At 33.2% G+C, this 52,614-nt stretch overlaps 3 protein-coding genes and 1 long non-coding RNA gene across 9 annotated transcripts; 2 read left to right on the forward strand and 2 right to left on the reverse strand.

Annotated features, from left to right (window-relative positions):
• Window positions 1–4,232: 4,232 nt before the first annotated feature.
• LOC114412729 (transmembrane 9 superfamily member 3) lies at window positions 4,233–9,925 on the forward strand. Its single transcript, XM_028376741.1, has 7 exons — window positions 4,233–4,470; window positions 4,676–4,716; window positions 5,067–5,652; window positions 5,766–5,903; window positions 5,996–6,152; window positions 6,264–6,748; window positions 9,405–9,925. Exons 1-7 carry the CDS (start codon window positions 4,292–4,294, stop codon window positions 9,622–9,624), a joined length of 1,806 nt encoding a protein of 601 aa, XP_028232542.1. The 5' UTR covers window positions 4,233–4,291; the 3' UTR covers window positions 9,625–9,925.
• An 11,187-nt stretch (window positions 9,926–21,112) lies between these two features.
• LOC114412730 lies at window positions 21,113–23,061 on the reverse strand. Of its 5 annotated transcripts, none has more exons than XR_003666818.1 (4): window positions 22,674–23,058; window positions 22,274–22,438; window positions 21,568–22,195; window positions 21,113–21,487 (listed from the first exon to the last, which is right to left on the reverse strand). It is a non-coding gene; the product is annotated as an uncharacterized LOC114412730 (long non-coding RNA). The 5 variants fall into 5 exon arrangements; XR_003666819.1 differs by having other exon boundaries at window positions 21,568–21,981; window positions 22,070–22,195; window positions 22,274–23,057; XR_003666817.1 differs by having other exon boundaries at window positions 21,568–21,985; window positions 22,070–22,195; window positions 22,274–23,052.
• Window positions 23,062–32,771: 9,710 nt separating this feature from the next.
• LOC114412731 (serine/threonine-protein kinase BRI1-like 2) lies at window positions 32,772–36,605 on the forward strand. The gene has a single exon (XM_028376742.1). The coding sequence runs from the start codon at window positions 32,961–32,963 to the stop codon at window positions 36,360–36,362; it is 3,402 nt and encodes a 1,133-aa protein (XP_028232543.1). The 5' UTR covers window positions 32,772–32,960; the 3' UTR covers window positions 36,363–36,605.
• A 10,958-nt stretch (window positions 36,606–47,563) lies between these two features.
• On the reverse strand, window positions 47,564–50,922 carry LOC114412732 (zinc finger protein SHOOT GRAVITROPISM 5-like). Of its 2 annotated transcripts, none has more exons than XM_028376745.1 (3): window positions 50,235–50,922; window positions 49,779–50,097; window positions 47,564–48,743 (listed from the first exon to the last, which is right to left on the reverse strand). In XM_028376745.1, exons 1-3 carry the CDS (start codon window positions 50,356–50,358, stop codon window positions 47,951–47,953), a joined length of 1,236 nt encoding a protein of 411 aa, XP_028232546.1. In that variant the 5' UTR covers window positions 50,359–50,922; the 3' UTR covers window positions 47,564–47,950. The 2 variants fall into 2 exon arrangements, with proteins under 2 accessions (XP_028232546.1, XP_028232544.1); XM_028376743.1 differs by having other exon boundaries at window positions 49,692–50,097; window positions 50,235–50,916.
• Between the last annotated feature and the right edge of the window lie 1,692 nt (window positions 50,923–52,614).

Below are 52,614 nucleotides of genomic sequence, written 5' to 3' on the forward strand. Positions count from 1 at the left end.
GAGTCAGTTGGAGGCGAGTCTGAAGTTCAAGGGTACGACGACGTAGTTTTATAAGTGTTGTCCGACTCCCACTCCTTGGAATCGATTTTTTCGAGTTAGACTAACTTCTCGGCAACTGAGGGGTCTAGCAACTTTTTGACTTTTCTGAGCCATCTACCGCCACTATGGCTGAAAAGGTGGGTGAGAATGTTGAGGTCCTGATAGTGGCCATTATTGTTGAGGCAGGGACGTCCCAGAGGGCTGTTTTTCAGTCTAAGAAGCGTTCAGTGCTGAAGGAGATGTCTCTACCTCCCCGATTATGCTTCCAGAGTACACGTGGGTTGATTTGGAAGTAGACACTTACTTCTCTCGATACAACCACCTGTCAGATTTGTCCAACCTCATAAGTTGGCTACCTATCTGCACCATAACGAATCCAGATGCATGCCTAGTCACTTTCCACACGGTTCGGTCGAATGCTACATCGCTTACGGAGTTCGTGTTCATGAACCGAGAAGGGATTAATAGGGATTTCTTTTACATGTATGATTGCTTGTTCCGTGGTCTGCATGTAAGGGTCCCATTTGACAATTTTGCCATGGGTGTTCTCCTCATATTTAACGTTGCTCCAATGCAACTTCACCCAAATGGGTGGGTAGCCATGCAAGCATTCCACGTACTTTGCTTATATAGCTTTGTGTCGGCGATGCCCAGACTTTTCTTGCACTATTTCTACAACCATCCTCAAGATAAGGCTCGGTGGATATCACTAATTTGGCTGCCGAAGCATCCTCTCTTTCACCTATTCACTTCTTCTTATAAAAATTTTAAGATTGGTTACTTCAAAGCAACCACAAGGCCAATCGCTGGGAAGGATTACTTCTATGACTTGGAAGGAATCCTTTGTTTTCCTTCTATTGACAATAATGTCCTCAACAGTACGACAAGTACCCAAAGGAGTTATTGAGTCCCAACGAATGCCAAGACCTCAAATTCCTCGAAACGCTCCGTCGACAACTACCTGCTCGACCTCTTGGGTCACTTCTACAGTCTCCGAATCTTGTCTGGAACCTTGAGAGTTAGTCTTGTTTCCTTTTTGGTTGTTTTTTATTTCTTGCTTTAACTTGAAATTTTATCACTTATGTTATTTTGTAGGAATCATGACTTAGGCCGACGCTGATATGAATGCTTTTTCGCTAGGCCCGACAGAATCGAATCGTTGCTGCTAGTGGTCCTTCGTCAAATCCTACTGCCAAACGTACCTCGGGGCCTTATGAGGGTCTAGCGGATGTGGTTCCCTCCGTCGACAAACATCCTAAGGGAAAGCAAAAACATACGAAGCAAAGCCACCGGGAGCACCGGAGTGGCTTGAGGGAACAATCTAGGCACCGAGAAGGCACCTCTCGAGAGAAAAGGCTTAAGCAACCAATGCTTAAGGTTTCAACCTACTGCTGCTGCCACCACCTCAGGCATGGTCAAAATGTTGATAGTTAAGGCCTGATCCATGATATGAAATTTGTTGGCAGTAAGAGGAGTGTATTGGGTAAAGTACGACTCTTGTGGTGGCCGATTCCTCCTTCCTTCGTCATGGGCCTTGTTGGAGATGGGTTTATCATTATCTTTCTTGGCTGACATGACATCGACCCACACCTTATTCTAGTATTCGACCAATTCCTCCATCTACATGTACTTGGCTGCTCTCATTCGCAGTTCATCGAGATCAGATGCTGACTTCTTGTGTAGGCTATTGACAAAAGGTCTCGGTTGTAACATCGTTATCAAGTGGTGCATAGCCACCGTTGGGTCCAAGTTTCGGATATTCCATGAAGGTTCTCAATGACTCCTTCTCTTATTGTACATTGACAAGGGCTACAAAGGTTAGGTGGTGAGGTCGACTAGTGGCAAACTACGTTTCAAAGCAAGCAGCCAAGGTGTTGAATGAGTCCATAAAGTATGTGAGAATGAATCAGTCCTCTTACCTGGGGGTTTCATCCCTTTTTATACTAACTTGGTTGGGCCTGGAGCCTATGGGCTTGTCACATCTTGATTACCAATTGTGTGATACTTCCCCTAATCATACTTTAGTACTTCTAATCGAGTGATTAACCTTAAGCGGGTTTAGCGATGATAATCACGATCGAATGGTATTCGTTGCTCGCACACGTTAAAGGCCGAGATGTATTGTTCGACATATGTGGATAGTGGCCGAAGAGTGTGTTCGGTTGGGATGTGTTAGATGTCTCCTTTGCTTGACCGGGTACTTTATCCGATTTAATAGTGATTTATGAAATTGTTGTGATTTATGAATTTCTTACAAGGGCACATCATTTATTTAACTTTTTCTTTCTTGATCATTGAGTCACGTCTTATATAAAAATTGAATAGTCCAAATGGTTTACTTTTACTTATGTTCTCGGGCCAAAAAAATAATCCAAAACACACTGGTTTAGTGGTTCCTTCATCGATGTCTTTCAGTGGTTCAATGGGGATGAATTACTTTGGCATAAGTGTAAGTGCTTGTCCAATAACATATGCATAACACAAGGTTGCTTTGCCAAAAATAAGTGTTGCTTTGCAAATAAAGTTTGATGAAAACATGTAACATGGGGTGCATGAATGATATTGATAACATACATGCTTGAGTGGTAGCATATATTGAGAGATTAGCATATATTGTTTTAACTTTTAATATACCTTTTGAGCTTTTAAGTTTTCATTATAGAAAGTAAAATGAAAGTGAAATCATAATTCCTTATATATATAATATACAATGGAAACGTATTTATGTACCTCTTACACAACAAAAATGTTTTTGTTGTATATTTTATATAACAAAAATGTATTTATGTAAAAAAGCTACATTGGGAATTAATTTTTAAAGCGTGTAGGGTGTGAATTATATATATTTATTAATATATATTTATTTTTCTTAGGTTAAATTACTTATTTGGTTCTTATAGTTTCATGATTTTTACCTTTTTAGTCCCTATAGTTTATATTTTAATTATCTTTTAGTCCTTATAGTTTAAAAGTATTTTTTTTAGTGCTTATAATTTATATTTTAATTCTCTTTTAGTCCTTATAGTTTGAAAGTGATCTTTTTAGTCCTTATAATTTTTATTTTAATTACCTTTTAGTTCTTACTACAAAAAATATAAAAATAATTAGTTATAAATTATCAATTATTTTTTTTATTACAAATTATCTTGCGATAAATTAGTTACGAATTACTTGCTAATATTTTTGTAGTTAATTAAAATTGATAATATTATTCATATTTTGATGGTAAGGACTAAAAGGAAATTAAAATATAAAATATAGGGACTAAAAAGACTACTTTCAAATTATAAGGGCTAAAAGAAAATTAAAATGCAAATTATAAGGACTAAAAAAATCACTTTCAAACTACAAGGACTAAAATAAAATTAAAATGTAAACTATAGGGATTAAAAAAATCACTTTCAAACTATAGAGACTAAAAAGGTAAGAATTATGAAACTATGGAGACCTAATTAATAATTTAACCTTTTTCATAATAAATAATTCACTACAAAAATGATTTTTTAGGAAAATTTGAGGTGTGAATAGCAATTTCCTTCACATAATATTGGATTGGAGAGTATCATAGTTTTACTTTTACCAATAAAATCACCACCACTAATGTGGGACAAACCCAATTTAAAAAGAGTAAGACATGGGAGCAAATTTTTGTGTCTCGAATTTTCCCACCCTTCAACTATCTCTTATGGTGACTTGAGTGTTCTTCAAAAAAAAAAAAAATTATGACTTGAGTGTTAGAATCATGGTGACAGTGAGACCAAAACCAATTTTAAGGAAAACTATATGAAGATTCATATTTCTTTAGTGTTTAATTATGAGTGAATTATGTAAATATATAAATAATTTTGTATGCACAAATTATTTATAGATACAACTATTTAAAAACTTAATATCTTGTTTAAATTTTAATTAGTTATATTAACAAATAATTTTTTCTCTTGAAAATTTCCTTAAGTAAATAGCAGTATTTTTTTCAATGAATGATGGAGGCTAATGCCAAATAAAATAGCAGATACTATAGTACCATATAATGGGTCAACATGCATACACTCAAATATAAAAAATAGAGAAAAATAGATTTATAAAGAGGAAAAAAAAAGATAAAAAAATAGAAAAAGGAAAAGAAAAAAGACAAAACTTCGTTTTTTTATTTTTTAAAAATAAACTTTGTCATTTCCTTCAAAAATTATACTGAATAAATTTCTTGCTTATTGTCCTTGTCTGTTTCTTTTTCTTTATCCATCTGATCTGAATGCGAAGAACGAACGAGAGTGCAGCGGCAATGGGTAGAAGCACTTTGGCTTTGGTTCTCGCGATTCTGATCTCTTTTCAGGGAACCCACGTTAGATCCGATGCCTCCGATCACCGTTACAAGGATGGAGACTCCGTCCCTCTTTACGCCAACAAAGTTGGTCCCTTTCACAACCCCAGGTTCGTCTCCTCGAGATCCCATTTCCCAATCACACCCATGATTCTCTAACACTTAACTTCACCCGTTTTAGATTCTGGGTCGTTGTCAAAATCTGATCTTGTTTTCAGTTTCGTGTTTTTATTGTCTCGGATTGCAACGTCAGTGTTGTACAAGGTTGTTGTCTTTCTGTTTTTCTCATTTATTTGTTTAATTGGTTGGTTTCAGTGAAACGTATCGGTACTTTGACCTGCCATTCTGTGTAACAGGTAACTAACTATCTGAATTTATTTATTACTTCCATAATTGAAGCTTTGTTATTTGATTTAGTCAACATTGTTTATCTCTCCCTATCTAGTTATTAATGCAAGAGTGTGATGACTCGTGATGTAGTTTTAGCATGTGAGATTTTGAGTTTAGTTTTGGTGTTTCAGTTGTAGGAAGGGACAGAATACTGGATTGCTATTGTGTTTTGTTTTTACGGAATCACTAGTCGTGGAAACGAACCATCTGGACGAACAAAATGTCAATTTGTAGCTCTGTTTAGTGGATATTCCTTTTTTTTTTTTTTATACTTCTATGGGTTCTTGATATGTCATTGTGTACATCTGAATGGCAGGTCATGAGAAAGAAAAGACTGAAGCCCTCGGTGAGGTGTTGAATGGCGATCGCCTTGTTAGTGCTCCTTACGAACTTAGTTTCAAGAAGGAGAAAGACTCTAAGGTTGTATGCAAGAGAAAGCTCACAAAGGAGCAAGTTGCTCAGTTCCGAGAAGCAGTTAAGAAGGACTATTATTTCCAGATGTATTATGATGATTTGCCGATCTGGGGATTTATTGGGACGATTGACAAGGAAGGGAAAACTGACCCTAGTGAGTACAAGTATTTTCTTTACAAGCACATTCAGTTTGATATTCTGTACAACAAAGATCGTGTGATTGAAATCAGTGCCCGAATGGATCCTCATTCTGTGGTGGACCTGACTGAGGATAAAGATGTTGATGTTGAGTTCATGTACACTGCAAAATGGAAGGAAACAGATACATCTTTTGAGAAGAGAATGGATAAATACTCTCAGTCTTCTTCTTTGCCACATCACTTGGAGATTCACTGGTTCTCAATCATAAACTCCTGTGTAACAGTTCTTCTTTTGACTGGTTTTCTGGCAACCATTCTCATGCGTGTATTGAAGAATGACTTTATGAAGTATGACTTTCTTGCTCATCTATCATCAGTTGGTCATCTTGTTGCCTATAACATTATTTTATTAATCTTATTTTCACCCCTTGCTTCTTGTTTTCGTCTGTAATTTTCTCCAGGTATGCTCAAGATGAGGAAGCTGCTGATGATCAAGAGGAGACAGGATGGAAATACATTCATGGTGATGTTTTCCGGTTTCCAAAGCACAAGTCTTTCTTTTCAGCAGCCCTTGGTTCTGGTACTCAGTTATTCACACTGTAAGAATCTTCTAATTGCTCTTTCTCCCTGTGCTGATGTTTTTTTCCATATTGTAATGAATGTCATTCTTTATTTCTTTATGCTCGTGCAGTACAATCTTCATTTTTATGCTTGCACTGGTTGGTGTGTTTTATCCATATAACCGAGGTGCTTTATTTACTGCACTGGTGGTCATATATGCTCTCACATCTGGCATTGCTGGCTACACTGCTACTTCCTTCTATATTCAACTTGAAGGGACTAATTGGGTACATATGGACTCCTTCCATTGATTGGTGTTCATGGTTTGACTGTATTAATTTATATAATTCGTATGAAATGAAATTAAATGATTTCTACATTTATTTTCTTGTTGGCAGGTTAGGAACTTATTGCTGACAGGATGCCTCTTTTGTGGCCCCCTATTCCTTATGTTCTGTTTCCTTAACACCGTTGCCATTGCTTATAGTGCAACTGCTGCCCTGCCATTTGGCACAATTGTGGTGATAGTCCTAATATGGACATTGGTAACTTCACCATTGCTTGTGTTGGGTGGTATTGCAGGTAAGAATAGCAAAACTGAGTTCCAAGCACCTGTCCGCACTACAAAATATCCCCGAGAGATTCCACCTCTGCCTTGGTACAGGAGTACCATTCCCCAGATGGCAATGGCAGGATTTCTTCCTTTTAGTGCCATCTACATAGAGCTGTACTACATTTTTGCTAGTGTATGGGGCCACCGAATTTATACCATCTACAGCATACTCTTCATTGTCTTCATTATTCTGTTGATTGTCACTGCTTTCATCACTGTGGCTTTGACTTACTTCCAACTTGCTGCTGAGGATCATGAATGGTGGTGGAGGTATGTAACTTATGTTATTGCTACCTTCTATAGTTTGTTTGAGAATTGAGTTTGTGTAATGTGATTTTCACTAGAAATATATTATCTACTCTTATATTAGTAATTCAGTTCGTTTTCATATTGTCCTTGGTTTAAAGGATATGGTTAATGACTCAATGGCTAGAAAAAGAGGGGGAAATTTTAAAAAGTAGTTGTTGGCATATTTATATTTTTGCTAGTAATTAGAAAGCATGAAATAACTTCTCTATCTTCACTACTTTGTCCACAAAATATCAAAAAAATTCTTTACTATATTCACACTTATATTTTTCGAATAAAATATTTAAAATTATAAGTATAACTATTAAATTATAATTACTATTATCTAAAAGTTCTTGTTCATTTTTCTTTCCTCTTTTCTCCAATCTAATAGTGGTGAGATAGGTCATGGAGGAGGATGGTACCAATTTAATACCAAGTTGAAATTGTAGGGTTTTAGCCTTTTAGTAGTGTTGTAGGAAAAGGAGATAATTGAGGCTGGATACCCTGAAATTGATGTAGACTTGAAATGATTTGTTACAAAATATAAAGCAATTATACTTATTTATACTAACTTTAGATCATAATCCCTATTAAAATAAGGAAACTAATAATTAAATATAATGAAATAAGGATACCAATCCAAAGAGATAATAAGGAATTGTGCAAACAATCCTAATTGATAATCTAAGATACATTAAATTACTCTAATATACAATCAATATATTATTGGATTTTTTTTTTCAGATATTCTAATATTTAGATTTAAGTTACATAGTTTTAGTGGCCTTCATCCTACTTAGTCGAATGTATGTTCATGACAGTGTTGGTTCCAGAAAAAGGAATATTAAGATGCCACAATACTTTGTCATGTTACAATTTTAATGCATGTAATCTTAGTAATGTATATCTATAAGAGTTTTGCTGAGATTAGAAGGCCTTGAGGGTGAATTAGGAAGTTTATGTGATTGGTTCTCTCAATGGTATTTGGGAGGGGATCATTTCCTTCCATCTCATCCTCATCCCTTCTCCCTCATTGGCCCTCTTCAAAAAAATATTGAGTTAATCAACAATGGTGATATGGTTATCCCAAGTTCCCAACAAGGAGTGGAAGACGTGTGATGACATTCATCAGCATATGAACATATCTTTAGATTTTACTATTAAGGTTTAAACTTTGGATTTTATTTTATTTTATTTTTTAATGTTAGTTATTCAGCATGTAATTTTGTAAATTTTGGACTCTTTATAAAAGGTCCTTTACTTGGATCTTGAACTCAGTTATGTCTTTGAGTTAAGTTGTCAGTTTCTTTTCTTTCTTTTTTTCCCCTCTCCTTGTCCTTGTTCTCTCTTTTCTGCCTTTCCATTACCCTATCTGAATGACTAGTTCAATTCATCAACTGGCTACAATTTAGTTTGGGAGATTTTTGAAATTTTTACCATAGATACTTGATCTGTCAATTTTCTGTAAAGTGATTATGAATCATGTACATTAACTCAGTTGACTTAAACCAGAGTTTTTGTAGAATACAACAGTGTTTCTTGTTTGATTGAATAGATGGAAAGTACTTATGTATTAGACTTTATTTTGTCCAAATAGACTTCCTATTAGTCATATTCTGTATCTACTCAAACAAGCAGATAAGTGACCAGGCAATCATAGTAAAATTAGTTTTCCCACCTATTTAAGGACTAGTAGGTGGCATTGGTAAGATTTTTGTTGATGGTGTAACGGAAGGGATGTACCTTAGAATATTTAGCTTTTCTAGGACTAGTGTATCATTTATTAAGAATAATGTTTTTCTATAATTGCCTTAATATGAATCTCTTCATATACAGATGCAACTACAAAATATTGTATGTTACTCCCTCCGGACCTAAATATAAGCAACAAAAAAAAATAATTTTGGACCTAAATATAAGCAAATACTAACTAACTTTTATCTCATTTAATGATAGTATTCTTATTATGTTCTTCATTTAATAAAATCTTGTTTCCCGTGAATCATTTATTCCTATTCTACAATCACTACTATGAAGGGTATTTTAGGAACATTTTTTGAATTAAACGTTATTAACTAAATTCCTTAATCTATGTGTCTAGTAGTTAAATTTGTTTATATTTAGGTTTAGAGGGAGTACTATTTTTCTTTTGGATGACATTCTCGAGTATCTGTTGCATTGCATTCATGGCCTGGCTAGGTTTTGGACCAAAGCCTAGTGGGCTCCAAATGTTTGGGCCTAGGCTCAAACCTAAACTAATTTGGGCCTATTATAAAGGTTTGGGCCACCTGAGCACATGGCAATGCCAGTCATGGCCCACACCTAAACCTATATAAAGATATTTTTGTTCAAATTTGGCAAAGAAGAAAACTTAAGTGAATGACATTGGCACAACTTTGTAAACAAAGTGCTTTCTTGGTCCAATATTAAGGGTTTAGTGCAATATCATGCCATTTATTGCGATAACATTTTTCCTTTTTATGCTGGGATGCGTTTTTTTAGCCAATACTATTATTATTTTCTTAACAATGATGTCATGAATCTTTTGAAGGTAGAGGCAACTTAAGCCCTTAATATACTCTGAGCACTTAGCTTTCAACTTGATGACATTGATGTTGGCTTGTGTTTTCCGTAGGTCTTTCCTTTGTGGTGGATCAACTGGCTTGTTCATCTACGGCTATTGCTTGTATTACTACTATGCACGATCAGATATGTCTGGTTTTATGCAAACTTCGTTCTTCTTCGGTTACATGGCCTGCATCTGCTATGGCTTCTTCCTCATGCTTGGTAGTGTAGGTTTCCGTGCCTCTCTGCTCTTTGTTCGTCACATATACAGGTCCATCAAGTGCGAGTAGATGGGAGTTGAACGTGTTGGTAAAGTTCATATTATTTCTGTTAGGAAAAGAGAAAAGGGTCTGTTAATTTTTTTTCTTTTGCTGTCATAAGGTAGGATATATAGTGTGTACCTGGAAACTAGAGAAGCTTAGACTCCATTCATGAATTGGTGTCGTGCTATCTCTATAACAGCACAGGGCTTGCACTTGAGGAAGTTTTTGGAACCATGGGATTTAATCTTTGATTACTGTAGTCACTGAAATTTATTTGAAGTAGCTTGTACTAATTAATTTGTCTTCTCTGAAAATGGCCATTTAATATGATTATACTGACCTAGCTAGGTATATTCTATAATGGTTTATAATGTAGAAATATATTCTAGTCAGCAGCAAATACATGTCTAGCTATACCAGCTAAAAGATGGTTTGAATAAGAAAATGCTTTTTTTATTGTAGTAACCTTACTGTTTTCAACACATACAAATATAACAAATTTTTTTTTTGGCATGAATTGAAAAAGCACTTCTAACTCATTTCAGAGTAGAAATTTTCGTTTTATCCATTAAAAAGAATTCTGGTGTGTAATGCTAAAGTAAAGTCTTTACCAAGTGACAATTCCTAGTTCAACTCTTGTTGAGGAACGCGTTAGGTGTTAAAACTGCTTTCTATAAAGGACACATTTGAAAAATTAAAAAAGAAGCTATATATCATTGTATTAAGGGTTTTGTTGTTTTGGTTATGCAAGTATTTGTTTTGAAGTTTGGTAATTCATATGTAATGATATAAAAATAAAGTTATTTTTAATTTATTTATTTTTTATTAAGTTGTAAGATCACAAACACTAGTGTCATAAGATTGCCTACAACCAAATATAAACCTGAGTAATAACTGAGAATTTAAACAAAACAACTCATTTTATGACAGAAGATTTTTGTGTTTAGAAGAAATGTGACAAAATATTTCCGTAAATAAAAGTAGAACTTACATAACACATTCTTAAAAAAAAAAAAAAATCTATTCATTCTTCTGTGTATCTAGTTTTTTTTTCATCCATCCGTAGGAGTTGATAGCAATATTAAGGGATTTATAACCGTTACACATTCTGTCCAAACAATTAAATGGGAATTCTTTGACCGGCGTCTCTAGTTCTTGAAATAAAAGAAAAAGGATAAAAATTTCCGAATCTCAGCATGTACATTTTTTTTTATTTGTCGTAATATGTTTTTTTTTTATTTGTTCAGCATGTACATTCTAACACCATACCAAAATTATTGACAAGAAAAAAAAAAGAAATTAAAATCTATCTTTTTAGTGTGAATGCTGCATAACTTACTCGGTCACAGAAATAACTTCATTTAAATCTATTAGTGATAAATCTCAACTTGACAATTTTTTTCCGTGGATAAGAACGTTGAGCTTTGAATGCCCTTACTGAATGTAAGTTAACAAATGCTTAATTTTGGGTTCAAACCATTACTTTTCAGAAAAACACGGCACATACAATTTTTTATTCGTTTCTTTATAATATATCTCAAATTAGTTATATAAATAAATAGTATTATGTGAGTCTGAAATCTCCAGGACAACAATAACAGAGAGAAAAACTCAACACAGATGTTGATGAATTTCCTTTGAATTGGCTCCAACTCTAGGGATTTGTAGCAGGAAGTGAATGTGTAATCAAATTCTAATTAATGATCCCTGTCAGCACTCATAGTTCTGTCAACTTGTCACATTTTTTATGAGTAGTATATGTTTATGTTTATGTTTCTGAGCGGCATATCCACCAATTGCCTCTTATATGCTACATGACCAAAGTAACATTTGTTTAAAGCATGGTGAAGGAGAAAACGATTTGACAAAAAGTGTGAGCTTTACGTTAAGTAAAGCAAATAAATGATTCTTCTTCGTCACTTAGTAACGAAGTGGGGTATCAAATATATGAAAAGCCCATCATGTTGCCTTCCCAATGAACCAACTTTTATGTTGTAGTAATTGTTGCAAGCCAAGAAAATAGAGACTATTTTTATTTTGTTTTTCTCTTAATTTAGTTAAAGCAGCTCCCCTTTTATTTTTGTCAACTCTGGGAAAGAAAATTCCCCCAATTTGAGCGTAGAAATTCTGAACCCATATTGCAATAATGTGGTATAGAGCCCCTTAACTTTTGTTATAAGACAGAATCTCGTTTTGGAATTCAAGTGTCCCTAATCCCTATTCTAGATATGATTTAGGTTTTTGTTCACACAGGCAGATCTTATTTTCTCTGTACTCTGGATTTCCCTGTGAACCAATTTACAATATGTTCTTAAACTATTGTAAATTACATTTCATATATTTTGAACTTACTCCCTTTGTCTTTTGGTCAATAGTCAAACAAACTATTAAGGAGATAGTATATGCATTGAAGTATAAAGAGATTTTATATGATAAGTGTACCGACTTTTATAATAGTCACCTTAAAATTGATATCTATTATGATTTTTAATTAGCTGATAACATAAAAAAATTTACACTTACCAAACATAAAATTAAACTCAAATATGTCATTTACAATAGTTACATGTGAGCCTTGTAACAGGAAAATAGGAGGATTGTTCTGAACTAAAAAAATTAATCTATACACATAAAGTTAGATAGTTTTAATGTGATCACCAATTTTTATTCAAATAATACCTTTTGACTGTGATCAATGAATCCAATTTCATTAGCATTTAAGAAATCTTCAGTTATTATACAAGATGCTTTAAAATTAGCAGTCTGAATGAATATTTAGAAATGATCAATCTTATTTATATAAATAGAGTTCTTTTATCCACTTCTTACGAGTTTTATTGTTAGAGGTTCGCGAAAGGAAGGAAGGTGATGCTTAAGGAAGAAGATGAATGTGGACAAGAAAAGGGAAAGATACACACCCTTATTCGAGCAAGGGAAGCTCCTTATGAAACTGCTGAATTCTCATTAACTGTTTCTTACAATGTACATGGTATTTATAATGGAAATATCGTAACTGCTTAACTAACTCTGTTATCACTATTTGGCACGTGGTAATTGTTATCGTGCATGTGCCTTATTATTTCCACTTAAGGCTTCACGTGCTCCTAAAGCAAATATCTTCACGTGCTCCTATAGTAATCGTGCAAGTATAATGGAGGCTTGCTGATGCGTGTGGGTCTTGCAGTGGCCCTTGGTGGAGAAGACGATGACTGGTTGGTGTTCGCGGTGGTCCTTGTCGGAGATGACTGGGCGGTGCTAACAATACCACCTCCCCAAAAATCCACCTTGTCCTCAAGTTGGTAGTCCTTACGAAGCTCCGTCCAAGATTCCTAAGAGGTATCCTCCGGAGGCTCGCCCTCCCACTGTGTCAGAACCCATCTGGTGGGGGGTGTAGTACTGGAATCAAGCTTCGAATCCAGGAAACACAAGGGTCGGCGTAGAGGTTGTTGGTCTTGAAATTGCAGTGGCCAAGTTGCGGTAGATGCCGGAGAAGGGCCACAATGGGCGCGGAGGAGAGATGAGTGGAACACCGGGTGGAAGTTGGAGACGATAGGCCACCTCTCCTATGCGTTCCGTTACCAGAAAGGGTCCAAAGAATCTCTTGGACAGTTTGGGGTGATGATGATGGCCTGCGAGAGAACTTTGCCGTCCAGGTCTTAATTTGACATAGACCCATTGCCCGACATCGAAGTGCTCATCACGGCGTTTGGCATCTGCATAGCATTTCATATCTTCCTACGCCTTCTTCAACCTCTGTTGGAACTTCGAATGAAGTGTGTGACGCTCCTGCAAGACTGCTTGAACCGCTTCGTTCTTTGTTGCACCGGAAATGTAATCAACTATCGTCGGGGGAGGCTTACCGAAGGTGATTTCGAACGGAGTAAAACCCGAGCCTGAGTGGCGTGAAGTGTTATAGCTCCATTCCGCGAGAGCTAAGTAGGGAAACCAAGAAGTAGGGCGATCGTGAATGAAGCATCGAAGGTATTGCTCCAGGACGCAGTTGAGGACCTCAGTCTGGCCGTCGAACTGAGGGTGATAGGCGGTGCTCAGCCGCAACCTTGTACCACTTAAGCGGAATAATTCCTTCCAAAAGCTACTCACAAAGACGGGGTCACGATCTGATACGATACTCTTGGGAAATCCATGCAACTTGCAGACAATCTCCATGAACAAGGTTGCAACCTTGAACGCAGTAAACCCAGTGGGCAAGGCACCAAGGTGTGTTCCTTTAGAATACCGATCAACAACAACTAGGATAACCGTAAAGCCATGGGAAGAAGGTAGATGTGTAATGAAGTCCATAGACAGGTCTTCCCACACATGTTTCGGCGCCGGTAACGGTTGCAGTAACCCCGAAGGACGTGTATGAAGGTTATTGTTTTGTTGACAAGTCACGCACTCCTTAATGAAGCGTTTGACATCACTCAAGCTCTTCCAGAAGAAGTTAGATTCGAGTCTATGGGTTGTCTTGGCTATGCCTAGATGGCCCCCCAGTGGGGTTGCGTGATACTCGAGTAAGAGGCTGGGAATAGAAGGGTTATCATTGTTCAACCAGATCCTTCCTTTGAATAGAATCAGGCCATTGCAGAGTTTATACTCAGGGTGGGATGCGGGGTCCTCCTGAAGTGACCGCGTGAGTTGTTGGAACTCCAAGTTAGTTTCCAAGGACTGCTTGATATCATGGAGGAAGTCGAGTTGAGGGACGAAAAGAATGAGTAGCTCCCCGTCGGCCACCGGTGCTCGTGAAAGTGCGTCAGCCACTACGTTTGAAGCACCAGATTTATATTGGATCGAGTAGTCGTATCCCAATAGTTTCCAAAGATAGTAATGCTGTTCCGGGGTCTGAATGACCTGGTTCATCAATTCACGAATGCTCTTGTGATCTGTGAGTATCGTGAAGGGTCTACCCAGGAGGTATTGCCTCCATTTTCGGACTGCGGCGACAATTGCATGGAGTTCTCGTATATATGTAGAAGCATGGAGTAATCGAGGGCCTAAGTTCTTACTGAAGTATGCCAAAGGGTGTCCATTTTGCAAGAGGACAGCTCCAATAACAGTGCTAGACGCATCAGTTTCAAGCACGAAAGGTTCCGAGAAGTTGGGTAATGCTAGCACTGGGGTGGTGGTCATGGCGGTTTTGAGGTGATCAAAGGCTATTTGTGACTCCTGTGTCCACTGGAAGGAATCTTTACACAAGAGCCTGGTAAGAGGTGCGACAATGGATGCATACCCTCTGACAAATTTGCGGTAGAAGCCAGTGAGGCCGAGGAAAGCCCGCAGTTCTTTGGTCGTCTTGGGTGTTTGCCACCGTATTACGGCCTGAATCTTCGAGGGTTCCGGCGTAACCCCTCTACCAGACACGATGTGGCCTAAATATTCGAGACTCTCCTGTGCAAACAAACACTTAGAACGTTTTAGGAAGAACTCACCCTGCGCGAGAGTACGAAACATGGTCTCAAGGTGATGTAAGTGAGATGACAATGAGTTGTTGTAGATTAAGATGTCATCGAAGAACACCGTGACAAACTGCCATAAAAATGGTTGAAGAAGCGTGTTCATAGCGGACTGGAATGTCGATGGTGCGTTGCACAGCCCAAAGGGCATGACCAAGTACTCGAAATGTCCGTTATAGGTCCTAAACGCGGTTTTCTCGATATCATGTTCTTCCATCAGTATCTGATGGAATCCTTGCCTGAGATCTAGCCGTGAAAACCAAGAAGCGCACCCCAACTCATCCAATAACTCGTCGATGGTGGGGATTGGGAAGCGGTCGCGAACCGTAACCGAGTTGAGAGCTCGGTAGTCGACGCAAAGCCTCCAGGTTCCGTCTTTCTTCTTCACTAGCAACACCGGTGAAGAATAAGGGCTGGTGCTGGGGCGTATCAACCCTGCTGAAAGAAGCTCCAAGACCTGTCTTTCAATTTCATTTTTTTGAAAATGCGGGTATCGGTAAGGACGAACACTTACCGGGGCTGTGGATGGTTTCAGAGTGATGCGGTGAACCACTTGCCGAGGGGGTGGGAGCTGTGAAGGAGGTTGAAAGAGGTGAGCATATCCTTGCAGTAGGCATTCAACAGAGTGAATGGGGTGTGGCGAGAAGGGGGGGTCGAGAGGAGCTGGGTCCATCACATGTAATTGGTAGAACCCGGAAGTTGAGCTCGTTTGGAGAAGTCTCTTTAATTGGGTGGTCGAGGTCGGTTCAGGCCTAAGTGCAACATCCGCTTTTAGTGATATATCGTGGCCGGAATGTTGGAAGTTCATGACGAACTCCGTGTAGTTTGTCGTGACTGGTCCCAGTCCTTTAAGCCAGTCAATACCAAGCACCGCGTCGGCTCCACTTATCGGAAGTAGGTGGAAGGAAACCGTGAAGGTGTGGCCTTGTATGGAGACTTTTATGTCTGCGCAAACTTGGTCGCAAGTCAACATGGCGCCATTACCTACCATGACTTGAAGTGGGTGTGTTTGCTGAGCTTGAAGACGGAGAAACTGCGCAATTCGCGGTTGGAGGAAGTTGTGAGTGCTTCCACTATCAACCAAAATCGTCAGTTTAGCATTTCGAATGCTGCCGTAGATTCTAAAAGTCTCCGATGAAGGTAATACGGCGAGAGCATGGAGGCTGATATGTGAGCAGTCTGAGTCATCTGGTGGTTCGTGATTAGCAAGCACGGTAGCACCGGGATCATCTACGATTTCATGATCCACTGAATCAGGACTTGGAACCTGTTCCTCAGCGATGAACAACATGACTTTGCCCTTGCATCGATGACCTGCATGCCATTTCTCGTCACAATTATAGCAAAGTCCCTTCTCTCGTCGGAAGGCCATCTCTGCCGGAGTACGTTGGACGAAAGCTGACTTAGGTTTTGCAGTGATGGTAGGGTTTTGATTAGTGAAAGGTTTGGGTTGAGGGAGACCGCGAGGTATGGAAGCTGGTTTGTCACGTAACTTTTCCTCTTGGAGCTTAGCTAGGGCTTGAGCTTGTAAAAGAGAGATTGGTTGGAACGCCATTACTTCACGTCGTAGCTCAGGGTTCAGACCAGAAACGAAACAACTTAAGAGGAAAGTGGGAGGAAGACCTACCACACGGTTAGCGAGACGTTCGAATTCCGTGAGATATTCATTCACGGTACCACGCTGAGTTAGCTTAAACAAAGCTCCCTTAGGATCTTCATAGAACGTTGGAGCGAAACGCGATTCGAGAGCTTGTAGAAAACCATCCCACAACGAGATCAGATTATTGCTAAACATCCACTGGTACCAGCTCAAGGCGGCGCCGTCGAGGTACAGGGACACAATGGTGACACGTTCATCTTCTGGAGTGTTCTGATATTGGAACAGCTGTGTAATTTTAAAAATCCATCCCAGAGGATCATGGCCATCGAATTTTGGAATATCAAGCTTCACTGCATTCCGTTGGTGGCTAGGAGAGTTCGTCGGTGCGGCGGTGGAATGAGCGTCGGAGTCGCGTAGTCGTAAATGCTCTAAGATAGAGTCAACCTTGCTCGCAAGGTCGTTGTAACGATCGTTAATGGAGGATTGGCTATTGGTGAGGCGGACAATAGCTTCCTCTAGACGGTCCGTAGTGGTTTTCCTGGTTCCATGGTCAGCCATGGCGATGGCGACGGCGGAGGTCGGACCAGTGTTAGAGGTTCGCGAAAGGAAGGAAGGTGATGCTTAAGGAAGAAGATGAATGTGGACAAGAAAAGGGAAAGATACACACCCTTATTCGAGCAAGGGAAGCTCCTTATGAAACTGCTGAATTCTCATTAACTGTTTCTTACAATGTACATGGTATTTATAATGGAAATATCGTAACTGCTTAACTAACTCTGTTATCACTATTTGGCACGTGGTAATTGTTATCGTGCATGTGCCTTATTATTTCCACTTAAGGCTTCACGTGCTCCTAAAGCAAATATCTTCACGTGCTCCTATAGTAATCATGCAAGTATAGTGGAGGCTTGCTGATGCGTGTGGGTCTTGCCGTGGCCCTTGGTGGAGAAGACGATGACTGGTTGTGTTCGCGGTGGTCCTTGGCGGAGATGACTGGGCGGTACTAACATTTATTTTATTTTATTTTTGGTAAAAAGTTAGAATTATATTTGTGAGACTCTAAATAATAATTGGACCCAACTATAATAATTTGGGTTATTCACTATCTCTTCACATGTTTAGGCATCAATTGCTGACAAAGGGATGTTTATTTCACAGTAATACTAAAGGAAACAAAATTTTTGTTACCCTTTTTTTTCTCGTGATCTTTGTTACCTTTTTGTAATAAGAGAAGGTTGCCAATTAAAAAACACGAGGCTTTTTAGTTCTGTTATATTCCTAACAATGATGACATACAGACATTGGTACCATACCCTGGTAGTTAACATATGCTGACAATCACACACACTCACAAAACAAATAAATTAAAGAATATAAATCCAAACTCCATGCTTATGATCAATGTTTGTAGGATTTTCAATGCAACAAAAAAATTAAACCAATCGTCAAGAAATTGACCAAAATCATAAATACATTATTATTCTTCTGGACCTTCCAATAATTTCTCCATACAAAGACATATTTGCCAAAGTAATTTTTAACTTGTTTATATCAATCTATTTTCTAGGAGAGAAAAATTTCAAACAGATGAAAAAGGAAGTCAACTTGAGAATATAATCAATAATTGAAGTAGATAAAACAAAATAAAAGCAAGTATACATGAGAGGATTTTTATCATGTCCAAGATCAAAGATATATTATACCATGATTGAGTATGACAAACTTATAATGTGATATGTATGGAAAAAAAGCCATAAAGAGCGCAAACACTATCCAACAAGGGACTCTAAGTCTTACACGCCAAGGGAATTATCTTTTTATCATTTGAAAAGGCCATTCATGGTCACATTTTCATTGCAAAGATTCACAAAATGACATTGGAGAGAAAATATTGGGATTGGAGAGACAAAAAGAAAAAAGAAGAAAAAAAGAGGATATGGCTTTTGGGTCACAATCAATGATGAGAAAAAAAAAAATCCCATTAGTGGGAAGTGATATGTCAGTCGGTCCCCGGCGTGCCATGGACGACAACTTGGTCTTACTCTTACTCCTTAACATATTTTGCATCAAAAGCCCCACACCCCCTTTTGGACCCCTCTCACTGAGAAAATATACTAAGTACTTTGAATAGATTTGAAATAAATCAGTTAAATATATAATTTTATTGCAATACTTGTTGTGACCGTGTATATGTACAGTTCCACAAAGTTAATCAAGCATGTTAATTAACCTTGGTGGCACACTGGCACCAACTCAATCAATCAGGCTTCTCCAACTTCCATGCCAAATTTTCTATGCAATTACATAAAAGAGAAAGTAAAAGTGAATTATGAAAATAAAGTATTGAAAAAAAAGTGAATTTCCCTTCTTTTTTTTTTCTCTCTTTCTCATAAAGTTCTCTTATTTGTTTATTCATGAACTGTTATAAAGCTTAGAAGGAAGAATTGTTCCAATTTACCCAGCAACATATAGGTATAGATGTGGAAATTAGTTTCCTAAAAAAAGTGACTATGCTCAACAAGAAACTTCCAATTAAGATTAATTTGGCAGAGAGTGGAATGCAACAAGAAGTAACCTCTGTATGAATATGTGACAGTCGCGACTCTTCCGTTTTATGCAATGACGTTTACCTTATGTTTACACAATTGCCTAAAGTTGAAGCATACTCATAGGCAACTTAAATTATTTATCCCATTAATAACTGACTAGTCTTTGAGACTTGCTCAATACATATTTGACCTATGATTTTATAAGCTTGTTACCTCCAATATCTTTTTTAACTCAACACTAGTACAAAAATTTAAAGGCTATAAACGTCAATTTTTTTGACATTCTAAATAATTTTGCGAATAGCTAGATATATAATCAATTGATATAGAAAATCAATAATTTCTATATCGATTTCAAAATTAATATAAAAATTTATTTTTTACACTAGTTTAAAGATAATTAATTGATATAGAGGCATTCTACATCAATTCTAGTCACAATTGATATAAAAAAAATCATTAAAAAAATCATTTTTTACATTAGCATTTGTTGTAACTAATATAGAAAGTCATTTTTTACATTGATTATCTCACACATTCAATGTAAAAAGTATATATATTTATTTTATAAAAAAAAACATTGCATCCCTAATGTACTATACTAGTTTCCTGGATGTCGGGTTTTATTTGTCACTATTTTAAAATGTTGAAAAATATAATAAAAAATAAAAAATAATCATAGTAAAACTATACATTTAAATATTTAATATTAAATTATCTTTATTTTAAATTTGGACAATCATATTTTATATTTAAGTCAATTAGATTTTATTGAGTAAATGATCTTAGTTTTAGTTTTTTCTCAAAATAAATTAAAATACATCTACAATTAAAAATTATAAAATCTATTAAAAAATAATAATACATTAATTTTTTTTAAAGATCAATCAAAATTAAATAAAATCAATAAGTAAAAATATTAATGTCGACACATAAAATATGTGGTAAATTCGTAACATATTGACCATTTATATACACATATTTTTTCCTTTATTTCTATATCTATTGAGATTATATTGTCCTTTTCTATTTTGTATTTTCTTTTTATTATCTCGTGCAGTAATCTCTCTTTTATGCATAAATTTTTTTGTTGATATCATTTTTTTGGAAAAAATATAATAAAAAAATTTATTTCATTAATATTATTTCTATGTTTAAATATCTTTCATTTAATAAATTTGTCAAACATTTTCGTTTTTAATAATGAAATTAGTGATATAACAATAATAACAATGCCAATACTATTTTGATATTTAGACAATTTTAACATTGTTTAAACTTTTTTTGTTTAAAATTAGATCATCATTTAATTTTTTATAATAATGTTTGTAAATTGAATGACAATTCCCTATAATTACAGTACTAATTACATATAATTATGGAAAAACTCCAAACCTTTATAAGAATGAAAATAATAAAGGCACACATATATAAAGATGAGTTTATGGGTATATGTTATCACAAATTTCAAAATGTTTACCCATAATATGGACTCTATATTTGCATTCTTAAATTAAAAAAGTCATCCAAACACATCTGAATCATCTTTTTGTTTCTCATCATATATACACAACATCCAATTCAAGGTCACCAATTCAAGGCATCAGCCCCCATACATGGTCCTAGCATGTATATATAAATGTATTTTTTTCATAAAATAAAATTAAAAATGAAATGTAATTACGTTGAATAGTAATTTTTGGGACATGTTTCAAGTTTATGTGTGAAATATGTGTAAAGCATGAAGAAATGAAATGAACAGTTTAAAACATATTATTTCTGCAACTCAATATCTACTAATATGGGCGTAGAGGGATAAATTAAATTCTGCTTCATTGTTTGAGTAATCTCACGTCAAGTCCAGCAAACTAATGGGTGCTTAATTCAGGAAGTCACATTTTGATGAAGCGTAGTCAAGAAAACTGAGATTTGGTATTTATTTATTTGCAGTAACTAAAGTCTTATAATTGACAAAAAAAACTAAAGTCTTATCTCTCTCTCCAGGGAAAGTATTGAAGAAGGATATAACAAAATATTGAAGACATATTCTAAAAGCAATCAAAAGATCACAGTTCATTGTCATCATGATTCATGAGGTGAAAAATAATAATGACAATGTACAAAGAATAAGTGCTGCTTTTATCTTGTCTTCAAAATCTCTCTTTTGCGCAGAACTTGAGTCACTCAAACGGTGTAGTGCTGCTGAAATGTCTCAATGTCAAGTCCCTGGAGTTTCACAACAGACTTGATATGGCCCTTTAGTGTGTAAACTGTGAAGCTCCCTTAACCTGCAAACCAAATAGACTACACTCTGGATTGGACCCGGCGAAAAAACAAAGATAAAGATATCCTAGACAATGGACATTACCTTGCAACTTCAGCACATTTCCTAGCCTGTTAAAACAGTTCTCTATAGTTGTTTTCTTCATTCAAGATTTTGACCATTTCAAGAGGATTCAGACCATGTAAACTGTGTTGAGCTTCAGCTTGTGCTTCTCTCTCTCTCTCCCTCCTTTTCCATAATCCTTCTTTGAGGTGAAAGCAACCTGCATCACAACACTGAAAAACAGTCAGATTGAGCAACAAATTTGGCAGAGATTAAGATGTTGCCCTGATCTCGATTATATTTCCATGCCTTGTCTGTAAATCCATATTGGATGATGAACTTGAATATATCCAACGGTATGTAGAAATTAAATGATGCTATAGAGCCAAATGGCACCTGCCTGACTCCATTCAATCCTTGCAAAGCCCCAATTCACATACACAGCTATGATCATGGCTATCTAAGAAATAATCCATAAAACAAAATATCAACAATCATTAATGTGTGGTTTCTATGCAAGAGTAAGAATATTAGGAAAACAAACCCATTTCAATGTAAGTCCAGCTCCTTGACTGTGTAGCAATGAAAGCCTGACTTACAATACTTGAAGATAAACAACTGCTATGAGCTCACGGTGGTTGTTCTTGATAGATCTCACGCCAAATATGTCCTGCCAGTATTTTCATGTATATAGAAGTTAAGCCTGAAAAATAATTCTGCAATTTTAAAGAAAATATGCTTATCTTACCGTGAAGAAATTCGATGTAAGAGCAGCGCCTAGAAGAAGACAACAGTCATAATAGCACGTCTTATGGTCTCGGCAATGTCATGCCTTGGTGGGTCAAATAGAGGCAACAAACCCACAAATTGCCACTGCCCTCTCTTTGCTTTTTCTGGCACTTTCTGAATCAAACTAATTTGCCACAAAAACCATCATTTGAAGAAGGGGTGTATTCACACAATCACAAGTTCAACTCATTTGTTTGAAACAACAAGGGATCAAAGGCCACAATCAACAAATTTATCAATGATGGAGTGATCCATATTCTATATGTCTTCCTGAAGATATGCTAACAAATTCTGTAAGAGCTAACATTGTACAGGGAAACAACAAATTAAATATCAACCATGTGTAGTGCACTAATTACCTGCACTAGTGCCCTTTTGCTTACTCTCAATGTTTTTGTTATGACTGTCTACTTGTCAACTGGATTAAAGCGTAGGAAATGTAATTATATATCTGGAATAGAGTAGTACCCAAAAGCCCAACCTTTACACTGACAAACCTAGTAGCGCAGCTCATACCACCTGCATCTGTGTCATACCAATATGAAGAACCAAATGGAAGTGAGATCAGATGAGAATCAACTTTTGTCTTACAAAAATATAAAACGTGACTGATCAATAAACAACAAAACAGCTTAATTAATCTATTAGGCAAGAAAGGAGATGGGGTGAGCATGTAACACCCAAGAATCACACCAAATGAGAGACATCTAAAGACTATACAGGTATGAAACTATACATGTAAGGATGACTTAAATGAATTAATTGATATTACTTATACTAACAAAGTTTATCTACTTTTCGGTAGCCCATTAAATAGATAATTCATAGTTAAACATGTTCGATTTAGAGCAATTATGAGATGGATGACTTTCTGAAAAAATTTCCGAAAGCATGTGAATGAGAACAAAACATACCAAAAAGTCTTATGTTAGTTTCCAACGAAGAGTTAAGTGAAGTGTGGTAGTATGCAAATCATCAAAAAATCTACAATGAGCAATGTTACATAGTACAACAAAGCTACATCATATATGAAAATTAAAATAATAGACAAAAATGACAGTACAACTCATGACAAATTTGATAGTTACTTTTTTTATTTTCGTTTTATAAAATAGGAACACCAATTACTTCCTTCAAGTTAACTCGATTTCCTTCTCTCTTTTGTTCTACATTTATTATATTATAAATCATTCACTTTGAGAAATGTTTATTCATGTTTGATAAATTTTTCGTAATTGCTTTAAATAGAAGATTTAAGATAGATGAGTGAATATAATTCATGTGAAAAAATTATAATAAAAGAAACATGGAACACATTAAAAGAAAGAAGTTAACTTAGAGGAAAGTGTTGGTGTTCATATTAGATGATCAAATGAAAACAAAAAAGAAGCAACCAAATTTTCTTTATGTGAGCCCATCTAACTAGAAAAGAGAAAGGTTCTTTGTCCCTTTGTTATTGTCTATGTGTTAACGTTTTAATTACATTAGGATTTACATTGGTCAAGTGTAACCCGAATCCTAACTGTAGTACTGAATCGAAACTCAAGTCGTCTCCTAAGGGAATAATACAAGGATGAATATTCAAATTAAAACATTTTGAATAAAGATATTTTTGTTAACGCGATAATAATTATAGATGGAAATAATAACATTGAGATGTTAAGATTGTACTCGAAATCCCCCTATTTGCTGCAATTCCTCACACTTCTATGTCATTATATTAATCATCTCCAATTCCTCACACTTCTATGTCATTATATTGTTCATCTCCAATTCACTAATGTATTATATCCTTAATCCCTTAGGTGATAGATCCTAAATCACTTGCATTGATTTTCAATCCCTTGACAAATCAAGACAAGCAATTAACATTATCGTTTGGGAATTAATGAGGCTTAACCAAAATTATTCTATCCCTATCAATAATCCTAAATAAGTATCTGATTCAGTTTGGATTTCAACAAGACTCGTTAAAGTGCACATCAATTCCTGGAATCATCTATGAAGTATGTAGGCTCACAAAACATTAAGTATAGAAGGCGAATAATAGACTCAAACAATATATTAATGTGAGAAAATTACATCAAATAGGGTTCAGTCCTTTCCTTTCTTAACTAAGAAAGAAACTAGTCATTCATGAAATACAAGAAGAGAGAAGAGAAAAGGGTTTTTCAGTAAAGGGTGGTGTGTAGAGGTTTTTTTGTTATTGCCTATGCCTCTTTATTTATAAAATCGTAGATGTATTTAATAGAGACAAATAATCTTCTTAATTTATAAAATAATATAATCTATACAAAGAAATGATCTCTTCAACTGATATAATCTGTTTTAATTGTTGTAATTATCTTTCAAATGATTTTCTTCATTTATCTTTGAGCTATATCTCCATAATTATCCCAATTTTGAATTAATTCAGTTTATGGATGCACTGTCTAGCTCACTCCTTACTTAAGCGAGGTGGTCCTTTGAGTATGTTGTTTTCTATCATCTGTTTGCTTAAGCGAGATATCTTCTATAAAATTTTATCTCCTCCTCTGTTTGAGTTGGCTTGAGTGGCCTATACCTTATAAAATTATCCTATTTTCTGTAAAATCTCACACAATCATATTAAAACTTCTAAAATTGTAATTCTTATTTAAGATATATTAAAAACTAAAAACATAACGAATTTGATTCAAAATAAGGTCTAAAGTATACTAAAGTATCAAATAAACGTCTTAAATTATATATGAAAATACGATAAATTTTACGAGGATTTTTAACTGATACAATGATAGTGTTTGAAGCCTTCGAACACATTGGTTAGAGCCATCGAGCATAGAAAAAATTTCATCCCACATTCCCATATCTTGTTAGTTTTTTTTTTTTCAAACTATCATTAACATTTCCTCTCACCAATATAATTAAGACTTGAGTTATTTTTTATCTATTTTTTTGTGGTATTTCATAAAATAGGAAAAAAAATATTCTTCAATTATATTATAAAAAGATTATAGTTTTAGTGTTTTGGTCAAAGCCAAAACGGTTTTGTAACCAAAACGGGTTAGTATACTTTTAAAATTACTATATTAGATGCTTCAAGTTGGTATCGAATCTTTGATGTGTTGATTAACAATATTAATATGTTGATTATCTTTTGATGGAATTGCTAATTTTCTCAATTGCAAGTTAAGTGTTTGGCCTTCCCATTTGAGGTAATTTGAGGAAAGCGGAAACTTAGGTCCCTCTTTTGAGCCAAAACGGTTTTGTAATCAAAATGGGTTAGTATACTTTTAAAATTACTAAAGAAGTGCCTCATCTCAATCCCACCTCATTTTTCTTTTCATCTTTCTTCATTTCTCATCATATTATTTATCACATCTATTACCTTTTCTCATTCTCTTCCTTATATACTTCAAAAATGAAATGGAGGTTATCATTTTCTTTTTTAAAAAAATACACCATGATAGTTTCTTGCAATTAAGAAAGCCTGCAAAATACTTAAAGATGTTGTTAATAATAAATAGGTAGTGTTTATTTTTAATAATTGTTATCTTCAATCTTAAAAGAATTATTAAACTCATGAATTCAATATATATAAGTTTATTTATTTAATGTTATACCAAAAAATGAAAAAAAAAAGTAAAACATATTGAATGTCCATATAATTATTACCATCTTGGAGCAATCAGAAATTTTGTACGTGGAACTGTTGAAGAACCTGCGAAGCGTCAAGGTATTTCAGGCTTTTACATTCAAGTTTATGGAAGTGCCCCGAAAATAATTCACTTTCTACATGCAAAAGTCATCCCTTAGTATGGTCCTCCGAAATGATTACGAATGGGTCACCACCATATTGAAAACTAATAATGGTAATTATAATTATCACGCAGTTTTCCCGTAACATCAACTTCTCTTGGTCAAAATGCAATCCTTCAATATCGATATACTATCACACAATAAGAAAGTAAGCTTCTCTCTCTCTTCCCTAGTCGTAATGACCAGATATTTGTGTTATGTGAATGTTACATTGTTACTTTACAATATTCATTTTTGTTGTAGAAAACTGTTTAAAAGTAAAAAAAAAAAAAAAAAAAAACAATGTAAAGGATGAGAAAGACAGCTGTTATTGAAGGTATACTTGTGAAGTGATTATCTAACATAACAACGTTGTTTTTTCTCCTTCGCGCGTGTCGGTGCTAACCTCGTTTCCTAAAGCCAGCCAAAGTGATATATCAATATTAATTCCATTATTGATCATTCAAACAATGCATAAACTTTTAACTAATATGCGAGTCAATATATGCCATGAATCCATTTTAAAAAAAAATACAATTCTCCTGTACTAGAATCATGATTTGGGTGAGGGTAGCTAGAGATCTCGAGTTAGGGTTTGTATATTAAGAGTGTAGATAAAACACAGAGAAACAATGCTCTCATGTAGATGCTGAAATTATTGACGAAGAATCATATTAATGTGCAATATTAAATCTTAATTAATTACATACAATAAAGTAAACAATTACAGCATTTAGAATCTTTTGCTCAATTATGCTACGTAACCCACGGTTTATTTTATTCACAAGACTTATATAATGACTCAAAGATTAATTATTTAAAAATGAACGTGAATTTGATGTCTATTGGTCATAGCCCGGACACATTAACACGTATTTAGTGGACTATACAAGACTTACTGGGAGAAGCATGGTTCCCCACACAACTCACACAACCTAAACAAATCCAACCACCTTAGCCTAAGAGCATGAAGCCTTTTAAAGTACAATTAGTCAAAATCTACTTTATGGAGGTTCAAACTAACAAATCAGAGGATGAACAGGAACTCCAGACAGCCTGAGCCTATATATCTAATAGAAAAAAAATTTCATATCAACTAAAGATAATACGAAAATAAAATATATAAATAAAAACATTTCTCATTTTACAAGTTAATTTTATAAGATTGAGTTATATTCAAATTTTAAGATGATATCAAAGTTTATACTAAATCTATTAAACAAGTCATCCTCATATTATTTACAGACTAAATTCAAAAGTGTTAAATGCGAGAAAATCTATTGAAAAAAAAAACTCAGTCTCACACTAATTTTATAAAATTGAATTAAATTTAAATTCACCTTCTAACATATTCTCCTCAATAACAAATTAAGCTTTTATATATATATATATTATGGGTGAAAACAGGTCAACACATTAACAAATTCAATAACAGAACAATAAACAATGAAAATAAATTTTCTCAAACATGCAAGAACATGTAAGGAGCACCAATTAAATATAAAACGCAAAATACAAATTAAGAACATACAAGAGACATAATTTATTTGATGTAGAAAATCTTTCAATGCAAGGGTGAAAACTACGGGTCGTTCAGATCAAAGAAATAACTCCACTATAATCAATAAAAATACAAGATAGACTACAACAAGTGCACTAAAATATGTTACAAACAGTCAAACCAAAATCAAGCACCAATGCTTGCAATAGAGAAACAAGAAGATGAAAAACACCAAATGTATGTAGAGCATGAAATGCGAAACACTTATCTCTCTTTTTAGATATCATTTTGATAATCTAACCGAAAAATTTGAAGTATCACGTGTATAAAACCTATTTTCCAAAATTAAACCCGATCTAACAGTGAACGAATCCACAATTGCAATCTGAACAATGTTTTCTGGTAAATGTGCAAAAATCACAATGACTTTTCCTCTTCTTTCTCCCCCAATGTTTTATAACTGTTTTCTCTCACAAATTAGTCTCTCTTTTTACACTCTAATCTGACATCTTTCCACGTAATTAAGTGAGACAAAATGAATCTTCTCTTTTGGGTCCTTCCTCCACATAGAAATAGAGCCAAAATATCCAACATATATATCCTTGGACACTTGTCACTTCCCACCAGCATCATAGCAATGATGAAAGGCTGGGTAGTGTAATCCGCACCACCATTCAACAACGTTTCCTTTCCTCGGTCTCTATACAAAAGAAACCTGAACAGAATTGAGGCATTTATGTTGTTTCGATCTAAAGACTCATTCATGCTTATCAGAGTATTTTCAGATACACCACTACTGCGGATAGCTCTCCAATGAGACCAAAACCATGAGAATTCGAAACACGCTACCAGAGCAGGAGCTAGCAGGAACACCTAGGCTTTTAATTTATATCAATGTTACTTTCAAATATTAAAATCTAGGAATTATATTTTAGAGCCTTTTGAGTATATGAATGATGAATCGCCTTGGTTCGATAAAAAGTAGAGAAGTTGGATGGAACTCATGGAAGGTTGCATATTTTAGTTGTTTATTATTATTATTATTATGAATTTTAGTTTTGGTAATCCTAGCTACCTCCAATATAAAGTCTCGGAGAATTATACAAGAGATCCTATTAGCCCTCTTCTCTTAATTAATAGCTACAAAATCAGTGGTCTTATTGAAAGAGCATCACTCTTAAATTCAAGAGATACTAAATTAAATTGGAAACATAAAAGTATCTCATTTGCAATCTGTGAATATAACATGCTTCTAACTTGGAAAAGTTGGAAAGGAAAATTTGTTGTCCTTGAAGACTATATTAGATGCTTCAAGTTGGTATCGGACCTTTGATGTGTCGATTATCTTTTATGGAATTGCTAATTTTTTCAATTGCAAGTTAAGTGTTTGGCCTTCCCATTTGAGCTAATTTGAGGAAAGCGGAAACTTAGGTCCCTCTTTTTGACAAAGGCATTTTTTTTTCTTCTCTCTTCTTTTTGACAAAATTAGATATTGAGTATCATAATTAAAAAAAAAAAAGTAAAAAACAAACAAGTGATTATTCTAACCATTAAAACTAAACTTAATTCACTTAAATAAAATTTTATATTCAAGTATATGAATAATATTGATAGTTGAATCTTAGTCAATTAGATTTATGACAGATTAATCATCGATAAACTTTGATAGATATTTTATACTAATAATATAATTATCACAAGAAAAATATCAAAACATTTTCCTTAAAAGAAGAACAAGGATAAGTATGCGGATTACTGATTGATTTACAAGGTTAGAAAATAAACTTTACATACACTTAAGTGGATCAAAATGTATAAACTTATCTAAATAACCCTTATATTCTTTAGCTGAAACTAAACCAAATTATACTTATAATAATTAAGCACAAATATTAACTGATGCAGAGTTATTTTAATTTAACTACTAATCTCAAATTTATATTTTGAATATACATTTATGTTAAATATTTAGAAATAATTTTGTCACTCATAATAATTTTATTCCGTTCAAATAAGATTGTTTATGATAATTAATATGTATTATCTCTAAAAAAAATCAATTATACATACTTAAGTGGGTCATACAACTATACAATGGTTAAGACTAAAAGTTATTTAATGAGAAGAGCGTTTGTCATGAAAGCTTGTGAAGAGTATATGTAGAGCATACAATCATCCATAGATGCTTAAAATTTTAATGTAAATATGTAATGTATTAAATCTCAATGCAAGTAGCCTAAATTAAAAAGAACGTGTTAATATCTGATATAGTTAACTATTACATACAAAATAAATAGTATCTGAATTTCAAAAAAAAAAATAGTATCTGATTGATAGATTTTTATTTTCAAACAAGTGAAATTCAGGTAAAATTCAACAAACGGAAACATATTGAAACGTGAACGTTAGATGTTAAGTTCGTAAATATTGATTTATCCTCCTTAGAATCCACAATTGTCAGTTACCAAAATTTGTTCCGATCCAAACAACGGTTTTACAATTTGTCTTTGTTTTCGATGCTTTTGACTGTGAATCGTTTTTCTCCCCATAGATCTATTCCTTTTAAGACAAACCCGTTTAAGACAAACCCGTTTAGACCCTATCAATAAAAATTAAAAACTGATTCGTTACATTGTGAGAGTAACATTTCCTGTTAATCTAATTCTGGTTTATTTTGACTGTGAATTTACTTCATATGACAAAGATATTTAGTTGAATAGGATACAAAATTTGCGGAAATGCGCGTGCACGATTTTTTTTTCATTATTCGATCTTCCAATTGACTCATTTTTCCTACGGCTACCTGACTTATAATAGTCATAAACTCAATTCAGGACTTAGTTAAATAGTTAATCATTATTCTACTACTAACTACAGATTATATTATATATGGAAGGGGAATTTATTTCCTTCTTGTACATCGCAAATGTATTATTTTTTAGGAATCCATTTCATGTGAGCAATAATAAATATCAACTTGGTTCAAATATTTTAAAAAGATGTCGTAAAAGTATTTCATAATTAAATGTTTTTTCTCTCACATACTAGTTTGCATCCCTCTCCAAGTGACACATAAAAGAAACATTAAATAAAATGGGGATTCAATATTCTCTCCTATGGAAAATAAAATAAAAATTCACCACTTGCAGACACAATCTTGATTTGGTGTGAAGAACAACTCAACAGGGATTCACTAAGCAGAATGTGCTAATTAGAGTGTGTAGCAAAGTAAGAGATGGTCCCAAACCCAGCTAAAAAGTTAAAACTTTATAAAGATTAGGGTGAATTGAACTGAGTCACTGTTCAAATTTGTGAATAGTATATATATATATATATATATATATATATATATATATATATATATTGCAACTGCTGCAAAGCAAGAATGAATGAGAAAGGCGCAAAAGAGGGCATCATCACCTCCCATACCATTAACACTGAGCTAATTGATGTTGCTTCATTGGTGGGGGGCCCTCCATTTGTTTACTCTAGCTACAATTTATTTTTTCCCACGAAACATTCAACCGTAACACACTATCATCATTTTTTTCCCTTCACATTTCAACACGTGGGGCCCTCATTAATACATTTTTAATTCTTTTCAAGACTATATTCTAAATTAAACAATCACTCGATGATAAGCTCATCTGCAGACTTCAATTACAAATACTGTCCATAGAGTATAATTTAAAATTTAAATGCAACTGGAAACCGGTAGAGATTAACACAGACAGTATCAACATCAATAACAATAAAAATTATACTAGTGAGAACCTATTAGTTTATGCTTATTTTTTGTTTGCTTATTTATCAATCTTGCTATGTTTATCAAAGATTAAAGATAGTTTAACTGTGTTTTCTATCCTTTTAATTTAAATTATGTATAATGTTGGTCTCGAAATTTTTCTATTAACCAATTAAATTTCTTTATTTTTAAAATCAAGCAAATTGTGTCATTCCATATATTTTTTCTATTCAAAACTCTCAATATCTTATTTTTCTGTGTAAATATGTGGGGGTTTATAGTGAATTTGGAATTAATATAAAATAAGGTGTAAGTTAGAAATTTAGTTGAAATTTGAAAATTTTGGTATGAAAGATTAGAGTTTAAAGAATGTAAAATTTGAGGCTTTTTTGTTGAATTTAATGTTTTGGTTGATGGGTTTTAAATGAAAAATGGTTTAAAATAATTTAATTTTCTATAACTTCGAGTAAAAATGATAATTTAATAATTTTACATAAAATTAACAACAAAAATAAATAAAAAATAACTTAATTTTAAAATAAAATATTTAATTTGTTAAAAGAAACTTGAAAGCCAAAATTACACATAATATAATTAAAAGAGCCAGAAGTCTAAATAAACTTGAAAATAGAATTCTTGATTTACCAAATCAGTAAGCACTAGGCAGAGAGCTATACGTGATTCTGTCAAATAAAAAAAAGCATGTCTCGAAGACACTGGGAGAAACAAACAATGCCTCAAATCAGAAAACAACCAGATATGTTGCACATGGTGCCAATATTATGTTTCACTACACTAGTACTATGTATATGGGGGAAACATTCTCACGCTCTCTGACAGACACTCACTCTTGGATCAAGCACAGGCCAAGCTCTCAGGTTTTCTTTCTTTTTTATAGCGCCGATCTTTAGATTCAGACCTTTGTCTGTGGGTCCCAAATCGTTGACCAAAAGTTAAATCAATCCTTTAATTAACTTCTCTCAGTTCTCTACTCTACACAGTTTATTATACCAAGATATTAATATTATCATATGTGTTTACGAGTGAAACTGAGTTTGTATCTTTTAAATTGAAATTTGATGATACGAAAAATATGATTAAGAGATGATTTTATTAAGATGGTTATATAGATTTTTTAATAAAAATTATTCATTAATAAATTAGAATTTTTTTTATTGTAGTATAACAAAGAACTTGAGTTTGTATCTTTTAAATAATGTCTCAAATTTAAGTTATATATGAATAGAAAAAATATGATTAAAATAAATGATTTTATTAAGATGATCAGGTAAACTTTTTTTTAACAAAAATTGATAATCAACAAAACTAAAAATTCTGCACTAGAGCAATTGTGCTACAAACTTACCAGTAAAGACCCACCACACACAGCACAACCTTATTCCCTCTCACGTTCCCTCCTTTAAATTTTATAAAACACAAAAAGCAGCACCTTTTCCCAAAGGTTTAGCCACAACAAATTCTCATCATACTCACCACTCTCACAATGTCTTTCCTCTCTCCTTTCTACACACATTAATCTATACTTCTCTGCAACATCTTTGCTGGTCTCTCTCTTCCCAGACCTGTGTTCTGTTCTGGCTTTGTACAAGGCTTGTTTTCTCAATGGAGAACAACCATGTTCAGTTTTTGCCTCTTCTCACCGTGACACTTCTTCTTGTGATCACTGTTTTGTTTCCTGTGACTGAGGGTGCAGCAGTTTCCTCCATCAAGACTGATGCACAGGCTCTTCTCATGTTCAAAAGGATGATTCAGAAGGATCCAAGTGGAGTTTTGTCAGGGTGGAAGCTGAATAGGAATCCATGCAGCTGGTATGGAGTCTCTTGCACCCTTGGAAGAGTTACTCAGCTTGATATTAGTGGGAGTAATGACCTTGCTGGGACTATATCTCTTGACCCTTTGTCTTCTATAGATATGTTATCTGTTCTGAAAATGTCATTGAATTCATTTTCTGTAAATTCTACCTCTTTGCTTAATCTCCCATATAGTTTGACACAGCTTGATCTATCCTTTGGTGGAGTCACAGGTCCTGTCCCTGAGAACCTGTTCTCCAAGTGTCCAAATCTTGTTGTTGTGAATCTTTCTTACAACAACTTGACAGGCCCTATTCCTGAAAATTTCTTTCAAAATTCTGATAAACTGCAGGTCCTTGACCTCTCTTACAACAACCTGTCAGGGCCAATTTTTGGCCTGAAAATGGAGTGCATTTCCTTGTTGCAACTTGATCTATCTGGAAACCGTTTATCAGACTCAATTCCACTCTCTTTGTCAAACTGCACCAGCCTTAAAATTTTGAATTTAGCCAACAATATGGTTTCTGGGGATATCCCCAAAGCTTTTGGTCAGCTAAACAAACTACAGACTTTGGATCTTTCCCACAACCAACTCAATGGCTGGATCCCTTCTGAATTTGGAAATGCATGTGCTTCCCTTTTGGAGCTCAAACTTTCTTTCAACAACATCTCAGGCTCAATCCCACCTAGTTTCTCTTCTTGCAGTTGGCTGCAACTTCTTGACATATCTAACAACAATATGTCAGGGCAGTTACCAGATGCAATCTTTCAGAACCTTGGATCATTACAGGAACTGAGGCTGGGAAATAATGCTATCACAGGTCAATTTCCATCTTCACTATCTTCCTGCAAAAAGTTGAAGATTGTGGATTTCAGCTCAAATAAAATTTATGGATCTATCCCCAGAGATTTATGTCCAGGAGCAGTCTCACTTGAGGAGCTGAGAATGCCAGACAATCTCATTACAGGAGAAATCCCAGCTGAACTGTCAAAGTGCTCAAAGCTGAAGACACTTGATTTTAGTCTGAACTATCTCAATGGTACAATTCCTGATGAGCTTGGAGAACTCGAAAATCTTGAGCAGCTAATAGCATGGTTCAATAGCTTGGAAGGAAGCATTCCACCAAAGTTGGGCCAGTGCAAGAATCTCAAGGATCTCATACTGAATAATAATCACCTCACAGGTGGAATTCCAATTGAGTTGTTCAATTGCAGCAATCTTGAATGGATATCACTGACAAGCAATGAACTCAGTTGGGAAATACCGCGCAAGTTTGGCCTCTTGACAAGGTTAGCAGTCCTGCAGCTTGGAAACAACAGCTTGACTGGGGAGATACCATCAGAGCTAGCAAATTGCAGAAGTTTGGTGTGGTTGGACTTGAACAGCAACAAGCTCACTGGAGAGATCCCTCCAAGACTTGGCAGGCAGCTAGGAGCAAAATCCTTGTTTGGGATCCTTTCAGGAAACACTTTGGTGTTTGTAAGAAATGTTGGAAACTCATGTAAAGGAGTTGGAGGTTTGCTAGAATTCTCTGGTATCCGACCTGAAAGACTCTTGCAGGTCCCAACATTGAGGACTTGTGACTTCGCAAGACTCTATTCTGGTCCTGTCCTCAGCCAGTTCACCAAGTACCAGACTCTGGAGTATCTTGATCTTTCCTATAACGAGCTTCGCGGAAAAATCCCAGATGAATTTGGAGATATGGTGGCTTTACAGGTTCTTGAATTATCTCACAATCAGCTATCTGGAGAAATCCCTTCATCACTTGGCCAGCTCAAAAATTTGGGTGTGTTTGATGCATCACACAATAGACTGCAGGGTCATATCCCAGACTCATTCTCAAACCTCTCATTCTTAGTGCAAATTGATCTATCTAACAATGAGTTAACAGGGCAGATTCCATCTAGGGGACAACTGAGTACACTTCCAGCTTCCCAGTATGCGAACAATCCAGGACTTTGTGGTGTACCATTGCCTGATTGCAAGAATGACAACAGCCAAACCACAACAAATCCAAGTGATGATGTTAGCAAAGGAGACCGTAAATCAGCAACTGCAACATGGGCAAACAGCATTGTCATGGGAATTCTCATCTCTGTTGCTTCAGTGTGTATCTTAATTGTGTGGGCAATTGCAATGCGCGCAAGGAGGAAGGAAGCCGAGGAAGTCAAGATGCTCAATAGCTTACAAGCATGCCATGCTGCTACAACATGGAAAATTGACAAAGAGAAAGAGCCCCTTAGCATTAATGTGGCAACATTTCAGAGGCAGCTGAGGAAGCTCAAGTTCTCACAGTTGATTGAAGCAACTAATGGATTCTCAGCAGCGAGCCTCATTGGGTGTGGTGGTTTTGGTGAAGTGTTCAAGGCCACACTCAAAGACGGTTCAAGTGTCGCCATAAAGAAGCTCATTCGACTGAGCTGCCAGGGCGATCGAGAATTCATGGCAGAGATGGAAACCTTAGGGAAGATCAAGCACAGAAATCTTGTCCCTTTGTTGGGGTACTGCAAAGTAGGGGAAGAGAGGCTCCTTGTGTATGAGTACATGGAGTATGGAAGCCTAGAAGAGATGCTTCATGGGAGAATCAAGACGCGTGATCGACGAATTTTGACATGGGAAGAAAGGAAGAAGATTGCAAGAGGTGCTGCTAAAGGACTTTGTTTCCTGCACCACAATTGCATCCCTCACATCATACACAGAGACATGAAATCAAGCAACGTGCTACTTGACAATGAAATGGAGTCCAGGGTCTCAGATTTTGGCATGGCAAGATTAATAAGTGCCCTTGACACACATCTTAGTGTGAGCACGCTAGCAGGAACACCTGGATATGTTCCTCCAGAGTACTACCAAAGTTTCAGGTGCACTGTCAAGGGAGATGTCTATTCATTTGGAGTTGTGATGTTGGAACTGCTTAGCGGGAAACGCCCGACTGATAAGGAGGACTTTGGTGACACCAACTTGGTGGGGTGGGCGAAGATAAAGGTCCGCGAAGGGAAGCAAATGGAAGTAATTGACAATGACTTGCTTTTGGCCACTCAAGGAACTGATGAAGCAGAAGCCAAAGAAGTGAAGGAGATGATAAGATATTTAGAGATTACTTTGCAGTGTGTTGATGACTTGCCTTCAAGAAGGCCAAACATGTTGCAGGTAGTGGCTATGCTGAGAGAGCTTATGCCTGGATCAACTGATGGAAGCAGCAACAGTGCTTGAACCATGTTATTGTCCATAGTTATGACAGGAGAATGAATGAAGATATGAAATGAGGCTTGTAAGATTTTCTCTGGTCTCTACAGCTGTTATTACTGAGTTTATTGTGCTTAGTTTCTCAATTTCTTTCTTCATTTGTTTTGTTTTTATTTAGTATTTATTGTCAGCGATACTATGTAACTCCAACCAATATTAACATTGCAGTAATTGCATATGAAATCAGAACCAAGAGACGAGTTAAATTAATTAATCTGTGATCTAGTCCAATCAATTGAGGCAATTCATCAAACACAAGGGTGATATGCAAAAGAATTATGACTTGCAAATTCACCATGCTGTGGTGAAATTGTTATTAACAATTCATTGACTGGGTGAGATGAACAATAAATCTTAACATCCAAACTTTCCTCGTTTGAACCAACCCAGCATCGCCATCTTTCTGTGTTGTGGCTCAGTCATAGTAGTGGAGGTTAAATGCAACTGCAAAGTGGACCGATTGTATGTACTGTGAAGAGTGACCATCTCATTAAAGAAAAATGGTTAACAAAACCTTCTTAGTTAATCTTTTTTATTATTGATATTTTTATCAAATATTTGAAAAATATTTTTTTTAAAATGTAACAAAATTGAAACCGTTTTTTTTTTATAAAAGTGTTATTTTAAAGACAGATTGGGTTAGTTTGTTTAAGTTTATTTTTGTTTTTTTAAATAGAATAAAATAAGCAGTTTTATGATTTTTTTATGTGATTGTCTAAACTATTTTTACTTTAAATAAGTAATATTCTACTTATTAAAAAAATACTTATAGAAAAAAGTGTTTATTTTAAAGTTATTTTTTTAAGTTTAAATAAATCCACCCAAGATTTGTTTTTTTAAAAAATTACTTATTGTAAGTAAAAACAGTTTTGGCAAGTACATTAGAAAACTGAAAATTTACTTATTTTATTAAAAAAAAAATTAAAAATAAACTTAACTAAACTGACCATTGGTTTTACTTTATTGCAGTTTGAATATCTTATTTAAGTTTTTTAACATTTTTTTTCATTTTTATCATAAACGATAAACTCAAATTTTACAAGATCTTTTTTTGGGGTTCTTTTTTATATATATTTCTGGGGATGTTTGTGCATGTTTATTCAAGATGTGAAGCCAACAAATTTAATTGAACACATTTAGTTTCCATACCTATGCTGAAAACGGAAATGGGCCAAAACATATGATCCAGTATTATTCCCACAATCCAGTCGGCAAACAAACAAATGCACACATTGATGCTACACACACAGAGGCATCATCCTAAAAACCCCCTTTACAAGGTTGAATTAACTTATTTTGTACTCAAAATAACTTGTTATTTCTATCGTGAGTGTAAATCAATTAGCACAAAATTATTCTAATTTAATCAATGTTCTTGAATTTAAGTTCAAAATATCCAACTGCATTAAATGATTAAGAAGTGCAAATACAACCGTGCATGTATTCCGGTAAGAAGAAAGCCATTATCAACCCATTAAAATTTTCATAACAAATTAATTGTTCTAATAGACAACAGGAAGATGTAAAAAAAAAAAAAAAGAAGGAAATGTAATGTCAATTACTACACAAACTAATATTTCTCAACATTTCTACCAGCCATACAATATGTAACGTGTTTTAAACATGTTTTGTGATATCTATACTATTAATAAATGAAATATTATTTGTTGGTGTTCACAAAATTTAGATAATTATATTCTGTTTTATTTTTAAACTTTTATTACTCTCTTTTAATAGTTACTCACTACTTTTATGTTTTTTAATTACTTTTTATTAGTCTTATTTTTTAACTTCTAAATCTTTTTTTCCTTTTCTTTTATTTTATTTAAAATATGTAGAAGATGTAGGGAATACCTCTTTCCCTTAGTATGGTATAATATACTTTTATTATTTTTTCTTCGTATATTTTTTGGTAATTTTTTCCATTATACTTTTATTAGAGTTAGTTTTAAGTTAACAATAAAATGTAACATTAGTAGAAAATGACGAAGAAACAGGAAGGCAGATAAGAGAAGTCATAAGAGTAAGGAAAAAAGAGGAAAGATGCTAGGAAAATTCTTGGTGCACTCCATTCCTCATTATCAATAATCAAACAAAAGCTCAAATTAAAATCACAAAAGAACTCAATTATGCCACTTCATAACTAAAAATACATTTGCAAAATATCACAGCAACAATGTGTCAAATGTAATTAATTTCCTAAAAAAATGTGTCAATGTCTAAATTGAAAGGATCATACGTCTTTTTCTTCTTCTTTTAACTTCTTAGACCCGTGTCATTACCCCATTTACAAAAGAATTTTATCCTAAACGTAGAAGTAAAAAAAAAAAATATCTATATATACCAAATGGCATCCAAGGAAATTGAGAGTGCAAATGCATCAAAATTTATAGGACAAAACCCTTGGGTATAGGGACTTAAAGGACTAGCTGGGATTCATAGAAAAGCGTAGACACTGGAACTATATGGCCACTAATGGATCACTTATGCATTTCTTTAACAGAGAACACATGAAAAATACTAATAATTCAAGCAAATTCAGGAAATTTTCAGAGCTAAGTATACGGGTGAATCAGGTTCACTTATGCACTTCTTTTTTTTATTTTTCTTTTGAGTTATTACTTGTTAATAATATAACAAATACACTAATAAAGTGCAAAATGTTTAACAAACAAAAGTTCCAACCAAATACCAAATACCTACTTTGGTACAAAATGTTTTGTGAACTAAATATCTTAACTCTTAAGAACAAATGTCAAATATACACATAATAGTTAGCAAAAAGAATAACAAATGCGATTTATATTAAAAAAGAAAAAAGAACTCCACAGACCAATTTTAGCATGCTAAATTCGTAGGTTATACATATTGAGTTGAAAAAAACTCACAATTAATGGGCCGGGCCACATATCTTCGGGAGAATCACAAGTTAAAATTATCCTCCATAAATCACACAACTCGTATACCCAAGTCTATATGCAATTGTACCAGTGAGTTACAATCTTTCAAAAGGACTAAAATATTACTTGGACAACCACTCCGATTTTCATTGAGAAAAAGGATTACTAGCATGGTTACAACATAAAAAATACTCAATTCATTTCATAACACTAAATCGAACATCCTTTGATGAACATTAGCCTAGTTTTTTTTATTAAAAAATTAATTATATTGAGCCCCTTGAAAATGATTGAAACTAAGCATCAACCTTTAATCTTCGCTGAAAATCTAACTAAACGTCTTTAGTGGGGATATTCTCATCTAACTACATTTTTTTTTTCATTCATAATGTCTGAATATTAAATCTTATTTTAAAAAATTAAACTCAATTTTCCTAATACGAAAGATTTGTTCATAGTTATGAAGTAATTTAAAATGAAATTGATAATTGAGTTTTTTTTTTTTACTGTTATAACTTGGAGGGTTTAATTTACAAGTGTCCCTCCTGCTCTTACTCTCCGACTATTTATTATGCATAGTTGAGCCTCTACCATAAGGAAATGATACTCTCTAAAAATAAAGTTTATATGCACCAAGTAATAAATTGTTATGATCCAAGGCATAAACTTGAATTGAAAGCTGAATACATATTAATTCTTAACTATATAATAGCATGTGCATACAATCATTGAGTAGCTAGAGAAAAAGATTTGAAGAATTTCGACACAGTTATAGATTTCTTTATATAGAGAGAGGTTGGGACATGGAGAACAAATACTATAATTGTTGCTAGTGTTTTGATGACTGTCACGTGTTTGTGGATCAGAATTTTTTATCTTTAAATAAAGAAAATGATAACAAAAAATTTCTTTATAATTATAAATTTTAAATATAATTACAAAATGAAAAGTTAATTAATTAGGAGAAATTGAAAGTAATTATAAATAAAAAGTGATAAATGTTTATAATTATTTTTATATTTTATTTAATTATTAATGTTAGTAATATTTCCATAAAAAAAGGTTTAATAAGATACAAAATGATTTTTTTTATGATATATAGTACATGAATGTATATTGATGACCGACAGCATCCGAATAATATTGGCAAATTCTTATATGTACTAAAGCTATAAAATTTTGTTTATAAGATTAATATTATCTGACTGGTAGATCATAAGTTTAAGCTCTCATTGATTTTTCTAAAGATGAGGTAAATATAAATTTTATAAATATTTTTGGAGTTCAAAGGTTTTTTCCACCTTAAAAATACCATCTTTTTCCACCTTAACCGATATATATATATATATATATATATATATATATATATATATATATATATATAATCAAGTAAGTCTAATTGAAAAAAATAGAAATTATTATATATCACTTCTTTAAATTACACTTTTATTTTAAAGATATCATTGGAGATTTTAATATACAGTTACAGTTGGGTTATCCCCATATCCATAGAACATGGAATTTTCATTTAGTAAAAGTCCACTTGAATGATGACTGCAAGAGTCAGATTTGTATTGAGACAGACCCCACTTATATTGCAACAACTCATGCTATAATGCATCCAAATAGACATAAATCATATTCTTCGCTGAAAGTGCTCGTACATATACTGTTCTACCATTCAATTCATGAAAATAGATAGATATGAGAAAAATGCTTATTCTGAAAACAGATTAAAAGAAGTATAATTCGGTCTCATTCATAAACCGTCTGGATATTACAGCTACATACCGTTGTTGGTGCCAGTGCGATACAATTGGCTGACCCATATTTGACCTTTTATGTTTTTGGATTTAACTCTTTTAAAATAATGATATTACGTATACACTTTAGAATGTAAAATTTAATAATAGTTATTAATTATAAATCAATTATTAATATCATAATTAACTTTAAACTTATTCTTTTATATATTTGATTCTATAACAATTTTTAATTATTGATTTTTTCATCAAAGATTATAAGTATTTTATTCTTAATTTAAACTCTATCCTTTATTTTAGAAGACTCAAATCTTTTTGTTTTTATAAGTTACACACTGACCTCTTGATAAGATTTTACTTGGGTTCCAGGCCAAGCATTCATTTATATATCTCGAGTCAAGTGTTTTACCTTTATGTCTCACACCATGGTTTCACTTCTTGTTTATGGATAAATTTTGCAAACAATAAAATAAATTATTTTATGAATAATTTGGGAATTGGAATCAAATTCTTCTTAAAGGCTCAAGTCTAACAAGCGTTTACCTTATGCATAATGTTTTACTCTACTATTATTGACTGATCAAAGTGTTGGAGTATTACCCCCCTTCATGATGCAAAAAGCAAATACTTGATTAAATCTTAATCACCATAATAGCTTATTCTGCTTATTTAGTTTCGCAAGAATTGACTCAGATGCTGGATAGTTGTTGTCAACACATATTCTTCCATACTTTAGGAGTTATATTGGAAAGTTTTCCGCCTCCAAAAGTAGAAACATTATCTTGGAGTCTTGATATATATGAAATACTAAGGTATAAGATTGATATAATATACATGTTTAGGTATAGAAGAACTTAATTACTTGAATTCATAATAAACTGATAGTGTTTTATTTGAGAATAGAATATCATTTCCTTTTAAAGTTCTTTGACTCTGAGCCAAAATAATTTACATCTCAAACTATTATAAATACAATCAATGTTAATATTTAGTGTCATGTATGTATCTAATGCTTAACAGGACCTTAATTGGTTTCCATTTTAAATTAACCAGAATAGATAATTACTGTATTTCTTGCTTTCTTTAATTTGTTTGCTTGAATTGTTAAGTTGCTTTCTTACATAGACATATGTTCCTCATATCAGAAACCAACATATAGCTATCCGACATATTACTAGTGTATGGATTCGTGGTCGTTGCAGCTAGCTAGTAGATGACTAGACATTGCTGTAATCACTCTCTTTCAAGCGGGCCATTTATGTTTTTATGATGATAACACGAAGCACCTAGACATTTTTTTCCCTTTGATTTATTCATGCAATGTTGTAATCGTCCAGTAATCCACACAAGTGTGTGGGTGAATATATTTTGTTTTTTAGTTAATAAAAGTATACATAGTAAAGCTATTAAGAGGTAGTAGTAACGTCAGTAAACTTGATGTATCGACATTCTTAAACTGTATGATAATTGTCGTAAGATAATTTCATAAAGAATTGAGTTTGAATTCGGTATAACCTTCCAAAAAAAAAAAAGTAAAGTTCAATGTGTAATTTAATATATGAACACATAAATTCAAATTTTAGGCTATGTTTAATAAAGTCATTTCAGTCATTTATAAATGAGTTTAACTAGTTTATGATGAGTTGATTTGATTAAAATAAGTATATGTTAAAAGTTTATGTTTGCAGCTTCTAACTCATTTTTGAATGCTACTTTAATTATTATTTTAGTTTATTTGTTTGACTATAAATATTAAAAATGTTTGACAAATAAGTTTTTATAATAGCTTGCAAAGTTTTTTTAATTTGTTAGTTTAAATAGCATTTTAGCTTCTATTTTTCAGCTTCTTTATTCATTTTTTTATCCTTAACTTATTCTTAAATAATATATTATAGGTTTATTTATTTTATTTTCGTTATTATTTTCAGAATTTTTTTCTGCATTACACCTTTTATTTTAGCCATTACGATATCTAATTTATTATTTTAGTTTTGTACTTCAAGATATTGATAATCATTTAGTATGACAACACAAATACTCATTGATATTTAAATGTACTTATTGTTATACTAATTAATAAACATAACAAATATGATGTCTACTTAAACGTATGTTACTTTTTTATTTTAAATTTAATTAAAAATATTTTACATATAGTATAAGTATAAGATTAATAGTAAAATGTAAAATATAAAAAAATATAATAAATAAAACTAAAAAAATATAATTAAAATAATAGATCTTTAAATAAATATAATAGTTTCAAATTGATCAAAAGGATAAACTATACTTATCCAAACATATATATATTTTATCCATAAATTCTAATTAAAAATTTGTACAAAAAATAATTATACAAGCATATCTATTTATAACATTTTACATTTATCAACTATTTTAATAAATAATTTTATTTAATACCTATAATTTAAAAGATAGTATAATCACTCTCAATTTTCAGTTAATAATTTTCAACTTTTAATTAGTTAGTTTTTCAACTAAGTTAATTTTTTTATCTATTTCTTTTTTATTCATAAAAATTAAAAACCATGTAAAAGGATTTATAATAATTAATGCACATTCTACTCAATGAAATTGAGATAAATCCTCTTTACTCATCTATTTATTTTTTCGAATACAGTCTAATGATGTCCGCATATGAACCACGTGGCATGTTATGTTGATTCCATTTTCTGTCTCGTTCTCTCACTCTCTCTACTCATAAATTCGTCTTTCTTTATATTTTATTGTAATTTTTTTATTTTATAAATCCTTTCCTAAATTAATGAAGTTTGAGTTTTAGTATATGTCCAGGTTATCATGAAGCAAAAATAGGTTATCGTTATTAATTCTTTAAAGAAAAACATAAAAGAAAAAAAAAAACTATAATATTTATTGCTAAAATATAATAGGTTTAATAGCAAGTCAAATTCACAAATCTGGAGAATATAATTCAAAAATATCTGTTACAAAATAGAAGAGAATAACAAACAAAAGGAAAAAAAATGTTTAGCCTAGAAAATTTACGAGCAAAGAAGATGCTCTTTGCAATTTCCGTAGGCTCGATGTTGGTCTCGTTGCAGCAATGGTGTTACTTTGTGATGGAAGAAGGGAGAAAGACAAGAAAGAGAGATTATGAGTTTAAATTTTCTATTAACAAAAAAATTAATAACTAACATCAAAATTGTTGACATAAGTAATTTGTTATTTAGATTTCTTAATAAGATTTTGAGTTTGATCTATGACTTGAATATAAAATGATAACTAAAGGTATCATTTTATTTTAAAAATGGATCGATTTGATAGGGGAAGATTACACTACTAATTTTTTTTTAATTGAATTTACTTAACGTGTATTTGGATTGTAGTTTAGAGGATGAGAAAAGAAAAAACACTTTTTCTAAAGCACAAAATTGAGAAATGAGTATATTTTGGTATTGAAATAAACATCAATTACGTTCTAATGTATCCAAACGGAAAAAGTTTTCTGTCTTGATGGATTGAAATGAAGTACTTGGAGATGCTAGAACGAAATTCCGAACACACTTAATTTGGTACTTGATCACCTTAAGTAGAGCCAAAAATAAAAAATGTAAATCAGGGTACGATCGAAAAACTTATGTTGCTTTCAGAGTTCCCTGAGTTATTGAAGGTGCCATATATTAGAATGATAGCCCTTCAAATACGCATTGCTCTTTAAAACTGGTGGAAAGATAAAGGATTCTTGTACCGTACCGTAGCTATCTAGAATATATATAGAGGCAGACTCTTGGACCGTAGCAATCTACCATTGAGAGCCAAAAAGGGTAGGGATGCATTAAAAGGTGGTCCCAGAAGGCACTAGATATCATTAACAGGGTTTTTGCTTTGGTTTCAATTGTCAAAGGACAATTACCATACTCCATCCACACCCATTTTTTCTGAATGTACCATAGATAAACTTAAATCATTGATTCTTAAAGCTCTATAAAGAAAATGTTGTAAGCAAATGGTTTTTAAATAAGTTGATTTTATTTTAGTATCTTTTTATTCAATTACTTTTAAATTCTGACTATTTATTATTATATATACCAAGACTTGTACCTATACAACACATTGGTATATGTATTTTTCTATTCATATGATGTTAATTACTTAGAGTTTATTAAATATAATATTAATTAATATTTTGCTAAAAAATTAGCTTAAGGGTTATAGTTAACAATGACAGTTAATATTATAACGGAGTAGCTTATATTATTTTACAATTATACTGTTATTTTATTATTATTTCAAAATACAGTAATATAATTATAATAAAAAAAATCTGAATAAAAAGTTTATATATAAAGATGATTTGATTTTGATACACTGTTAGACTACAATTTTTTGCACTATTAAGTGATTCCAAATCACCTTGAATAAGACTAGAGTAATTATTACGAAACATTTGTGTAAAAATTAATTAAAACTTAAAAGAATGAATCATTTTTAATTTAATTTGTACATTTTATATTTTCATATATTTAACAAATGATATTATAACAATATATTAGAATAAATAAATTAACAACAAAAAAAACTAAAACGGAGCAAAGTGGAATACAATGACAGAAAACTTATTTGATGTTTTCCAGTCACAAATTAGGTAAATTTTACTTTATACTGAAACTGCCATACTGGTTTATTTCTGCTGATTTAAATGTATGTTCATTTATAGTTATTTTTTTCCTCTATTATCTAAAAAACATATATAGATATTGTTTACAACTATAATACAATATCATTTTATAGTTAAATATGCATTGGTCATAAAAGTTAAGCAACCTTCGTGTCTATCATGGTACAAAAAGTGGTATGAGTTTGGAATAATTCAAAACTTAATAATAAAGTCAAAAAATAAAGGTCAATAATATAATTGACTCTAAGGAAAAGCTCAACCTACTTTTTCTTTCTTTGAAATTTCAACAACACGAAAGTTCCTTCGCAATTCAGGAAGAGAAAGTCCAATTTTGAATTGAGAAATTGTACTTATCTGAAAGAATTATACAATATTTTTTATTGAGTAAATATTAATCATTGATTTTTTTTTTTGTTAAGTGAGAAATCCAACCATAATTTCTCTCTCTCTCTCTTCTTTTACTTTCAAGTTAATCTTACAATAAAAAAATGTTCATTTTTTATTTTTAGTTATATATCAAAGAATTTAATTCAATTAGTTAAATAAGGATACAAATTATTATAAATCTTATTATTTTTCGATTTTTATAGATAATAATATATTATAATTGTATTTATATAAAAGAATTACACTAAATGCACAGATGAATTAATATAAGATTATTTCAACTCAATGGAAATGAAAAGTTTCAAATATAGATCTTAAACATATAATTATATTAAATATTAAAAAAATCGTAAGAGAAAATGAATACTTGCGATCTATTAGTGATACTTGTTGTCTATATAAAAGGAATATTAAAAAAGTAATTGCAAGAAAAAAATTCTACTACAAATAATTTTGTCAGTTGACAAAGATTAACCAGAGTCAGTAAGTATTTTACTACATCGATGATGGTAAAACAAAAAAGATAAAATTGTTTAAAATTTGAAACAACGACATGGATTCTATGCTATTTTGCACCTTAATTAATGATAAAGCAACTGTAGCAGCCCTATGGGCTGACACTGCGACCTCTTAAAAGCATGTGCATATTTAGAGCCTTGTGTGCGTTTCTATATGTTGAGAGTGACGAATGCCTGCCCATTACCATTTCAACTGTGGCACTGAAAAACATGGCGTTTTTTTTTCTTATACATATACTATCCATTTAAAAGGATCGTTTATGCAATGAAAACGACCCTTCCATCTTTTCACCCTTTTCTCCTTTTTGTTTTCCCACATCAAAAGAAAGATTTATTTAGCCCCCCCTTTGATTCTGGTTCCTATACAGAAAATACATAAGTTAAAATAAAATGGTCCCAACCCATTGCTATCATTCGCCCGGATGAATGTCACATGTATCATTCATTTAATATTACCTAAAGGGTCCATGTGTACAAGGCAACCTGACATATATCAACAACATCATACTTCACTCCTATAACATTAATAACATTTAATGACACCATTTTTTCTGAATAAATAATAATAGTAATAATTAATAAATATTTCTTCTGTTTTTTCCTCACCACATTCATTCATTGCCTCTAATGTGTAATCCCAAAAATCCAGATATACCGGGTACTTCCAAATATAATCATTAATCAAACCCTGGAAGAGATATATCCTTCCTCTCTTGTTTCAATTTTTCCTTACTCAAACCCGGAATTTGAATCTACATTAATTGCTGTTAAAATAACTATTGTTTTCTAGTTAGTACAATTTAAGCCACAAATAAGTGGAATCCAGCCAGTATTTTGAATTAATATGTTGTTATTATTGAAGAGAAATATAGGGTACCCTCTAATTACAATAAAATTGTAAAAGTTGCCTTTCATGTATTAGGTTAGACATAAGGGCCGGGTAAAGCTAACCTTGCATGGTCTTCAATTTTAATTGTCATATAACAAATGAACGGATGATGAATATGTCAAATAATGATCATAAAAAACAAGTTACAACTCACCTTTAAACAAAGCTTCAATAGTCAGACTCTCAAACTCCTAAACACTGCATCTCGATAAAAATATAAAGAATATGAACTTTCTTTAAAATAAAACAAATTTCACCTAGTCAAGAGAGAAGGAAACATTAAAGAAAAAAAATGAATAAGAAAAAATTAAGAACAATATAACTTCATGTAAACTCCTCCTGTAATATCATCATATCATATCTTTCCCTTAGGCAGAATAAAGCTTGTCTTTTCTTTCTTTTCTTAGCACAATGTGTTCTGGTCACAGTATATGTCACTCATTCTGCTTCTCCTTCTGTGGTGGCTGAGGACATGTAACTCATCACAATGGAGGTTTCTTCTGATGATGGAACCCCAACAATTGAAGACTGAAACTGTTGCTTGCAAGTGTGGCATGTTATTTCCTTAACAGTGGAACTTATCTTCTTGATGGCCTGCTTTCTCAGCTCTTCAGCCTTTGCAAGTTCAGCTTGTGCTTGTTTCCTTATCCTTTTGGCATTCTCAAACTCATGTTCAGCTATCTCAATTTGGCGTTTGGCCTCTCTTCTAGCCTCTTCTGCATAAGCCTTTTCTGCCATGGCCAACTTAAGCTCCTCTCCTGCAAACTCCTTCAACCTTGCCACTTCCAATGTGGAATAGTCACTCACATTATTATTATTCCTTTCTGGTGGGCTCCTATGTGCTTCTGAACATGCTCTCTCTGCTGGTTCATTATTCCCTGTGTCGTTTCTACATGAGCCTATTGAAAGTTTCAAGCCATAGTTTTCCTTTGGATTATGTTTTTCTTGAGAATTTATTGAGGAGGGCAAGAGCTGAAGTTCTAAGTTATGCGAGGTGGTGGACTTGTTATTGTGTATCTCTGACATTAATAAGACTGCTGTTGCTGGTTGTTCAGCTGGTTTTGGCAGTACTGGAAGTCCTTGCAATGGTGGGGCTATGCTAAAATTTGCCTCACTAGAGGGACTTGCGCTTGAAGCTGTTCTAGAAGAGCATGCTGCTTGAAGTGCTTGCAACTCTGGGCGATGCTGCCGGACAGTGCATGCATCTTGGTGTTCTATGAAACTCTCCACCCTGTAAAGGACAAAAGTTTAGGTAATTAAAATAGATTAGATTATGATATATATGTGTTATGGCTTCATCTTGTTGTCTCTGAATATATAATTGGCTAGAGAAAAAAAAAATCTTTGTCAAACAAAGATATACATGTATGAAAACCTTGTTAATGTAGTGTTTTAAAAACTAGCATGAAGCAACATAAAAAATAATTAATCAAAGATCTGGTTCTGGTCCATGGATTCTGTGGTCATGTTTAACTTGAATAGTGCAACAAAATAAAATAACTCAGAGTGATCTAATATTCTAATTAATGGGGTATTCATAAGTTCAAAAAAAGAATGAAAAGATTAAACTTTTCCCTCCTATATATGGGTTTATTTGGGTCTTTAGTAATCAATAGACGTGTGGATAATTGGAGATAGACTGCCCTTAAACTCAAAAGCTGTCATAGGAACACCAAGTACAAAGCCGGAATGAGATGGATTGGGTGTATGTATGTAATATTCATATGCATAACATAATGTTTTTCAACTTACATGTTTTTGAAGTTGCAAACTAGAATAAATAAAATATTAATAACCTCTAGAAGATGGGAAATCTTTCACATGAAAGGTATCTGAGATTCAGAATTTTTGTTTCTCTGCACCATCCTTGTACCTAGAATTTTAGGGTTTGACCATAATCATATAGTATAATTATATATATATATATAAAATTTAAAAAGCAAAATAATAACAATAGTTATAGTAGTAACTTGGTTTCTGTTATTGAGAGAAAAAACAATTGCTTAGCAGGGGATGAATCTGAGGAGCCCAAAAAAACAAAAACAGAAACCAAGAAAGAGAGAGAAAGATGGAAACTTGGAATAATGGACAAACACCACACACAGGTGTATGTTTATGTGAGAACTGACAACTGAGAAGTGGGAATTATTAAGTGGGAAAACAAAACTAATTAATAAACCTGGAAAAGACACGGCCACAGTCACAGGAATGGCCCCTGGTGCCACAGGTTTTGATGTGAGCCTTGTAATCAGATTGAACAGCATACCCTTTGGAGCACTTGTCACACACCCACTGCTTGTGATTGCTGTGCTTCCTTCTGAAGTGCTTCTTGATTCCCACAAGGTCCCCAAGGGCATGGCAAGGGTCATGGTGCAAGCAGCTTGGCTCAGGGCACACAAACACCCTCTTCTTATTCTGCCCTTGTGCTGTTTCCCTCTTTAGCAGCTTCCATGGCACCTTGTGCCTCCTCCTGTGCATTTGAAGATTCTGGTCCCTCTGGAACCCTTGGTTGCAGATCTCACAAACATATCTGTCAGATTCCAGCAAGGTGGTTGGTGAGAGAGACACAACCTCGGCATCTGGATCTGCAAGAACAACAAAAAAGAAATTAACTTTGGAGAGAAAACCAAAACCCCACGAATTTTGTAAAAAAAAGAAAAAAAAAGAAGCTTGGAAGTTGAAAAAACTTGAACCCCTATATAAAAAAGGAAAAAACTTTTACCGGGTGTGCCTGCTGGTCTTCTTTTCCTTTTGTTGTTAGCCACCCCATTTTCAGATAATGCAAAGGCGGCATCAGAAGAAGATGGTGCACCAGAATTAGAAGCACTGTTGTTGTTGTCTAACATGGGTGGAAAATTTTTGTGCTTTGAGGACTATATGTTAGCACACGATCAAATTCTCAAAACTAGTGCAAGTTGTGAGGTTGCAATAGTGGGGTTTTCAGCTTTACTCGTATGGAAAGAAGATGAGGAGGAGTGATAGTGGCACAACTGAAGGAAGAAATAGAGATAATAGAAATAATAGAGAGAGAGAGAGAGAGAGAGAGAGAGAGAGAGAGAAAGGTATTGCTTTTATGTAATCAGCTTTCTTTAAGGCTTTTTTTTTTTTTGCTAGCTTTTTCTTTGCCACGAGCTTTCTTGCTTTGTTGTGTTGTTTCATTGACCCCTCACCTCGAGCAGGTAAGGTTGAAGGCAAGTCTTGTTTATAAAGCTCCTCTATAGTGTGTGTGTGTGAGAGAGATTATGGGGTGTGTCGTGTGTGTGTGTGTCTTTTTTGCTTGGAGCTGACCCAATCTAATCAAACGTTTGGTTGAAAGTTTGAGCCCCCACACGCGGAATTTTGGACAGGAACAAAAAAAACATCCTCATCTCAGATCCATCCAACCACATAAGAAGAAGAAAACAACAGCATAGTAGTCATTATTTCGTTCATGGCACTGTAATTTGCTTGCATGAATATATATATAAATCATGTCAGCCAAGGACCCCGTTAACGTTGTGTTATATATGCGTGACCTCATATCACACCCCATCCCCATCTCTCACGTGACATCTGCGTGCCGTGACCAACTCTAATGGTAGGATAGATAGTGTGGTACAATGAAAATTCAGTTGCCATTGGCGTACCAATCGGGCGGCAGACTCAACACTTCCACCAATTTTGGAGAGAAAATATAAATATATATTCTAGAGATGTTGTGTTGCATCCAAGTGTAAGGAGAATGGCAAATCACTCACACCACATCCAACAAGTAGAAGATATACAAGTTAATTAATCAAATCAATTACATCAACATAGCCAATTTTTTTAAAAAATGTCTAATAAAAATCATATCATTTCTTACAAACTCAGCATAGCATATATGTATTATCAATTGATTATAATTTAAAAAGAAAGAAATCATGAACTAAAACTTTAAAATAATTTTATATTCTCAGTTATTCTCATTATGCTTTACTCTATTGTGTATCAAATGCACACTAAAAAAAATTCTATTGATAATACATAAATATTTGTTCTCATTTAAAATTCAAGGTTTTGAAATGAAATAAAAAATAATAACATATAGACTATTGAATAGAATTTTAAACATGAATACGATCGAGATTAAAATTATTGCAGATATAAATCATATATAAATATTACTTTTAAACACAGATCAGAAAATCAATATTATATGACCTTATTTAGACTCTATTCATTGTTATTCCTAATAAACTCAATTTATATGTGTTGATATGTACTAATATAGGATAAGTCGGGCCAACCTATGTGAAACTATTTATTTTAATTTTTTATCATTATTTTCGTTGATATTTTTATTTTATTTTCTTATTCTGAGTTTGTTATTAATACAATAAATTAGTATGTTATATATTTTTTTGTATTTAATTTTTTCTATTTTTCTTTTATATTTTTTATTTTCTAAAATTAAGTGAGTCAACTCACATAGACTATCAACCAACCTATGATGGCCTAAGCAGTTGAGCTGAATTATATATTTTTTGGATCATAAAACAAGTGAGTCAAATAAAATTAAGTCACTTTTTAAACAGCTCATAATAAACCAACTCAAATCGCCCAAATCAACTTCTCATGACACCCGTATTTTCGAAACTATTTCTGTACTCATTGTTTTCAACAAGATCCGGCCCAAATGACGTCACGATAAAATTACTTGCATCTTGTCTTTTTTTTGCTGACTAATAACTTTGCAAGACTCAAATTATGCTATGCGTTCAAATGCAAATAGAAGCACTTCAACTTGAGAAACTTATATATATATATATATATATACACACACACACTTGAGAAACTTTACCCAACATGTGCATGGTAATATTAGTCAGCTAAAATGTCTTCTTTATTTGTAACCAAAGCCACTTCTCTTCATTTTTATCACTTTTACTTTTTTATTTTAGTCTTTGTAAAAAAATTATCATTTTAGTAAAAAAAAATATCATTTTTAGTTTTTTCTTTATTTATTAGCCATTAATATTAGTGATTGTGGATCAATTTTTTCCCTTTTGTTACCAATTTTAATCTCTGTCACAAACTAATATTGATGACTAAAAATAAATAATAGACTAAAACAGTGCAAA

Source organism: Glycine soja, chromosome 5 (assembly GCF_004193775.1).
Source record: "Glycine soja cultivar W05 chromosome 5, ASM419377v2, whole genome shotgun sequence".
Lineage (NCBI taxonomy): Eukaryota > Viridiplantae > Streptophyta > Magnoliopsida > Fabales > Fabaceae > Glycine > Glycine soja.

Bases quoted from the DNA above. Each gene is read 5' to 3' on its own strand.
- LOC114412729 (XM_028376741.1), top strand. From the start codon at position 4,292: ATGCGAAGAACGAACGAGAGTGCAGCGGCAATGGGTAGAAGCACTTTG. The intron at 4,471-4,675 runs GTTCGTCTCCTC...GGTTGGTTTCAG, and splicing joins GGTCCCTTTCACAACCCCAG to TGAAACGTATCGGTACTTTG. The intron at 4,717-5,066 runs GTAACTAACTAT...TCTGAATGGCAG, and splicing joins CCTGCCATTCTGTGTAACAG to GTCATGAGAAAGAAAAGACT.
- LOC114412731 (XM_028376742.1), top strand. From the start codon at position 32,961: ATGGAGAACAACCATGTTCAGTTTTTGCCTCTTCTCACCGTGACACTT.
- LOC114412732 (XM_028376743.1), bottom strand. From the start codon at position 50,358: ATGTTAGACAACAACAACAGTGCTTCTAATTCTGGTGCACCATCTTCT. The intron at 50,098-50,234 runs GTAAAAGTTTTT...TTGTTCTTGCAG, and splicing joins AAGACCAGCAGGCACACCCG to ATCCAGATGCCGAGGTTGTG. The intron at 48,744-49,691 runs GTTTATTAATTA...TGTCCTTTACAG, and splicing joins TGTGGCCGTGTCTTTTCCAG to GGTGGAGAGTTTCATAGAAC.